At 39.9% G+C, this 61155-nt stretch overlaps 1 protein-coding gene and 1 long non-coding RNA gene across 5 annotated transcripts; one reads left to right on the top strand and one right to left on the bottom strand.

Annotated features, from left to right (window-relative positions):
- Positions 1-2905: 2905 nt before the first annotated feature.
- Positions 2906-8271, bottom strand: CUNH18orf21 (chromosome unknown C18orf21 homolog). 4 transcript variants are annotated; one of them, XM_050307480.1, is made up of 5 exons: positions 8183-8271; positions 7962-7984; positions 7018-7217; positions 3532-3740; positions 2906-3099 (listed from the first exon to the last, which is right to left on the bottom strand). In XM_050307480.1, the coding sequence occupies exons 1-5, from the start codon at positions 8257-8259 to the stop codon at positions 2946-2948; spliced, it is 663 nt and encodes a 220-aa protein (XP_050163437.1). In that variant the 5' UTR covers positions 8260-8271; the 3' UTR covers positions 2906-2945. The 4 variants fall into 4 exon arrangements, with proteins under 4 accessions (XP_050163437.1, XP_050163448.1, XP_050163470.1 ...); XM_050307491.1 differs by having other exon boundaries at positions 7150-7217; XM_050307513.1 differs by having other exon boundaries at positions 8148-8239.
- A 2618-nt stretch (positions 8272-10889) lies between these two features.
- LOC126635866 (uncharacterized) lies at positions 10890-37576 on the top strand. Its single transcript, XR_007627816.1, has 3 exons — positions 10890-11215; positions 28330-28456; positions 36510-37576. It is a non-coding gene; the product is annotated as an uncharacterized LOC126635866 (long non-coding RNA).
- Positions 37577-61155: the final 23579 nt, after the last annotated feature.

The following is a 61155-nucleotide window of genomic DNA, read 5'->3' as shown; positions in this document are numbered from 1 at the left end:
TGGGTATGAGGGAACCAGTTGGAATATGTCAGTTTGAGGCTCCCAATACTCAAAAAATGGGAAAGTGTTTCAAAATAAAACATGCTTTAGTTGAGCTGGTTACATTAAGACCCAGTAATATTTTTGATATGGTGTGATGCTATTACTGCCAATGATACACACACCATTGCCTAGATAGAATTTGTATGAGCTGGGAAATAACTCTCACTCTGTAATTAAATGTCTGTACGCAGGGCTGTATGTTTAACAGAGACCTTCGTGGTCTTGCTTTACAAAGTCTGGGTGAAGTTCTGCCCTCACTGAAAGCAGGGAGGGTGTTTCCTTTCTAGAGTTGTTCTTCCAGCTTGCTCTTCAAACACAAACCAGTAACATGGCCTGGCAGTGGTTTGGTGGGGAGGCTCAGCAATAGTCTCTTGCAGCCAGGAGTTAACCTTCAGTATTTCATTGAGTACAGGAATGTAATGTATTCTGAAGGGAAGAGTGCATGAGATGCATACATGTGTGTAATTTGTGCATATATGTATGCAGCTGATGTGTGTATATGTTTGTATATACCCATATACATTATGTATAGAGAGATGTGTGTCTGTGTTTTTGTGTTTATCAATATACCGGTTCTGTGAAAGTCCAGTAACATGAAAAGACTGTATTAAAGGCTTAGGAAGAACATAAAAGCACTGGAGGTCATTTTTACCCAGCATTTTGAAGCACACTTGTAAAACAAAGAAAGGCACATACTGAATGACCTTTTTCTCTTTTTTTCCCCGAATAAATCTTATAGCTCACAATAATGATCCCTTTTAACAACACAGCTGGACATACCTGACAACTCTGGTAATTCCAAAGAAAAAACATGTTGTTTGGAACAAGACAAGACTGTACTAATAAATAGCTTGATGCAGTAGTGATACATTTGGAGTGCAAAATAACTAGCTTCATGCCTGCCACTCACAATACACTTTTTAGAGACATCTAGTTTAGGCACCTATCCCGTGATCCTGTGGATAAATTGCCCAGTAGCTTTCTCAGCATGTCCATTGTGGCCCCCCTCATGTCTTTTATCCCTTATCTGTAGTTTTATCCAAAAGGAATGCACTCTTGAGACCACAAGGTGTTACATAAGAAGCACAGTAAAGAGGGACAATTGGGAGATGTGCTTTGATCTAACGTTAATGTTGGGGCACCTTAAAACACAGCAGATGCCCACTCTGGTTTCACATAAGCCTCATAGGAAGCACAGCAGTAGTGTAACTAATGTGTGTACTTTTAATAGGAAATTTTATTGCAAAACTTGTTTTTCCAAACACTTTTGTATAATGCACATTTTCCATCAACAAGATTGAAGTATTTTTCCAGAGGACTGGACCATAAATACAGCAACAGGTGAAGTAATGCCAAGTTCTACACTGGAAAAGGCATCACTCCAAGGTTTGTATTTTGATCAAAGAACGACAGTTAATTTGATCCTACGTGTACATAAGAGACAAACGGCAGTGAACCTTTTAGTTATTGTGCAAGTGTACAGGAGATACAAAAAGGTTACATGCCAATCTTCCAGACGGTAAGTACAGTTTACAACAAAGTATTCTCCCCTGCCCTGGATTGTTTTCCAGTCAGCCCACTTATTTGCTGGTCCAATTTTCTTAAGCACTGTTCATTGAGTCTGAAAACACTTAAAAGGGAACTAAGCATTATACTACAAATCCAAGAATGGAAATGTTTTTAACTGATTCATTCTCTTTTTCAGAGGAGAAATATGAAGAATTTACCACTGCAGACTGTAAGCAGGACAGGCTATAACCTCAGTCCTAAACAGTGACTTTCTATATACTGTCCTCTCTCATCTCTGTACCAAAGTTAAATTGAAAATCTGACACTGGAGACTGCTTTAATCTTGACAATCACCTTTTCCCATCAGAACAGCTTCTCTACTGTCCAGGGCAATGCTAGTTTTCCAGACTGAAGTCCAGAAAGGAAGCAACTCTGAAGCCTGACAAAACTGAAAGATATTTAAGAAAAAGGTTCTCAGAACTCAGTCATTTTCACGAGACAAAAGTGACCCATTTTGCTAGCACCAGAGCAACTGGAAGAGAAGTGTCCGCTGTTCTTTATGACTGTGCCACTCTTCTATCAGTAACTAATCAGGGTGCTGGTACCAGTCTAGTGTGGAGTTGTCAGTCAGTACTGGGAGCATTCCACATCCGAGTGCAGTTAGTGCACCCAAGGCTCTGTGTTATCATGGGACCCATATCAACTGCAGTCCAGATCATGGAGAAGCATCTTATGAAAATGAAGAAATTTCAATCTGTTGATAGTTTTCTCTCTCTGTATACGAGTGCTGTCTTAAAAAGCAAGTTATTTTTACCTTTGTAAAGGCTGTGCTTAAATTGCCACAGCTATCAAAATACAGCAACACTACAGAACACTACATTAGACCCTTGAAAATACTATACCTGAAGAAGGTCCCAGTGAGTGTGTGTCTTTGTTTTACTCAAACATTGCAAAGCAGGGTTAAGATTTTTTACATTCTGTTGGGATGAATTATCTTAAAAATAGTGGGACAGTGAAGGGGAGCAAACTGTGACCTCCCCATTCCCAAGTGGCTTTCTGGTCAGCCAACCTATGTCTTGGTCCTGGTGGATCCGCTGATCAATCTGATATCATCAGCTTCTTCAAAGGATAAATCCTGGCTTTTAATTCTTGGGTTATCAGAAACTGCAAAACACGTTCAAGGTCCCCAGGCATAATAGAGTGGCTGTGTTCTCATCTCCCTCTGGCAGACAATCACTCCCCTTTGAAACTGAGCTTGCCTCTAAAAAATATGATCTGTGCTTTTGCAGGGTGCAGGCTGTCAGCTTGAGTTTTAGACACACCACTTTGTTGATTTACTAAAACCGGAACAATATTTATTGCTATAATCTTTATTACTTTGAAATAATACAGAACTAAAGTAAAGTCAAGAAGGCCTTGAAATCTGCCTTCTGGCTTCTCTCTTTTTCTTCTAGATCGAGCATCTGTTTTAGCTTAGAAAAGTGAAATCTGGAGTTTCGGGGAGTTCTGGAAGCAGAGTTGCTTGTTGCCTGTCCAGATTCACGTGTTCTGAAAAACAAAAGACTCAAATGTCTTAAAGGTGAGAAATCAGAATTAACATAAAGTAACCGTGAAAGTTTACTTTCACATATATGTGAAAGTGTACTTTACTTTCATATATAATTTGGGTGAAAAAAATTCAAGGTAAGTAGTGTATTTTCATGTGAAAGCAGTCAGAAGTATAACTTTGTTATGCAAAATTTAAGACAGACATTTCACATTAATGACACCAACATAACTGAGCATTCTTTTGCACACAGTGGGTTTTCATGAGAATCTTTGATTTTAAAGGTTGGAAAGTTAACATTGATCTCAACCACACTTCTGAGAAAAACACTTAGTTATCAATTTAAAGTTTACTAAATGACTGATCTAAAATTATCAAGACATAATACACTCTACTTGGCAAAGTGCTTCTTTCAATAGGGGAGAAATAGGTACCTGGGAAGCGTTGAGGGACTGTTGCCTTTAGATCCCAACCTACTGGAGCTTACAGGTGTCATTTTCTTCGAAGATGGAATTTTTACATCTGGTGTCTTGAGGCTAGATTTCATACTTGGAGTGCCAGAATTTTGTGTCTTGGTTGACAGAAAATCCCTGCTTTCACCATAATGTCTTGTTGTTTTGTTGCATGATTTGCAAGTAACTAACTATGGAGAGAAGAAAAGAAATATCAAGCCTTCTTGATGCTATAAAGCCATTTTAAGAATTATTCAAAGTGTTCTCCAAATACCATGACACAAATTAAATATTTGCTTAAGTAAAACATGAGATATTGAAAAGTAACATATACTTTACAGCTAGTATTTTAATTCAGATTTCTTAAGCCAAACACTTCCTATGAGTTTATCTGGAAATTACTCCAATTCCCTGGCAACTAATTTCAGAAGACCTGTCACTCTGAACTTAAAATTGTACAGTGAAATACAGAGAACAACCCTGTCAAGACAGAAAGATGAAAGAGTAACTGAACTGGATATATGGTATCTTGGGCATGCAAGATACACTGAGTATAAAAGAGCACCCCTGTACATTAGAGGTACTTGTACTTAGCTAAAAAGCACGACACACCATATGATCTAAATTCATTAGCATATTGTACCCCTGATAAAGTCATATTGGACACTTTCCAGGGAGTCTTGAGATCCAAACTCCCAAAAACTGTCATCTGTTTAACCAGTAACATCAAGTCTCAGTGAACAAAGATGAGGGTTTCTATTAGGGCAAAAATACTACAATAAGGAGGATGTTCTGAACAAAGGGCACTTTCTCTTTTCTGCTCTCTGTTTACTTCTAGGCTGCAGGGAACTTCCAGCAGTGCAGTAAGTTGAGAGGTGCATCAGAACAGATAATGTCAGACAGTCACAGAGACTGTCAGATATTCCTGATATTCCTTACTGCCATGGTAACTACCCATATTAAGAGACATGAGAGTAATACAGCCAGACAACTTTCTGAGGCACACAATTACACTGACAGAGAAACAGTTACGTGATGTTTCTGGTTAAAAAACCATACTCAACAGACTGTCACAAAAATGTCTAAGCAGTTTTGAAAACATTTATACCAAATCATTCTTCATTTCAAAGTGTGTAAATTTAACTAAATTCAGATTGTTTAGGAAAAAAATGCATTTAGAGATGCCGAAATGAAATTTTTCAGTTACTTAGGTATTTTGACTGTCTCTAGATATTATTTTGTCAGTCTAATGAACTAAAAAAAAAAAAAAAGAAATAACATTAACTTCTGATGCTCAGATATTGATGTATTTTTAGTTCCTCTAAATGTAATTCAGGTAGGAAAAAACCCAGCATCACATGGTGACTTAGCACACTGTGGAATATAACTGGAGGTGACCACCTTACAATGCAGGAATTACTGGATTAATAATAGCACTTCAGAGCAAGTTTCTGTTCCGTGAACTGGATCCACAATTAAGTCCAAAAATTTTAAAGCCCCCAAACAGTCCCTATGTTATATGCCTTTTCATAGCAAAAATAGACTAAAATCAAGCTCAACTTGCTAAGAAAGGTATCAGAGGTACAACCTGTCACATTGTTGCTCACTTTAATTTTCAACCACACTTGACTTTTCATTTTCACAAGTCTCAGGTATTAGATTACAGGGATCTACATTGCTAATTTTGAAAGCTGCCAGTTGCTGACAGCATTTTAAAGACTAAGACGAGAAACATTTAAACCATAATCCGTAGGACAAATGCAAACTGAACAGAACAAAAGTGCAGCAAACTGTAATTACATACCAAGATTAAAATATTACCCAGAGTTTACACTGGACCTCTTTGAAACTGAATTTTAAACTACTTATATGAATGCAAGGTGCGTCCTTACAAACCCTCTCCAGCTACAGAATAAGTCTAAGAACCCATCATAATTTCATGTTCATCAGTTGCTTAAAGAGACGGTTCTTAAGATACCCTTAAATGTTTGTGATCCCAGAAAAATAAAGCCAAGATTTCAGCTCACAGAATCTCAGAATACCCTGAATTGGAAGGCACCCACAAGCATCATCAAAGTCCGACCCCTGGCCCTGAACAGGACAGCCCCAAGAATCACACCATGTGCCTGAGAGCATTGTCCAAATGCTTTTTGAACTCTGTTAGCCTTGGTGCTGTGACCACTTCCCTGGGGAGCCTGTTCCAGTGCTTTACCCCCTGGGTGAAGAACCTTTTCAGATATCCTTTCTGAAACTCAACTATGATTTACAATTTGGGGAAAGTGATTTATGGAACATCTTATTTTGCTCTCACAGTCGAGAACCTCGGAGATATTTCCTCAGTTTAGTTTTGTTTTATTAACTCTTTAATAATTTTTGGTTTCACAAATTTTACTCCCCAAACCAGTAGACTCTAATCCAAGAAAATACCAAGTGTGCCAGCAACTGCTGTGCACAGTAGGGTGCTGCTTCATTTATTACAACAGCCATTCACATAACACGTTCTAAAACTAGTACATACCTTGGCAACACTAGATTAAATGTATACTATTATTCTTCAAATAGTAGTTATTATAAAAAATAGTAATTTAAGCTCACATTCCTGAGTACTTCTAGGAAAAATAACTGAAGCCCCAAGAGCAACATCAGCTTGTTGAAATTACCTCCGTAGTTCTGAAATATTTCACATAAACAGTAATATTCAGACAAATGTAAAAAAATCAATTAATACAGAAGGTAACAATAATCTGATGTAGCCATGAGTCTAGTGAAATAAATGAAATACAGCCTGTGTAAAAATATATTTCCTCAATTTAACAACTAATAAAATTGAAACAAAGGCAGTAAATGTCAAGTTATCACAACAAGCCTGACTTCAGTCAATGACATGTTTTGCTTCTTAGGTATGGGAGTATTCTTAGCAATGGATTTAGGATCTACAACACGGCTGTATTAAAGCTCTGCATCTGGTCCTAGTTCTGCCACATTTGTAGGAAAAAAAAGAACAGGCAGAAATCTGCTATTCCTGCCATTTTTTGCAAAGCTATGCTAATGATACAGTAGCTGACAGTGGAAATACCAGACCTGCTGGAAGGAAAAGATTACTTAATTTTCAGCAAGAGCTTAGACATCTGCAGAGCCTACCCAGACTGCTGCTAAAGATATCATAGGGAAGGCAGAGCTGTTTGTGTAGCTTCTGACAATGTGGGGTTGTGGGGTTTTTTTGGAGGGGAATCTAACTGTTCTTGTCATTGTTCGTGATTTATCTATTGGGGAGGGTAGCTTTTAAAAATTTTGATTATGAAATTATTCCAAAAGAAAGAGTCATATGCTCATGAAAAAGAAATGTGTAGGTGCGGGCTCCTCTTCTGAGAGAAAGGTTTCTGTATCTTCTTTTTTATGCCACTGAAATAGGGACATGAAATGTAGAGAAATGTAATGTACCTGTCAGTCCCAAATAAATGTCCTTACCAGAACACTTCTTGACTCCCTGTACTTTTTCAAAAGCTTTGTCTGTTTCATGTTAAGTTTATGGTTCTTCGCTTCTCGCTTAAGAATTTTTTCTATCTGTGGAGACACTTTCATCTTTGGTTTGAGACGCACCCGGTAGCCGTCAGGAACCAGGAACTGGAAGCAGTAAGGACATATCCTTTCTAATCCACGATCATTAGCTACAGATAAATAAAGGTAAAAGGATGAAATAATTATTTTTATAAGCAAAGATTCATACAGTACGTTCCAGTTGCAACAATACCTAGGTACCTGTTTTTATGTTTAAGATACAACTAGGATGCCGCAGGAAGCTGGGCACCAATATGTGCTCAGCCAAGCACAATTCAGGGTAAGGTTATGGTTATGGTGTAAGTTTACACAATATGTAACTGCAATTTTACTGAAAAATGGAATTCCTGTCTAAAAATCTTTTAGCAAAGGAGGCTCACAATTCTGCAAGGAGCTCCCTACAGGCACGCTCTTGCCAGATCAGGGACACCAAAATGTTGTAAAGCTCTTTGCCCATCTTAACTGCGAGAAAACGACCGCACCTCAGCCTGGGATAAAGGAACGCTTTGAAATAATTTTCGGATCCATTAAGAGGCTCCCGCATCTGCTTTGTCAGCTCCTGCTGCCGGAGCCGGACCCGAGCCCCTCTCTCTCTACATGGCCGAGGAACACCTGGCCCCTGCTCTCCGGCAGCCCGGAGCACAGCGCGGCACAGCCCTCCGGGGGCAGTGCAAAGGGAAGGGGGATAATGGTGGAAAAGGGAAAGCCGGCATTCCCACGCTCCTGCCCCTCGGCAACCTCTGCGCTGCCCTCCCACCGCAGGAGCCTCCGATGGAGATCCCGGAGCGCCCTGCTCCGAAGCCCCTCTCCTCCGGCCCCGGTACCACCGTGTGTGCCCGGGGACCCTCACTCGCCTCGGGAGCTGCGGAGAGTCCACCTGCGGGAATGAGAGAGAGAGAGGGAAAGCGTCACGGCACCGCCACCGGGCGGGGACACCCCGCGCGTCACCACCGCGCTCTCCCTGCCGCCTGCCCGCCCGCCCCTACCCCCGGCGCGGCTCCTTACAGCAGGAACCGCGCCTGTCCCGGCAGGCTCCTTACAGCAGGAACCGCGCCTGTCCCGGCAGGCTCCTTACAGCAGGAACCGCGCCTGTCCCGGGCACGCTCCCGCCAGCCGCGCCGCCGCCGCCGCCAGCAGCCGCCGCCGCCCCATGGCGCCGAGCGCCCGCCCCGCCGGAAGGGAAGCACGGCCGATGTGCAGCGCTCGGCCGGGCCCCGGCGGCTGCCCGCGGCCGCAGCTCCATGGTACCGGGCTCGGGCGGGCCCGCGGCACCGCGGGTCGCTGGGCCGGGAGCGGGGGAAGGGCCGGGGCCGGCGCTGAGGGCGGCGGCGGGGCCCCGCGGGCCGCCCCGGGGGATCGGCGGGCGGAGGAGCCGGGCGGGAGCCGAGCCCGGCCCTCACCGCGCGGAACGGGGAGTGCGTGCTCGGGAACCGCCTGTGTCTCCAGCGGCGGGAAAAGTTTTTCCTGTAGGGAAGGAAACTTTCATCCTAGGGGAAAAAAAAACATGAGGGAGAACTTATTTGCGTTGAGGGTGGCAGAGCTCTGGAACGGGCTACGTCACGCAGTCTCCCTCTCTCTGGAGACATTCCAAACGCACCTGGACGCGTTCCTGTGTGTCACCTGCTCCGGGTGACCCTGCCTTGGGGTCCCTTCCAACCCTAACGATTCTGTGATTCTATGAAAAAAAAAAAAAACAAACCAAACCAAAACACAACAAAAAAAAACCCACCAAAACCCAAACCCCACGGATGTCTCTGTCAGGAATTGTCACGTGAAGGATTTGCAGCAGCAGCAGCTCCAGAGTGACGCCTGATGCTCGGGAGTGCTGAACTTAACCCGCCGACCGCTCTATCTGAGGTGCCCTTCTATGAATTTCGGCAACTGCACACTTTGCTTTGTCGCTCTGCAAATGTGCTACCATTAGAAAAAAGAAAAAAACAAAAAAACAAACAAAAAACCAAACAAAAATCTAAAAAACAAAACACTCAGCTTTTCAGCGTTTGATGTGTGTCCTCGGCCCCATTCATTTGCTAGATGTTTTTCTCCTTTGATCTGTTGGTAATGGTGTTCATTTAGGAGAGGTATTCAGCTGAGCAGGCTTCGATATTCTATCAAGGAATTTGAATAAATACAATTATTTCTTATTTTCTAGTATGGAATAGCTGAAGGCTTTAGACATAGAAAAAGCATGGGGAAAAAGGAATTTCAGGGCTTCCTTTAATAGAGCTTTACAATGCAGTCAGTAAATCTGGGCTTGTTAATGACATGTTCCTAATAGCTACAATTAGGGCCTCTGCTGATTTTACCTTTGAATTGAAAATAATTTTTTTAAATGAACCTTTCAATATTAAATTTTTGTTGCCGTGTTGCTGGCTTTGTTGATCCTAGTTTTTATGTGAACTCTATCTTTCCTAAGTGGAAGGGCAGAGATGTCGTATAATATCTATTTAAAGCACAACCAGTGTTCATCAGTCAACAGATTTTTTTTTGCAAAATAAATATTCCTGGTTATTAATAGTGGTGGGGGAAAAATGAATGTATTTTTTGAACACACTTAAGGAAAAATACTTCCAACACTTTTTTGAAGGGTGGGTCTGTTTTTATAATTTTTGAACCATGCTTGCTCCCTAGGAGAGTTGGTTGCAGAGAAAGAATGGTACAGCAAGATAATGCCATGTTCTCTCCCAGCCTCTGCCTAGCAAAAGGGAAGTGTGCTGGAGATTTATTCTGTTGCCTGGAGGTGACAGACTGACTTCTCCTTGCCCCTGGAGTGGTGCAGGTGGGCCAGAATACTTGCACCAGCACCCTGGGTTAACTTTTTTTTTGTGAGAACAAGTGCCTGAGTGGCCTGGTTAGCAAGCACTGTGCTTTACTTATTAAGCGGTGACTAATACAATGCAAAGGATTAATTTTGATTTCTCCACCACCCGCTTCCCCGTCCCCCACCCCCCTACTCGTACACTCATCACTGCTTTTTTCTTCTCGGTCTCTTACAGTCTGGCTGAAATGCTTATATTTTTTTTTTTCTCTGCTCCCGAAACAGCTCTGGACCATTCCCTTTTTTATCGTAGTTCGCTGGGTTCTCTTTGCATTATAGATCATCTTTGTCCGAAAAGCAGTGCCAACAGCCACTCCCCGTGCCATTCATACACAGTATGTGTCTTGTCCCGGGTCCGGTCACATGATGTTTCCCATGTTAGGTGTGGTGCTGAATGTGCTAAACAGAACTCTAGAGACAAAGGAGAAATGACCAAAACCCATGGCCTTAAATTCATGGCTCTCTACCAGCCCCTTCATGCAGAACTCCCATGCTAAGTCAGTATTTCTATGCATCCAGTTCTGCCAGGACCGAACTCTCAAAATCAGATAACATTCAGATCCCCGCTACAGTATTTATGGCATCAATGGGGTGAATTCGTCTGCATTTCAAGGCAGAATGCATTCATCTGTACTTTCTCCTGGCTTTTGTTCACCAAAAAAAAAAAAAAAAAGAAAAACCAAACACTTTAGCAGAGCCATATTACTGCTTCCTGCTTCTGTTGTTTAGTGTTTTGTAGCTACCACGGCTGGCCAAGAAGCTGGAAATCTTGCCTGGTGTTCTGTAACAAAGAGAAAAATAGAATGATTTGTGTTGACTTTTGGTCATCGTGCATCATTATCGATCCGAGGGAGGGCGGAGGGGGAACGCGTTACCGTGTTATCTGTTGCTCGCCAGTTCTCCGGCAAGGCGGCGTTACCCAGCAGTCAGTAGAGGGCAATAGAGAAATACAGTTTTGTGATGCCTAAAGGATTTGAAGCCCTGATTATGTGTTTACAGAAAAGAAAAAGAAGAAAAGAAGAGCCAGGAGGATAGGTTGTTCAGTTTACTACCGGAGACCTGAATGTGACAGACCACCAAGGAAACTAAATTTTCTAAGAGAGTAAAGAAGACCTTCTGCGGCGTCTGCAAGGGTCTCCTTTTTTCTTCGGAGTTACGTGGGATAACTTAGCCAGAACTTATTGATGTCTGCATGTTCAGTGGACTCGGGAATGGACTGGGAAATGCGGAAAGGCACTCTTTAGAAGGAACAGAAGAGGAGGCATTTCTAAAATCCTGCAGGTGACCGAGGTGAGCAAACTCGCAGCTCCTCTTTCGGGTGAGATAATAGATGTTCAGTCAGCTGTATAAAAGTCATGAGCAAACTGAGTGATTGAAATTATACAAGAATTTTGCTTTTTTGGGCATGCCGGGGCAAGATTAATTTTCTCTTGGGAAAAACAGAAAGGATGATGATGCTACAAGGATAAGCATTTCTAAGCATATGTTATTTTGGAGACATGCTAAAACTGGTGACCTGTTTTATGTGTGATATTTAATATTAAAACTATTTGAAACATGCTTATCATTTTACAAGGTTTGTGTGCTATAGTTCCTAGACTCTAGTTTACAGATAAATATATAAATAAGATGTAACTATTGTTGTTCCTTTTAGCAGAAATTTTTGCTCATCTCTTTACTAAGAGATTTTTGGATGAATGTTGGGAATGCCCTCGGGTTCTTCAAAGGCTTTATAACCAGAAAGAAACTGAGAAATGATAACAAAGAATATAGCAATAACAAAAGGAGCTGAGCCATAGAAATCAAGGGAGTGACAGAGGGTTGGGAAAGCAGAAAAAAACCCCAAAAGACTAACTTAGGAAATAAACATATGAAACACTTTTCTGTTGCCAAGATCTCAGCTGGTGTCACCATAACACTTGGAAAATATCCTCAGGATGGTGGGAACCATTAAAGCAGTACAGATTATCAGAGGATAAACTTCCACTTCAGCTGCCACTAGTAGCAGAAGTGACCAATAAGAAACGTTTAGGAAATGAGAGATGAAGAATCAAAGCATTGACATTCTGGGGATATCACAGACAAAGTGCAAGGGTATCTAGAGGTCAGTAAAACAGTACCCATATGAAACAAGGCAGGGTGATAAATAAAATAAATAAATCATATTCTAAAAACTATCATCAGCTTTGAAAAGCTAATCAAAGGAAAAGTTATCTGGTGTTCCTCTTGAGCATAGATTTATTTTGTAAGTGGTATGATAGGTAAGGCTGTGACACAATGATTTATCTGTGCCTTGAGTGCCAAAACACATAAAATATTAATATGATTATTGTTAGTTTATACATTGTTTATTATTGTTTATACATACTTCCTTACAGTATGTACCCGAGGGAGGTGAAAGATAACATATACAAACCATATCGCTATTTTTCATGGGTTGGCAACATCCATCTGATAGGAATGGACCCCATGAATATCAGAATCCACCTGGTCTTGAAAGCTACAAGTTCCAGTTGCCAATTTTTAATTCCCTTCATTCCATTTCCAGTATTCTGTGTCTTCTTTTATACTTGAAAATCCATTCTCTCAAAAGAAAATAGAAATTAAAGACGGTATTGAACAAAAACCTCAGAGAGAAAGATACACGCAGTTTAAGGATATCTGTACATATACCAACTCTTCTTTAAAGTGGTCCCTTGCAGAAGTTACTAGCTCTGTATCTAAAATGTGAAGCTCTTGGGCAATAAACATTCTCTTATAGCTGTTACCTATTTTCAGTGAAATTAGCAGTGTTGCTTTTTGGTGTTTGCTGGAGAGTTTTCCCACAGGTCACATCTCTACAGGTACAGTCGAAAGGATTGTTGTAGTGGGGAGCCACACAGGTCAGCCGCTGGGGCTGAGGAATGGGAGCTACTGCTTGTTGAAATCCAGGCTTTGCTTTGCCCCTGTGTGACTTTGGGCTTGTCTATGGTCAGCTTATGAAGTGTCCAGCCTGGCACCTTGCTGAGGCCGAGGGCCAGGCTTTGAATGGCAGGGTGGAGATTGTACAGGGAGGCCCTCCTTGCATAGAAGTTATGGGAAAGGCCGTGGACTGGTTGCAGTGTCCTTCAGTACACAAATATACTTCTATGCCAGTTCTGCATAGGAGTCCTTGTCACCTTAAGTGTCACCTTTTTATGACCTTGAGTCGTAAAAAACCTATTCATTTTCACTTACAAAACAGTTGTCTAAAAATGTTGAAATTTCAAGCCGAAATTCCAACTGTGAAAAAGATGGTGCTAATTAATGTGTTAATTGTCATGTAAACCTCTTTGTTTAATGAGATGTGAAATAGCCCCTACTGTTAGGAATATCAGTGTGCACAGGAGTTTGTCCCAAGCGCTCAGGGTCATTTATTGCTGTGTTGCAGCACAACCCAGGGCTGCTATTTCAGCCTCTTGCCAAAATAGAAACGTTTTACTTTCTGATGAGTCATCTGGGTTTCACTGAGATCTTGCAAGGTTTCCCCACCCTATTCTTCTTTGCTGTAGAGTCCAGGCCCTGCCTTAGAGGCCTTGCTTTCCCAGGGAAAGACGGGGTGGAACCCTCCTCAGCAGCTGTTGGCTCCATTCCTTAATTATCTTGGAGGGGACTGCTAATGAATGTTATGGAGCATTTTCTCTGTCACTGGAGCTGAACTTGCAGCATTCCTAGCCTTTTCTGGCCAGCAGTGTGGCAGAGTAGCACTGGCAACTGAGTTGGAGTTTGCCACACATTGTGCTTAAATGTTACCTGCATCAAGACAGAAAGGGAAGTAGGTCAACCAAAGGAGGCAGCTTGAATCTATTTTCCAAGTTGGTCATATTTACTAACAAACAGCCCAAAAGAGCTATATGTTTCAAGAAAATATTACCTTGCTTTTTTTATTTTTTTTTTCCTCTTTTGGTGTAAAAGACTTCACTTTTAAAATAATATTTCTTTAATTTTTTTCTTTAAATGATTTTCTTTCCTTTTTAATTCTGAGTGACCTGTTCTAAGGTGGCACTGGTTTGAGCATGAGGTTGGACTAGATGACCTCTAGACATTTCCAACCTTACCCTGTAATTTTCAACAATCATGCTGTTATTTTGGATTCTTCCTGACTCCCAATTACCTGAGAGAGGAAAAAAACCCATGGCTATTTTAAGATAATTTTCTTTCCCCTTAAGTTATTATTTTAATTCATTGAAAATGTACCAGGGAGAATAAAAAACCAGGTACTTCCAATAAATAACTGTGTTATGGAATAGTCTTTTGCAGTTGTTGCTTTCTGAATTTTCTTATAAAACACTTTGATTACCATGTTCAGGCTGCTTTACAGAATTGCTATTATGCAGAAATTTAGTCTGCTGAGGGGTAAATTGTTTGAGGGCTGTACTCCCTGCTGCAGTCAAAAGTGGCTTCTTACACCTGTTTATAATCACCAAAGTTAGTCTCATATTTGAGAAGCTGAATATCATTGCCGATTCTTTCAGTTTATGCTTGGTGAGTCAGATGGCAAGAAGGGGTAAAATATTTACTGGTAAAGTATGTTAAATAATATGAATTTGAAAAATCCATATTGTTTTTTCAGTAATCCATTTTAGCTAAACTCATTCAAAATTAAACTGTTTGCCCAGCTGACATCCTCAATTCATCACCCTTGCTGAAACCCAAGATCTTCAAAGCCATTTACAACAGCTAAACAAACATATCTTTCATTAGCTTCGATTATAATGCCTGATGAAGTGCACAGAAGATCTGAGTCTTTAGAGATGACAGTGATGGATATAATTTAGACACAGGAGAGGTAACAGAATCAGACTGATGCTTAGAGTGAACTTTAATACAGAGTTTCACAGTCAAATAGAGGTGGGCGGTAAAGTGCTCCATATGGGCTTCAAAACTGCTGCTGAGGCACAGTGGCAGCACAGCACATTGTACCTGCCCTGGGAAGTGAGCACTTCAGTCTTCATTGCTAACAATGTGGCATTGTCCCCAAAACTTACTCCTCTTTAAAGGATAAACTGGAATGAAGAGGATGTATCTACCTGCTAAGTCTGAAGCAGTGAAGAGGAAAAACTCCATGTGACACCAATTTAATTAGAATGCAGTGTCATTGCCTTGATTAGTGATGGAAAACAGGAAACTTCTTCAGTGAGTGTTGTATTATAACTGCACAATTCTCCAGTACTGAAAGGATCTAGCCTTTGTAAAGTTGGCCTGCATGCAGGGCCCTCTGCTTTCCTGTGCCCCTCAGAGATTTTGTACAAAACAAAACAACAAGGGGTAGATGATCCAACAGAAGATTTTAATTTTTTTTTCTAAAACCCCAGAGGTCTCTGCTTAAGCATCCCAAGCCAGAAACAGTAGTTATGTACACATATGTTAAACAAACATCAGTGGAGTTGTCATTAACTTACTGCTTATTTGAAGTGTGGGAGGGCCTGATGCAATCTCTGGACTTTTTGAAGAAGGCACATAGCCATATGTTTTTTATGTGTTCTTTTCACTATTATTAGATAATGCCAACAATATTGTTCAAGTATGGTCTGCATCAGGCTCCTGAAAGATCATATTGGCCCTCAGTGAAGAAAGACTTGTTTTCCTTCTTCGGAGAAGTAATTTAAGGGTTAAGCTGATGGCAGGGCAGACATAACAAAGTTTGTTGATTCATAATTGGTTTGTGCAAATGAAAATTATTTTTTTCCTTACTGTGTCTTAAGCAATGTTTTCCTGATGAAAATGTGTACTGTTTTTTTTTGTTGTTTTTTCTTCTTCTTTCTCCAAAACCAGTCTGAGATCTCTGCATCCCTTACCACTGCTTGAAAAAAAAAGACCTGTTTATCATAAGAACAGGAAAGAGAGGATAGTGGAAAGCCTGAAGGAGTAAAAGTCCAGACAGAGACGTACTGGCATACATAAGGTCTATGAAGAGTTTGTCACAGTGCCTGATGGCTCTTAGCTTCTGTTTCATTTGCTCTGATGGTTAATCATTTGCTTGAGTGCTCAGGTGCCATGGTGATGGACACACTACCAGTGCCACAAACACAGCGTGCTGCATATTTATTGGAACATTATTTTTGAAAGAAACTCAAAAATAAATACAACTTTTGAAAATCCTCAGCGTAGCTAACATTGCCATTTACTTTCCACTCTAACAATATAAATTAGCATGGTAGGATATAGGCATCTTCCTCCCATTTTAGATTTTTTCCTTCTGCTGTTCATATCCATGGCTTTCTCATTAAGTGGTTTGAAAGGCTTTAGACTTCCTCCATATGTTGAGTATTGCACATTTGTGCATTGGCCTTTCTGTGCAGCTATTGAGATATTAGTTCCTCTGTCATCAATATTAACATCAAGGAAAGGGCCTTGGAATAGGAGCCAAATGCATCCTTGCTCTGTTAAGCCCCAACAGTTTGCTAAGTGTGACCTTTGTGAAGCTACGGGTGTAAAGTTCAACCTTGAAAATCTTGGCCGGCAACTAACTGCTGGAATGCCAACTGGCAAGCTGTTCCTCCTTCTTCTCCAAATGCGAGGCCTTGTGCCTGAATAGCTCCAATGCAGCATCTCTTCTGCAGTGTCACGTTTTTAAGTCTGATCCTCACACAGACCTCTGTTGCTGTTGTTACTTTTTATAGCGCTGTGCTATTTATATCTCTATTTGAATATGAATGGTGGCCACCACGGGGAAGTTAGCACTGAGCAGTAGTTTCCCACTGAGGGCATTGCCATGCTAGCATCCCTCCAACATGACTGCATGGAATATAGAAACAGATATTATCTCTTTACCACAAGCACCTTATGAGTTTGCTCCTGGTTTTAGTATCTTGAATTGCTTCACAATGCTGCTCTCTGACCACTGGTGCCTGGAGCAGATTGGAGTAGCATGCTGGCAGTATATGAACCCCCAGCACATGGCGTGCCCACAAGGCAAACTAAACCACAGAGGAGGGTATCAGATGGAGCTGGATGCAAGGTATGAATCCGCTGGATCTGGATAATTGTTTCTCAAACTCCACTGATCGTAAAAGCTTGCTTTAACTTTTGTTTCAGCCCACAGGAAATGGAAAAGACATCCTTTCTCCCTTACATTTCCCTCACATGATATGAAAGGACCAAATTTTTTTTCAGACCTATCTTACCATCTGCTCCAACAGCAATTTGCTCACTAATTGGTATTGGACAAGTTCAATTAATACATGGAAAAGCACGCAAGAAACCTCAAAACTCAAACAGTGATCAGGGATGGTGCTTATGTCTCCCTGGCATGAGGTAGGAAGGGCCGGCTTGGCAGGAGTTGCAGGCAGAAGTAGTGTGAAGACAAAGCAACACCATTTGAACCTCCCATATTGCTGATTTTTTTTTTTTTGTAATTATAGTAAAGATGCTGAATATGGCAATCCTATAAACATTTCTGAGCCAAAGACTGAGTGAAAGTTATAGGACTTGTGGTTCAGGATAGCAGTCATCTCCCTAGTGTTCTTCCTGTGAGATCTGAACTGATGTTGTTGCAGGGGTGATGGAAGAGAAGCCAGGACTTACCCTCTAGGGATTTAATTTGGAAGGCATTGGAATTGGGATCCTCTCCTCTCTATCAATCCTTCTGCAGTATGGGATTTTCCACCTTGGCACCATCCAGTGCTTGGACTGTCTAGGATACACAAATCCTGGTAAAACATACAGGTAACAGCTGCTGTGCTCTGGTGTTTTACTGGAGTGAAAGAACAAACCTTGAGGAAAGTGGGAAATGAGTGGTGCTTGCCTCTCCTGACTCCAGGGCCAGTGCAGGTAGAGTCATACCCCTCTCCCAGGTGGAAGATGGGCCAGACTGCAGAGGAAGGCACCAAATGGCATGTGGTGTAGTATTGTAGGGTGTGGAAGTAATACCTTAACAATCCTGGTCCCTGTAGTACCATTGCAAAACTGGCATCAGAATACAAGTTTTCCTGTAATTTTGTTACCGTGATATTGCCAATCATACAGGCAACCCTTCCTGCCAACCATTTCCTTCTTTTCAGTGCTGTACATTAATTTTTTGATTACTTTGTTTACTTTGAATACTTTTGGTTACTTTACTTTGAATGATTTTTTTGGTATTCCTTAGCAGTAAAGCTGAGGGGTATTGCCATTCACAGGTAGGGTGCAATTAAATCCATCATCCTTCTTTTCCTAAGGTTGTTCAATTTTTGAGAACCACCCTAGAACACGTGCAAATTGAGCGTGGATAGAGGCATCTCTTGCCAGCAAATCTGTGCACTTGGATTTTTCCATGGACTGTTGTCTGGAACTTGGCAAGTCTTTTGAATCTTTCCTGGATGAGCAGTTCTGGATTATTCACCAATTTTTTGGGGAGTTGGAGTGAAAATAAACATGTGCTTGGGATGCTGAGTGCAAACTCAAACCCAGACTTTCCCACTGTGAGCCCAGAACAGAGAGATTTAATTTTGCCCTTTATGGATTATGATCCAGTGTCAGAATTAGATTCTGAGTCTGAATGGTGTGCAGCGTCTGTGATACTCATGTAAATATACTGGTTTAGTGCTTGCAATATGTTTACAGCCTCCTATTCATTGCTGACTGGTGGTGTTTTCCTTTTTGGCTACAGTGGGAGAAGCCGTGGGCCTTACTGTTGATACTGGATTTGATGCTTTTGATAATAACGAAATCTGCAGATGTAGAAGCACAATAAATGCTCAGACGTGAGGGTCAGAAAAGAGTCCATTACTGAACAATCTTAATGTCTGTTGGAATGAAGAGAGACAGAGTTTATGTAGGTTTTATCACTGCAGCCATTGCCTGTTCACTTTCATAAAAGAAGATCTGGGATATTTCTGTCCTCAAACACTTGGTAATTTTGGTTTAAAGTGGCTGAGTTCAGATGTTCAAAGTGTCTAGTTAACAACAGATATTAATATGCCTGGAATCAAAAGTACTGTAAGGAAAGGAAAGCAATCACCTGGTCTGGTGCTGAAAAGGTTAACGAGGAATTAAGGAAAGGAAAAAAATAAAGGCTTCTAGAGTTATGTTTAATTTTTCAGTCTCTTTGCTGTCTGTCAGTCCTTTACACGAGTGCTAAAAATTTCATAAAAAAATTAAAAATGTATTTTAAAAACCAATTTAAGAAACTGAACATGCAATGCTAACTTTGGAAAATTGCAGCTCTATTTTCTGACAGAATCTTACATTTGTGACTAAGGGAAAACTTGATTATTTCAGTGGATTGCTGGAGAAGTAGATGTTAATTTCACTTTATCCATTCTCACCTTAAAGGATTTACGTGGAGACCTTCAGTTTCAAAGAAGGTAAAGGTGTCAGATCAGTTCATATGCAACAGACAGGTTTGCTGGAAAAAGCCCCAGATTTGATAAACTTTCAGAAAAATTTCACATGGCTTGCTGGAGACAAAGTACTTTTATTGTGAATGTTTGCTGGTCCCACCAAAGTTGATGTTCCTTTGGTAAGTCACTTCAGCTGGGACTAGGACTTTGGTTATAGACTGTTGTGAGCACTGAAGATGAAGACACTGGTCATTAAAGCTCTGTCAGCATCTCAGCAACGAATTGATGTTCTTTTTGGCTAAAGTTCAGTGTTCTTTGAATGAGAACCCTTGATTTACATTAACTGTTGCTCGACTATTAAGCTGATGTCTTGCTACTCTTTGTGGAGCCACCAAAGAAACAAGCAAAAAGAAAAAAAAACAAAACACAAAAGAACCTCAACCAAGCAAAACTCCACAGAAAATATTAAGTTTGGTGACTGCTGTTGAATTTGTTTGTCCTTCCGTCATGCAGCTGCAGAACGTACTGGCATTGCAGGTAGGTTATTTGACTGTTTCCTTTTGAAGCTTTGCCAATTCTGCTTTGTGGATCAGCCAACAACTGCCTCCTGAATTGTGCTTGCACCTGTTTCCTCTTCTTCTGGAATAAACAGGTTTTTTCTGAAAAGAGCATTGACAAAGGCCAAAGTTGCTCACCTAGCCTGGTCCACTGATATAAAGGAAATCACATTTTCTTGGTGTTTGTAGGATGAAAGTGGCAGCTGTTACTATGGGAATAGGCAATTTATGAAAGAAGTCTTGAGAAGGCTGAACATTACCACTAATCGAAGAGATTGCAGTCAAGACAAAAGGTTAATGTTCAAGATCTGCTAATTAGGAGAGAGCTGCTTTTCTGATAACGTGAGGATGGATACAAATGAATTCTGTTTGATAAAAATGCTGTTGTTCTGGCTAATCCCTGAACCTATTATTTTAGATACAAGGGTTAGATTCATCCCTAGTATAGTATCCACTTCTTTGTTTTCAAATAGGTTGAAACTTAATGGGTATAAATAGTCACTATTTCCTGGAAAGGTTCTTTCAGATACTTTCTACTTCACGTTCCCTTTTTGGAGACATTTTTTCTGCATTTTGTTTTGTATTTTGCAATTACTAATATCCTCTCTGTCCCTATCTCTCTGCTCAACACATTTTCAGGGGTGTAGAAATTACTGTGGTTCTTCAAATGTCTCCTTAAATGTGCTGAAAATGTTATCAGCAAATAGAGAAAAGGCTTTGTTATTTCTGCCGCACTTCCTCTGTTGATTGACTGTGCCAAGACAAAGTGCATAATATAAGAAAGTCATCATCTGCAAACAAGAATGTTTGGGCCAGATCGTCTCTGCTCATATGAAGTGCCAAATCTTCACTCTCTTCAGGAGAATTGCATCTTTCCACAAGTTCTGAAAATACAGTTTCTGTTAAATTTCTCAGCTTTAGAGCACCCATCTGACAAACTCATTCCAAGCAGCTAATAACAATTTTTAAACAATTCCACAGTTTACCCTGGATTATTTCACAAAATATTCATTATTCTTAATTAAAACTCCTGTTGATTGTATTTGTGTGAGCCCTAGCTGTTCAAATAATCTTGGGCTCTACATTCTTCTCTTTATTTATTTTCACTTGCAAGTAGCCTGCATTATTGCAAAAGCCTTTATCTGTGTAATTAGTTTTACATGGATTTTGTAATGAAAACTGTATGTGAAAAGTGGAATGGTAAATGTTCTTGGTGATGTTCCCCAAAATGACACCAGTAACATCGAAGCAGTAAAAATATCACCACACCACACCACACCACACCACACCACACCACACCACACCACACTATTAATGGGACTTAAGGACTCTGTGTGACCAGTGGATGCAAGCAATGGGTCCAGGAAATTGTAAAGGGCATTGCAGCACGTGATACTTCCAGCTGTATCTCAGCCTCTATCTCGAAGGTTGTAATTTTGCCCTTACTCTTTTATTTGGGAGACTATTTGAGAAACTGATAGGCTTATTGGAACTTCCCTTCTTTACAGCCTTGATGAATGTGTGGTATACATACTGCCTTCCCACCTGCCCATGCTATTGTTGCTCTTTAAATTAAGTTACACTTCTCCCACCTGGAGGCATCTTCCTCAGGACATTTCTAGGCAGCAGCTACATGCTTTCATAGCTCTTCTATTGCTGGGCTAAACCACTTAGCTCTGTTAGTATCTTTGGATGGAGAATCTCCATGTCTCCTGACTGAAAATCTCCGTCCTCATTGTCCTACACCCTCACTTGCCTTTTTCATCATGTTATTTGTGTATTCTCTCATTGAGAACTTCAATCTTCATTTGTCACTACTCATTTGTCATATCTAACACAGGTTACGTTTGAATTTTCTGCCCAGGACCTTGCTGCTTACCCCATTTCTTTGGCTCCCATCTTCAGGCTGCTCTCCTTGTATAGTTTCACTGCTCGTCTTTACTGACAGTGTAAGAACGTGCAGGTAGTCTTCTGCCTGGATCACAATGGTCAAGAGCTATGAAAGGACAACAGAAGCCCCAGGGTGGATCCTGAAGGCTCTCACTGCCAACCTCAACTAATTTGATGCATCCCTTCTTAATGGCACTTGCCTGTTATTAGTCCTCCTTTAGCTGTTTTTTTAACCACCAAAAAAGTCTTAGTCCTCAAATTCCTTAATAACATATAACACAGGGTCAAATGCAGTCTTACAGTACTGAAAGATGAGATCTATTACACTGCATCTGTTCACAAAATCACTTACCTCATCTAAGAAAACTATATGGATGATTTGTGTGGTGTCCTTTTGGGAAATTGCTGTTGCATTTTATCCCATTTTTCATTTACCTCTGTGTCTTTATATATTGTCTCTCTCAAAATGTATTTTAAGGCCTTTCATACTAATGAGATCCAACGAAATAGCTTGTAATTTCCCAACTACCATCTCCTCTTATTTTTATTCACAGATTTTTTGTAAGTAAAGAAACCATATCTACTGTTTTTCAGTTTCACTCCCAGCTGGATGGTGCTATTAAAGATATTTGCCACTGGACTAGCATTACATGTGAACAACATTTTAAAAAGGGTGAGATAGTGATTAATCAGACTTCAGGCTTGATGCATTTAACTTTTTGAATCAAGTTTTTTCTTAGCTGTGGGAGTTTCTATTTGCATACCCACATTCTTATTCACCCTAATTTTGTCTCTCAATTTAACTTAAACATTTCTGATTGTAAACTGTAGAAAAATATTTATTGAAGGCCTTCCCTGTGCTGTCCTTAATATTTTCTCCATCCTTCTTCTGCAGTGGCACATCATTTTTCCTTGTGTGTTTTTGTAGGTTTTGTTTGTTTGTTTTCTGGGTGTTTTGTTTGTTTATGTGTTTGTTTATACTACCAAAGAGCTTTTTACTATGTGTTGTAATATTCTTTGCAGGACAGAACTCAGTGAAGTTCTTGGGAGTTCAAACTATCTTAGTACTTTCTGACTTCTCAGACGTTTCTAGTTCGCTGATAGTTCCTTTGGCATTCTGTGTGGACTCTACTTATTCCCAGTACCTTCTTTTTACAAAGCCCCACTAGTTTCTGGCTATAACATTGTAAAAGCTTGTTCAATTTACTGTTCTTTTTCTGTATTACAGAATAGACATATCTTAAAAGAACTTAAATGCAAATTTTAGTATTTTATTTCATTTTACAGTGCTTTACTATGTTAGTGCAATTCTTAAGTTCCTATGCCTACCTTTCTTCTCTGTTGTAGAAATAATCCTACTCATGTCCTAATCAAAGCTACGAAGATTATACATGTGAGAAAAGGGTTGCAGATCAGGGTCTGCATTCCTTGAAGTACTTTCACTAGCTGCAACATTTTTTCACAGTGGTAGATTTTTTAACTGTTTAAGAGATACGCATGCAGTATCAAAAGAAATGCAAAATATTTTGGAAGATGAAACTGCTTGGAAACCGAAGGATGCACGAATTCGTTCAGGTGCCCAGTATTTCTCTAATAACCTTTTTGCCACTTGACTCATGTTTTATTTGTGTCTTTTAGGTATTATTAGATTTTCTTTTGGCACCCTGGCAATTTGCAAATATACAAGTACTGAAGTGAGTGCTCAGGAAAGTGGTCTTTCAGAGAACTAAGTTGTTGCATGGAAAAACTTCCTTGGTAACTACTTATTACTGAGATTTTTGTCAGGTATCAAGATATGTCATGGCGGTGTTGCAATGACACTAGAAAAGCATGTTCAACTGCAGACTGTGCCCCAAAGAGCTTGCAACTAAAATGCATTTAAGGCCAAAGGAAGCAAATATTCTTTTCGTGGTTACTGTGAATGTGGGAAGTAAGCCAGTGTCACTTATTTGGGACATGTCCAGTAGCTGCATTCAGTCCCCTTGACTTCTCAGTCTTTCTCTCAGTTGCAGGAAGGTTTGTCCCTTTTTCATCTAACAGAGTCATTAGCAGGAGTAGGAAATTACAGTAAGATACTGGGAATGAAAGGAGACAAAATTTCATTTATTTTACTGCTGTTACACTTACTTTAATAATCTGTCACTATATACAAAGCAGTTGGTAAAAGGAGGAGGCATGGTATGTTCTCTACTGGTGCCATTGCATTTTTTAGCCAATCCAGTAGGATTATTCTTCAGCCATTAATCTCTTACAGGAAGGAGGCAGTGGATGGGTCAAAACCCGATTTGTCTGTTAATTTACAAATTTTGAGCAAAAGGCATAAGCTGACTGAACAAAGAAGTAGATGACAAAGCAGAAAATATTTTTTGGTATTTAGAAAGCTTCTTCCGGAATTGAATCTATTCATAAGTAATATGACACACAATTCTGAGAAGATATCAGAAAGTCTCAATAGATTTAGATTTTCAGATTAGCTGGTGAGCCGCTCAAATGTGACCTGAATTATGACTCTCCTGTGGTTTCTACTTATAAATATTTCTTCCAATAGAAATAAATGATGAAACAAATTTAAAGTAATAGTTAATTAAAAAAGAATTCTTTTTAATCTGATGGACACAAGTACTTTGAAGAGTGTAATTTTTTGCTGTGAGAATGAAAAAAAAACCCTCTTCAAATCTCTTTTGTGTATAAATACATCCATTTACTTCAGTAGCATCTGTTGTGAATCTGAGTTTAACCAGTAAAGCTCTGCTGGAATGTCACTTCCCTATGTGTCAGAAAGATTCAGGAGAGGTTAGTAAGGAATCTGTGTGTCTCAGTACTCACCTACTGTGTCATCTTCACATGAAGACAGGATCCTGGGTTACAGAAAAGAAAAGTAAGCAGACTTTTGTTTTACAGAGTGTCATCTCATATATGTACAGAGCTATTACTTCCCTCTCTGGCAGTGAAACCATGTACTATATTTAGGAAGAAAGAAATAGTACTTAGTGCTAACTGTACTTAGAAAGAAATTCTTTACTGTCAGACTGGTGAGATAGTGGAACAGGTTTTCCAGGGAGGTTATGGATGCCCCAGCCCTGGCGGTGCTCAAGGTCAGGTTGGATAAGGCCTTGGTCTATAGACCTGGTCTATTACTGGGAGGTGTCCCTGACCATGGAAAGGGGGATTAGGACTAGATGGTCTTTAAGGTCCTTTCCACTCCTTAAAATTTTATGATTCTATGAATCATTCTATGACTTTATGACTTGCAAAACAAAGAGCAACAAATCTTATCAAAATACTTGCATAGTGTTAAGGAATTTCAAGGAAAATCTGATCAAGTGGTACTCAGACTATGAATAGAATTTCGGGTTCCAGCACGATGTTGCAAATAGCACTACAAGAAGGCTCACCCAACTTTACTTTTACTCACCCAACAAATCTTCTGCTCAGTAATTCATTTCAACAGCAACAATAAAAAATACTAATAATTTTATCACTGATAGTGGTTTTTTCCCCCAGTCTCTGTTCTAAAACAGTCAACACAAATCTCTGTTCCCTTTTCCTGATTGTTTGGGGGTTTTTTTCAGGGAAGAAGGAGGTATTCAAACAATTAGAAATTTTTCCATCAAGAATGTAGAGATAATAGGTTAAACGGGGATATTAAATCACGGTGAAAGAAATCTACCCTTTCCAGTATATGTGCTGGTTTTCTGAGCAAAGTTTTCAGAAAACAGTATCTTAGCCCTAGGATTTGTACTCTTCCATGAACTTTTCAGTGAAAGCAGTTCTGCTACATAAAGGACAGTCCCTTTGTTAACAGCCTTTTAGAGTGATGTGTGTTGATTTAAAATTCAGAGAGACAAAAATAACTGGTTTAATTTTCGGATGTATAACATGTTCAGATCACTAGTTGAATAAACATACCATTTCTTGTAATGCTTATTTGTTAAAAATAAAGCATATTTTTTACTTGGCTTATATGTCTGTGTTGATTTTTCATAGCTCTGGAGCAAGAGCTGCAATACAGATAGCATGGCATAGCTATTTACTCAGCAGTCATCCAAACAAACTGACCTGATTAAGGTGAAAATTTCTCATTGCACAGTGTGCTAAAATTGGTGTGTTGAAATATTTGTAGTGAAAGGCATGTTCCTTTTGCAGGTTTATTTTAATAAGAAAACCCAAAATGCTCAACCACAAAATCATACATTTTTTAATTTTAAAAAGGCTTCATAATGCCTTCTGAGTATTACAATTTAGATGATTCTTGCTCCTGTTCTGCTTAGGGGCTTGTTTTTCTGTTTGGACTTAGTCTTCCATGACATGCCACTATCTCTGCTTTATGGTTATGGACATAGTGTATTCTCTGATGAATTGAGGGAAATACAGTCTAATAATGTAGCTACACAAGGGAATGAGAATATGAATCACTCAAACTTTAACATCTGTGAGGGCCAAAAACTTGTATTTAAAGCTCCCCTGGAAAATTTAATTCTTTTCTGCAAGGGGAAAAATCCCACAAATATTTTTAATTCCCTCTAGACACCTAGTTCTTATTAACTGTTGAATATGTAGGGTAACTTCCATAAAATTCTGTGCAGAAACATAGTGTTGTGAGTGAAAGGCTCAGTCTGAATTTTTGTACAAATTATTTCCTCTGACAGGTGGAAGAGAAGGGTGATGGTGATTCAAGAACGTGTTGGGCTATTGGTATTTTTCAGTCATACTCTATTTGTACAGAGAACTTTTTTGTTGATGTCTCTATTAATCTTTTCTCTTAGTTCATAGCATTTGAGACAGAAAGCATTTTTTTACACAAGTGTTGTGGAAGTGGCATGGCCCACACTGCTGAAATTCATCTGTGTCACCTTGGCATCAATCACTGTCTGTGGCTCCAGGATAGGTATCTTTGAGCATCGAGCAACAAGCAGAAGTTGTATTTCAAAGCCTTGAAACCAGCAGCTGGTTTGAAAGCTCTCCAATTTGGATAGAATATTCTCAGCTTGGATTGCTTAATCAATGCTCTGTTTTCACTTCATCGGCAAAAAATAATACAGAAAGAAAGCTTCTCTATTAACAAATCATTTGTCATTTCCAAGCTGGCTGCAGAGGTCTGTGCAGTCATGTCTACTGAGTTGCTAAATCTTTATGCCTCCTCCTCTTTGGAGAGTCATTAAGCTTAGAAGCATTACCCTCTACAGGGCTGATCAGGATGGCTTGTTTTAAAACATGTCAAAAATGTTGGACAGCAGCTTGTTAAAAACTTCCACATTATGGATCTTTCTGATTGACTGACCATAAATGAATGCCAGTTCTTTTATTATTTTTAACACAACTTACAAAGATGCTTACACATCATAATTGAGACTTTGGGCTGGGGTTGGCACAGGGATGTAGTGCATATAAGCCCTTCCAATTTTTCTTCATATTAATCCAAAATATTATATACTGTCTGTCTATTAATTAAGAATCTCGGTAACTGTTACTCAGTGCAACTAGAAGACTTTGCCCAGAGAAACTGTGAATGCCCCATCCCTGGAAGTGTTCAAGGCCAGACTGGATGGAGCTCTGAGCAACCTGGTCTAATGGAAGGTGTCCCTGGCCATGTCAGGGGGCTTGGAACTAAGTGATATTTAATGTCCCTCCCAATCCAAACCATTCTATGGCTCTATGATTATTACTGTTGAGAAACTGATTTTCAGAAAGGCCGATTTTCGTTGTCTTCAGCTCAAGTGAAGTGTCAGTGCTTCTAAAAGCTCTGCAAGAGACTATTGACTGCAACCCATCCCTGCAGACCAACACCTCAGACCAAACCCGTTTGCCTGGGGTTTGTGTCCAAACACAGAGCAAGTGATGAGTGTGTGCATATGCCTATGTCCACCCTGATTTCCATCAGGTGACCTTCAGTACATTCTATTTGTACCCTGGTGTCTCATCTGCTTTGAGACAGTGAGCAACCTGAGGCTTGGAGCAGGTACGGAGCAGGTACACGTTTCAGCTGACAAGGCCTCTGGCAAAGGGGCAAGTGGGGGCAGCCTGTGGAAAATCTCTGTCCCAGAATTCACTTGAGCTTGGCCCTTTGGTACCTACAAGGTGAACAGGAGATGGAGGAGAGGAGAGCAACCCTCCTCCTTTACTCCCTTTCAGGGGGGTTAGTCCCTATCAGGGAAACAGAAAGGCCATCTCTGCCCACAGGAAGAGCTTTTTGGCTCTCTGCCTTTTATGCATCATGTGAGGGTGTGAGCTATGTCTTTCCTCTCATCCTCTCCATTAGACCACAAAAACAGGCTCTCCTCTCCTCATATAACTAGATTTTCAGAGCTTAGCAAAGGTGCAGATCCATGTTCTGCCAGAAAATGACATTTTGTTAGTGCCAGAGAGAACTGGACTCTAGTATCCAAAAGCTGATTTCAGGTCTTTTTTTGAAGACTGCACTCCAAGCTGAATAATTTTGTTGTCTGACCAATTCACAGTGAAGAAATACATCTCTGTTTCCTGTCTTGTATGCTGTAAGTGCAATTTGATTATATTATATTTATTGTACTTTGAACTTTAAGTATTTTCTGCAGTTTCCAGGAAAAGAAAGGAAGAAAAAATAGGAGGAAGATTGTGAGATAAATGATATAGTACAATTCACTCTGCTCTAATTTGTGACTTTCGGATTTTGAGCATGTCTTAATTTGATTTGCAGGTGATGATCTGCTGACAGAATAAATAAATCATAGATAGTACTGAGACTACTCAGCCATTTGCTGTGGTATCACTCCTACATAAGGAACCTGCATCACTCTCTTTCTTCAAGTATGTTCTCTCCTGTGGTAAGTTTTTCAGACATATAATCTTCTGTGTTAGGAGTTTTATTTGCAGTGAGTGCGATGAGTTCTGAAAAGTCCAGCCCTGGACAACTTCCTAGATTTTGTTGTCAGAAGTGGAAGCTATAGTCAGTAAACTTAGTTGTGTTCTTGTAGAACACATGAAAGGTTTGGTAAGGCTGTGGAGTGTAGCAAACATCACGGAACTCAATTACAGGTGTTACTAACTGTAGTTTATATTTCCTTTGTCCCCAGGAAGTGGATTGCATTTGCACAGTGTGTAACATTTTTCTGCTTGTCTGATTACCTGGAATTAAATTTTTTATTACTGGCACCTGTATTTGCAACTTACGACTTTCAAAGTGATGTCAGTTCCTCTAAATAATTAAAAAGACCCTCTTGTCCAATATTAAAAACAAACAAACAAAAAGCCATAAATAATTCTGACAACTAACCTTTGGAATGGAGACCTAATTAGTTCTTATTGAGCTTGGTCCAAAGATCACTGAAGTAATTTGGAGTCTTTCCATTAAAGTTAATTGACTTTAGAGCAAAACTCTTTCTCGGACACACTGGTTTAGCAATATAGCAAATAGTCTCCCTGTCACTTATCAGCAACATCTCCTACAGACAGGGTATGTTAGCTGTTCTATTTGGTGTTGTTTCTGGTAAAGTTGTTGCCTAAATTAATGATGCCCCTGTAGGCACATAGAGGACATAGAAAAAACTTTGTGCCCTGGGTACCCATTTATTTGGCAGTCACCAAAGCCTGCAGGTTACACTCATTCCAGTGTCACTGTCAGGCTTTCATCAGAAGTGTCAACATTAACAAGATTTTAAAGTGCGGGCGAATATAGAACATCATTTGATCCTGGCGAAGAACTGTTTGCCTCAGCACTTGTGGGATAATGTAGAGTAAGCAGCAAATCATTGATGAATCTGTAATGCAACACCACTCCCAGGAGTGCTCAGGCGAAATTGCTGCAAAGAAGAAGGAAAGACACCAAAAGTGATTAAATGCAGCAAAAGATTTTAAACATAAAGGAAAAAAGAAAAAAGAGTACAGAATTATGAGCAAAACTCTTTCATTCTGGCTTAATAAAAAACATAAGGAACCCACAGATGCTGAATGTTTGCTGAACCTTAATTGGTCTGGAATCATCCTTTTATGGATGTTTCTCTAGTTTTATGCCTGTGGTAATGTTGACCTCTGACTTTTAACTTAAAATTTCTAGTGAAACTTTTGCACATTCTACCAGACCGTTAATTCTCATCACTGTTAAACACCTTATTTGCTTTTGTTGTCCATAGAGATAATTAATAAAAATAGGTAAAAATGTGCATTGATAGACAAGGTATTTAATATTTCTTTGTACATTTAAAACGTGTGCAAAATTCGCTGACAATGCTCTGCAATACTTAATGGAGATGAGAGAACCTCAGTGGACTTGCATTGTCAAAATGGCACATCACATCTGCCAACACAGAAAGCTGGCCCTTAGCCTAACATTTCAGTGGATGCCTACTTGTTCCCTGTCTCTGTTTTATCTTGTATCTGGCTGCCATAGTTCTAATATGGATCCAGTGGGGTCAGTGCAGGTTCTTCCACTGTAATAACTGGGCCTTGCACTGAAAGCCTCAGTACTTGGGAGATCCCCGCCCAGTTTCCATCTCTGTGGTGTATTTCCACTGGGAATATAAGTAAGTCACTCTTTGCCCAGGGTTGACAGAGCTACTTTCTTATGCTTGAATAGTCTGCTTTGTGATATAACTTTGTTTGCTACTAAATGGCTGTACCTAGGAAGTAGGATTCAAATTCCATTTAGTGCCCTAGGTTACTTAATGCTGCAATTTAATTTAGTCAGTTTCAAATAATGACATCAAGATAAAAAAAACCCACCTCCCTATCACATAAATTATCCTCAGAGTAATCCACTCCCTTTGCAAATTTATTTCAGAAACTAGGCAAGGTTATACTGCAGTATTAAATACAGTCATCTGTTTGGATGAAAGTATTTGCAAAGCTCCAGCTAATACTCTTATGAAGTTTAGATTAGAGTATACATTCCACCTACTGATACAAAAATGCTGAGTTAATGTACCAAAAATAAATATTTATTTAAAGAAAACAAGGAGCCTTTTAAGTGAGTATTCTGAAAATTTCAGTGCAATTTTGCAGTCTATTATGTTGCATGATTCACGCTTGAAGTAGTTTTCTACTTTATTTTAAATATGCTTCTCTATTATTGGAAATTAAGACACCTTTTACTTTGCACTGGCTGATTGTTTTGGAGGTAAATGGAGATGGTTGTTAGTCTTTTATGATTTGCAGCAGTGGGGATGTCTCTTCAGACTGTAGTGGCCTAAAATGATGTAAGAATCTTTAGCTTCATATTTGTATTAAGACCAGTGGACATCCAAAAGAATTTGTCTCCCAGGTACCATCAGAAAAGCGGCGGGCAGTGTGGATGGGCTTGGCAATGAAACCCTGCCTGTTCCATGACAAAAGGGCCCCACGGGGCTTTTCAAGTCTGCAATAAAGCACATGCTCAAGGGATTAGGCAGGAGGGAAGAGGAGAATCTACTCTTTTTTTTGTAATCTGACCTCACAAAAAAAAGAAGCATTCTCTCTCAGGCATAACCAAAATGGAAGGCAATGTCTTACTGACAGAGGAACATATATTTAGCACCATGATTTATTGAAACTGTGTGTGCTTGTTTTCTGAGAAATACATAGAGCCTTTTGATAACACTAGATGATAGCAATCTGCTCTGTAGGCAGATGTGGATATAATAGATGTGCCTGAGGCGTATTTGCCCACATTGGGTGAATTCTTTTTTGTTTATCTTACTGCATGGTTTAATTTTATTATATTGACTGTTGAGAACAGTGTCTGATTAATGTTGGAAATCACTACCTTATTTATAGGTATGCAGATTTTAATAATGCAGTAACAGTAATGATTTCTTTCTAAGTGTATGATAAAAATAGTGTTGCTGTTTTCTTGTGGTTGAAAATGCTTTAAAATTGGTGAACTGGTCAAACTTTTTTGAAATAATCTATTTTTGCTGTTGTTCCAGATTATGTAAATTAACAGAAAATGGACTCAGAATCTGGCTAGACAATGCTTTTGCTTTTTTGAGAGTCTATGCACTATATTTAGGAGTCTTGCTCTATCCTCTCAGCTGAGATTTAGATGGGATCATTTTCTTTGAAGTTTTGTTGTCAAGGTTCCAGATCAATACAGGACTTATGTTTGCATGTTTTAGAGTGCACAGGTAGTCCATCTGAAATCAGTGAATAACGTTCTGACTTAACTGATGTCAATGCCAGAACTCCCAGCGACTTCGGAGAGGCCAGGCCTAATCACGTTTTTCAATTGAGTAATTTTGGGGCAGGGAGAGGGAGGGTTGTTCTAGTTTTTTACCAGTGAATGAAGGATAACCTTATTTTAAGATTTTATAACAGATACAGTGCAGATATCCACAGAGAACTGTCCAAGATAATTATTTCAGTTTTGTAAAAATCCTCTGGTTTAGTAATTCCCATTCTTTATTTTGCCCTGCCTTTTACATTATGTATCAATGTTAACCATATTACTATCATGACTAAAAATGTAATCTAAAATGGTTCAGACTGTATTTAGATACAATTCATTCAAAGATTCTTACTATATCAAACTAAAACCATTCAATTATATAAAAATAGTTTTGTCATTACCAAAATGCTTTTGGTTTAGATTCCTGAATATCTTTCTTCAAGACATTTGTTTAATGGGAAGTTGTGAAGTAATGACATCCTTTCTAATTTAAAGCATAATCAAATTTTGAAGGGTCAGGGTTTCCTGCAGAACAGAAATTTCAATTTTGACCACCTTTCAGTGCAGTGAATACTTAGTTCACTGCAACTGTTTGCCAACTCAGTGAAAAACTGGATACTAAAGTGCTGTTCAAATGTGGAGCTTAGATGGCTAATGTTATTCCTGATCAAAATAATGTGAACATATGATCATACTGCTGGACAAGTACATTGTCTGTGGTGCCTTGATTTTTCAGAAGATAATGAGTCATTTTATGGTTGCTCTTACTCAGACACTCCTCCCCATTTCTGGTTGACAAGATTTTAAAATAGAACCCAAGCTTTTGTAGAAAATAGAATGTTTATTTTACCTTCCTTCTGCACTCAGAAAACAGCTTCATGACATACAGTCAGAAATAAGCCATAGCCACAAGTAAGTCCCATAGCCACGAATAAGTCATAGTTTTACTGTTAAAAGGTTTTGCAATAGATTGATGTGCATTATATCTCTTTTATTGAACCTTTTATTAATTTCTACTTACTTCCTAATTTCTTGGTAGAGCACAATATAGTAACAACAGTTCTTTATCCACTTACCTGGTAAATTTGTCTCCAGAGCCATGGTGTTGTTTATCTTCTACTGTAATGGTGATGGTCTGAGATTGACACCATCTTTGCACTATTTTTTACAAATATAGTGTCCTCTGTTTAAGTGGAATGCATCCCAATTTATATATGTGGCTGCAAAGCAGGGGTTTTTGACATTTTATCACATATGGAAAGTGCTGAACTCTTGGGTAATACAAATGCCTGTCTCGTGGTAATATCCTCGAAATGTTTCTGCTTGTTTCCTAAAATATCTACCTTATCAGAAGTGTTGTTCACACAGTCATGGAGTCCTTTGTTCAAACAGGGCTGACTGTGGTGTAATAACTGTCGCCAGCTGTTTGATGGGAACCTTTCACATACAGGCTGAGTGACAACTAGTCACATAAACCTTCTCCCACTGTTGTAATGGACCTGGAAAATCTGCTAAGCCCTGGAGGACAAGTGAGGTCAAGGAGAGGCAGGATATAAAAAATAATATCAACACATTGTAAATGTAAGCAAATATAATGAGATTTTGCATTCAAATGAAATTTTATATACTCACAGGAGGCATCATTTAGTGCTTAAAGTATAAAACTGGGAGCTGAATGATGCTGCTTCTATTCTTGGCCATACTGCTGCAGGTTTTGTTCCAAATAGAGAAGAGCAGAGGTCAAAAATATACCTGTATAAAAGAGCTTTCCGTTTTTAATAATAGCATGAGATAAGACCATATCCCAAAGCATTACAGAGAAACAGAGCTTTGATTGTAGATAAGATTTTTATGAAAACCAGTTCAGAATTTCAAAAAAGGGGCAGATCAGAGTTAAATGAAAATGGATATGGGAGGAAAGTCATACTCAGTCTGAAATCATGTGAAGAGAGGTATGTAAGTGTAGTCTGAGGTCAGCAAATGTAGAAAGCACCAAGGGTAGTAAAAACACAATAATTAATTAAAGGGTCATAAAACGTGTCCATCTAATACACCCATGAAATTTCGGAGCTGTCTGGCAAAGGATATTAAAAGCCTCCATGGTCTGAATGTAAAATTACTTAGAGATTCGTGCAAAGTTCAGGGTAAAATTCGTGGTGTTCACAGGGTTTGTGTCTTCAGTTTGAAAGGGAATGGATTCAGACAAGTTCATGCCCAGCTGTGCTTAGCTGCACTGGTAAGGTACACATGTAAAACTGCCATATAAAAACCCCAGAGCTTAACTGAGACAGCTTGGAAAGTATGCAGAGCTTTGTCTGCATATTCGTTCTCCTAGCACACCTTCATGCCGTCACCAGGTTTCTTTGCCTTTCCAGGATCCAGGATCTTATTGAGCAGTTTAGCTATTAATTTACAAAGCTTGAATTAATGTGCCTCAGATTTCTCTTCTGTTCATATTGTGCTGCTCTATGCTCTAGATTTGGCAGCTGGTGGTGCTTGGACATTCTGAAAATGTGAAGGTATTTATTTCCAAGATAAGAAAATATATAGGTCTTTGCAATCACATACAGGCAGAACCACTTGTCTCTAAATATCAAGTGTAGTCTAAGCATCTAATGTTAAGATGTTCCTGATGTAGCTTTTATCTTGCTCCTCTACATGCCCAGTATGTCTCCAGCCTTGAGACTCTGAGCATTTCATCGTGTCTTGCACCTCAGACCTGTCAGGATTTCAAACTCAGAAATGGATGGCTCGCTTGCAAGACTCAATGTTACAGATACTCTTTGAGCATGACATTGACACCCTCAGTCTGCTCTAGTGGCATTCATCCAGTAGTTGGGAGATCCCACTTCAAATTCCACCTCTACCTAGGTAGATATGAGTTTGCATTTTCTGCCTCTTCTCACAGGAGAAGCACCTTAAACAGAAGGCTATAAGAGTAAGCTTTGAGAAAGAGTGATGAGACATGGAGTCAAAATTATCCTGCCCTTGTGTCAAGCAGTTCCAATTTCTATGAAGTGATTAAATGTTCATTGGACTGGCGGTGGTGGAGTCGAGGGAGGAGGCAGGAGGAGAATGAATGAATTGTACCAAGGGATAGAGAAGAAGAGCCAAACGTTTTCAGATATTTGAAGGATTTGAAGCTGGAATTTGAGATCCCAAGTGAGAGCTCCAAGAACGTTGTAGAGGATCTTGTCTGTATTTTGTGAGTAAGGGATGGCTTAAGTATCCATCTTCAGGAGATGGTTCATAACTGTGAATTACAGAAGTGCCAGCTGCAGCTCAGGATAGCACCTACATTGGGGAGGAGGGGCAAAAGAGAAGGGCATCTCCATCTCCAGCAGCATCACTCTTCCAGCTTCATCAGATTCACCTTCCATATGTCCTGTGCTGAGGGACCTGACTGTCCCCATGCATTACCTGGTAGCTTATCAGTATCCAAGTCAGGATATGGATTTTAAAGTGTCAAAACGTCAAGGTAGTCCATTATACTTTATACATCAAGAATCTCAGTGGTATCTGTAAACCTCTTTGTAAAGCTCTTTAAAAATCTCCAAATGAAAAATGAAATAGCAATAGTTTTTCTATTCAGAATGGATTAAAAATCTAACAGAGGCAAGGTTTTAGAGGAGATATTATCTTTCATTAGATCAACTGCTATACTTGAAAGAAGCAGGCCAGCTTTCAGGCATGAACCTCTTCTTTATTATCTTGATCACCGCTCATTACCACAAGGGGTTGCAAAGTCAACCTCCCAGTTTGACTTTATCTTTGCATGTCTTTCTCATTTTATTGCAGGAAGTTATATTTTCCTTTATGTTGCTGATTTTGTGATTATTCTAGTTAGTCATCTTGCGTGAAGTATAGTTTTCAGAAGTTGGACAGCATTACCTTTTACAGCTACAGAGAATTTTTTTTGCAGCAGAATTCCCATCTGCCATGTTCCATCTGGTTTCCACTTCTGCCTCTGCCACCTGAATGTAGAAAGCCAAAAAAAAAAAAAAAGATGGGTCCAGCATTTTTCATTTTAGCAGGCACACATGCAGGAAGTGTATTTAGTGATTAGATGTTTAATAGGTAATTAATAAATTTTTACAACTGGAGCTCTAAAAAGAACAGCTGTCGCTTAATTTTTTGAAATTGAGTTACGCCAGTGCACTTGAGTGCATGCTTAAAAAAAAGTTAGATCCTTGAGGGTTAAAAAGAAGAAAGATGCTGGGGACAGAGGGGAAAAATAATTACATCATTTTTTTCTGTATTTCCAAAATAACAGTTAGCTTTCTGTGGAAAGTCAGTCTTTGTGTTCATCCACCTGCCCTTCTTTGGCTTAAAAGATTCTAGTCTCATATCCAGGAGTTTCTGCAAATGCTCTACAGAGGTTATTGAACCCATTTGTTTTGTTTTCCTTTAAAATCTTTGCTAGGCTTTCAGAATTTGTAGGTGGATATGCATTAATGAGAAAGCAGAAGCTGGGTGTAAAAATGAAGTAGGTTTTCAATGAAGTTTGTCTGTAGCGTTTGCTCCCAGTAAACTGAACACTCTGTTATGCTCTATTTAAAGATGTCTCAAGAACCTGTTCAGTTTTACGTCTGTCCAAATTCAAGGCATTCTGAGAGGAGGTTTTTACCTCAAACTGCGTCCTAAGGCTGGAATTCAGCTACTGAAGCATTAATGTAACTGTGTATTTTTTTATTGTAAACAGTTTTCCTAAATTTTTGGTCAATTTTTATTATTTTCAGCTTCAAATGACAAGCAAGTCTTCTCCCAGTCCCCAAATATTCAAGAAGATATCGGCTATATCCATGAGACTAAACTGTGACAAGCTAACACCTGGACCATACACTGTGAGTTCAGTGGATTATTTATGAAGCCAAACGTCATTCATAGATATGAACAAGAGAAATGACACCCTGGCCTATTGTTGCCCTCCGCCCTCCCTTCTAATATACAAAATATAAGAAGGACTTCAGGAAATTTTACTTTATGGGAGGAGTCAAAATTAAGAATTGTGATGATGAAAATTGTCAGTTAGAGTAACCCACAAAAAGTCAATTGTTTGCAAGGCGTTGGGAGCTTGGCAAGAAAGTGTCAAAACAATAGCACACGATGGCTCTGTTTTAAGACTATAGGTGCTTTGCAGAGTAACATTAATGAGCTCTAAAACTTTGGGGAAGGTTAAACCAATCTAAACTCACTGGGTGCTTTGGTTTAATTTAGACATACATTAATGTTGCTTGATGCTGAGGAGTAGAAAGAAACTTTATGTAATCCACTAAATATGCTGTCGTGTTGTGTTAGCAAAACTATCAGAATTAATAAAACAAAGTATATATAACAAAATTATTTACAATTGCAAAATAAATTATAATGCAGCAAATCAAAATAATAGCAAATGCAAATGAAGAAATAGTAAAGTGAAATATTGCATTTAAAGGTAAAAGTTAACATTGGTTTCCATTTAAGAAATTACTAAAATGATGATTTAGGATTTGATGCAAAATGTATTGGCAAAGGATTGTTTCTGGAGCAAGGCACCACTGTTTGTTCTAACATCAGTAAATTCATTGTGAAGAAGCATGAGTGTAGAAAATTTCTCCACCCATTCTTCCATCCCTACTCCTTTCAGAATTGTAGATATGCTTCTGTGTGTCACCAGGACATAATAAAATGTAGCACATTTCTTAAAAGCTATTCAGTTCCCTCTCTTTTATGCAGGTGCATAAAAAATGCTTTTGTTGGCTCAGGCATTGATAAAGTAATAGCAATTTCTGCAAGCTTAACTATTCAATTTCATTATTTATTTGGAGAAATTCTATGTAATGGAGCAGGGGGAGTGAAATTGAGGGAATTTATTGCAATTTAGAGTTGAAAAAAATGGTAATTAGTATGAAATGAGAAAGAGAAAACAAAACTTTCCTGTAGTTAGTTACTGGTAAGGTTTTGGGGTTTTTTTTATATGGATGTCCTTTCCTTCCCCTTAGTAGATGTTTTCAGTGCATGACCCATACCTATCTGACAGTGTGAGAACCACTCTTAGGGTGTCTGTAGAACTTTGTTAAGAAAATCGAGTCTCTTGAGTAAATTTTAAGGAGCTGCAAGCAAAAAAAAGGCTTGAAAACCAATGCTATATGATAATACCAGTACAGAGTTAGGTAATTTTTTTCCAGTATCTTTATTAAGCTCTTAAAATCCTATCCTAAAAACTTTGAAGTCAACAGGAGACCTGTTACTGACTTTCATGAAGTTAGAATCAGCATCTCAGTTTATTGGAGTTTTGTTTGTCTTAAGTGTCTCTAATGTACGTAGGAAGATGCTTGAATAGCAGTGGTTGGAATTTCCTAGCTTAGTCATTTGGCAGACGAGGGTAGGGTGCTAGAGACTGGCCCTATTGAGTGTTGTATTGATGCTTTACCAATGACTGGCTGTATGACCTTTGCACACTGACTCACCCAATACAGTTAATTTATTATGAGGAGTCAGAAAATATGAAGAACCCATTTTCTCTCCTTTCAGAAGCCAGCAGCTGTGAAATTTAAATTAAAGCATCTTCAGCGATTCTTGGTCAGGGAAAGAGGCAGAATGCTTGGAGGCAGCAAAGCAGAGGTTTCTATGCCTGCAAACAGATCCAGATGGCTGGTAGCCAAACAGAGGAAGAAGTTGCTTTTGAAGATACCCACACAAAAAGATTTTTCCTCTTAATAATAGTATATTCCTTCAGGTGCTTCATGGAATATAGAATAATTCCACAGAAGATGATGCTTTTACTGCAAGAACAGAGCTGAGTTTGGCCCGTGAAGTGCAGAAATGTTTTGCCTTTTCCCTTGTGGAAACTGCCATTCACAGGAAGACTCAGGGAGGAAGGAAATAAAATGTTAAGGAAAATGATTATAAGAGTGGGAGGCTACCGTGTTAGTGACCAACCTTCCACTCCTTTAAGTTCTGATGTTTATTATGTTGTGTATTCTGGGTTTAATTATGGATCTGGAGTGTCGTGCTAATAAGGCTGCACAGTTTTGTCTTCTTCCTCTCTCTGAGGCAGAGCTAATTAAAATAAGCATTAATTAATATGTGCTTTGAGGTCCCTGAACTTTAGGTGATTAAAATATTCTAAATAATATATTATAAGTTATAGCACATGGATCACTATGAAATAGTTTAATGTCACTGACTGTAAAATGTGACCTATCTTGAATGCCGTACGTAATAGGCAACAGAGCAGTTTGAATTGACCACCTTCATGTCCCTGGAAGAGATCTGTTTAGCTGTCAGTCCCTGGACTCCGTTCTCAAGCCAGCCATGGAGACATTAATGGCAGAAACTTTCCATCTTTGATCTTAGTAACTTTTTCTGATGCAAAGACTTTACCTTACAATCAGATGCTTAACAACATGTTGCTGGTTTTATATTTGCTCTAGAAAAGTTGCAGGTTTGAGTAAGGCATTTTTTTATGGCTTTGTGCTTTTAGGTCTCTATTTAACCCACAACATCTTTGCCCTCTTGTTGTGGGTGATACGTAAGAGATAATTAATTAAATATTGAAAACATTTTTACCAGCTTCACAATTTCTCTTTGCTTCCTTTACTAACTTTTTATGATGTTTGTGATCAAGCATATGCAATGTCAGCAAAGTAGACAAGTAGAACTTTTGCTTAGAATACTTATCTAGAATATGAATTCAGCAAGCAGTAAATGTAGCAGTGAATATTAATAAATGCAAGAGCCGAGACTACCTTAGTGCCAAATGGCGAGGTCCCTGGTCAAACAGGACAGCTTTTAAGTGATTGGCACAGTGGTGCCACCTTTACAGCCACCTCAGGGATGATGATGCCTTCTGCTTCACACCCCTACTGAGAGGAGGAGGCTCACCTCCCTGATGGGAGTGATATCCTTCAGATCTCCTTCAGACATGTTAGTAAGTTAGACAGCCCTCTCCTCTCAGGAAAAGGGTTAAAGATATGCTTTTCAGAACGACCTCTCTTCTCCAGTCTTCCACCCCCATGCCCTTTGTGTACACAGTAAAAGCCTCCAGTTAGAAAGGACTCAAACCAAATACCTTGGCAACTGAGAATTTTGAGTTTGTATCTAGATTTCTAGGGTACTGTTTGGTGCTGATTTGTTCTTATAATCACCATGGCAGCAATACTTAACTCATTTCATTAAAAAAAGAAGCTTTTTAGACACTTTGTCTATGAAGCACTGTGCCAAAAAAAAAAAAAGATAATTTTTGTAATTTATTACATGACAACACAAAATTGGAAGCCTGCAATCAGTGGGAAGTAAAAGCTTTCAAAAATAAAGCTCCAAGGTGATAAGTTAAAATTGCTGGTTGTCACATCCATCCTACTGCTTTTATCCATAACTACTCTGTTCCTTGTATAAAAGCCTGGATTTATTAGCAACCACTGGAGGCCTTCAGACACCATAAGCCCTTGTAGCTCCCAGGTTAATGACTAGTATTAATTGCTGCCAATGTACAAATTTCTAAGGCCCGATGCCAGTTGCTATGTTTTTGTCTCAGATGCATCTCAAAATCCAGTCTCTAGCTTGATTTAATATCACTGTCTTCAGCACTGAGGATTGTGTTAAGACAAAACCATCCACAGGTGTCATGAATAGCCATATTTGTATTTGACTGTAAAAAGCGTCATTTTATTGCAGCAAAATGGGCCTTCACTCAGGTTTCAAGAGGAAAAAGGGAGCTGATGCTTTGGTCTAGCCTCCTCTCTGAATCATTCCACATCTTGCAGAAATGAAAGAACTGTATGATTGATCACCTATAGAAAGGTTAAAGAACAAAGATACAACTTTCCAGATTTCTTCCTGGCATAGTGTTATCTGTCTTGTCCTGTATTTGAAGTAGAGCCTGACTCTATATTGCTCCTCCTGAGATCCTCTTCAGTGCTGTATTCACAGAACCCTTCTGGGAAATGCTGAGACTGCCATGGATACCATTCCCCTGCAGGTAATCCAATAGGCTGGTCCTGCCTACAGGCCCCCTAAGGTTTGCAAACAGCCGTTTTCATGCATTCTCCTCTGACGTCTCTCATGCTGAGGGACTACCCTCTGCAAATATCCATCAACATCTACTCCATCATCACACTTCAAAACTATTTTCCTCTGTAGCTCCATTTATGAGTTACCAGTGGAGTACATGACAACATTGACAGCCAGTGGGCTGGCACCATAACTTCCCACCGGCTAGGGCTGTCTCATACTGTTCTTCCCACGACAGGTAGATCACTTGTGAAAGTCCTTGCTGAAGGATGTGGTAGATTCTAAAAATTTATAAGGGATGACTGAAGCTCATGAAAATAAATCCACTGAGCATCGCAAAATTCTTGAAGCCTGCATTCAGAGAAATAAGGTCCTGAGCTAAAATAATTAAAGGCAGAGAGATTATTAGCAAGTTTCACATATGGTTGTGATGTTCTTAAGATTCAATAACCATCCACTTATGGCCATACTTGGTGGAGTTTTTTTAGTCAAGTCACCGGAATAACAGATTGTCAATAGTCCTGGGAGCAAAAACTGTGTTCAGAGATCTCTTAATGTCAATTCTGTAAAAACAGGGTGCTCTGCTGGAGTGGACAGACCTTTGATCTAATGCACTGTATGCAGTCATTCTTAGGTTTCCCTTTTAAGTATCTAAAATGAGAATCAAAATCAGAGCATTTGTCTCTTTTATTGTTTTTCCTGTAGAACAGATAAATTAGTTACACACAGAGACAATATTGGAACAGTGGCACCCAGGGCAAAAAACCCCAAACCTTAAGGTTTACCTTTACCCCCACATCCCGATGACAACAGAGAGGCTCTGATAAGATGTGAGTTGGAGGATGTCAGTAATGTCTTGAGCCACAACCTTCTCTTGGAGAGCTGTTGTTTCAATCAGAAGAGGGTGAAGCAGGTCCTAATGCCTCTTTTACAGAGAATTTTGTGATGGTTTCCTTGTGATTTATACAGTGGTACAGTGCGAGAGACGAAAGCCCACCATGAGTTTTAGATATTTTGTTCAGTGCATTTTCTAGCAGTAGAAATTTAATGGAATAATTTTCTGCCTTTGAAATACCAGGTGCTATATTGATCTTTCTCTTATAAATGCAGTTATTATGGATTTTGATGCCTCCTTACTTATAACAAGACACGGAGATTTGTTGTAGAGCATGTTTCTGTATATGTTTTGTAAATGAACATATTTTTGAGTGATGAAGATTGCTTTTCTCTTCTGCATAGGTTTGAGCTACAAAAACAGTATTTACAGGGGGAAAAATTTTTGAACATTTGAACCTCAGAAGGTACAGAGGAGGTTTTTATTCAATAGTTAATTTCTCCTTTACCTGCATTCTTTTATGTGGAACTGTAAAGGTAATCTGTCTGTCTGAATACTCAAACAGCTACAGGGGCTAATTTTACCTGTCTGTGGCCTCTTAAGGAGAGATACAAGTTCTCATTTACTGAATGCTAGTATTCCCTTTATTGCAATTTTTTTTTGTTGTGTATACAAATATATTCTTTTACAAATTTCCCAGACTGCCATGTTCTCCCACCTCTGTTAAGCAGTATTTCCCAAGCTGGAGATGAAGAACTCCCTGTGTGGATTCACAGATGATGGCAGTATTACCATTTGATAAGCAAATCCTCAAAGATAATTTAAGCACATATTCTTCCATTGAAGCTCACAGAAGGTTGGTGCCTGGTAGACTTTAGCCCCATTGCACTGGAGTGCTGGAAAAAACTGAACCAATATATTTCACCACCAGCTCCATCACAAGGATCAGCTCTCAGCACCGCGTTCTCCTCCAGTATCATATGTACCCACAACCTGCGCTGGTCGCCTTGTGCAACTTCTCACACATGGATGGTCCAGACTGCTGCAAACATCTCACTGAAAACTACCAGTGACTCTCACTGTCTTTAATATATGCATAGTTGTAAAACTCCTCCAGCTCTGGCCTCTGGTCTGACTGACTGTAGAAACTCAGATCTCCAAGTTTATGTCATGTCCCACCAAAAACCTCCTCTGCTGTCCCTTGGCATCCAACTCAACTGTATTGGCTATCACTGGACAGCCTCTCCTCTGGAGCTCAGCCCACAATGAACCAGGCATCCTTAGCATGCTCTGGTCACCATTTACTGTATTTAAATTAATTTATAGACAATTAAATTAAAATTGAACCACAAGCTCTAATCTAGATTTGCTTAGAGATATGTTACCCAGATGGCACATGCATTCTGTGTAAATGCATGTTGCTGATCAGTCCAAATAATTTTAATTAAATACAAACTCCGGCCAAAGTACTTTTAATGTGCTGTTTTGTATGAATGACATTGCAGAAGAGCTAGTGAACTTCTAGCAACTGAAGACTATACTACTGAATGATTCCTGTAAGGAATGTATGGATGCTTGATTCCTTTGTTTTCTGTTTCTCATTTTCACTCCCGCAGCTATCTTTGGGAACCTTCTGTTCTGTTATCTGTTCATTTCGTTCCCAGTGTTGAACATGATGCTCCTGAAGTTGCCCAAAATTTGCAGTTTTCTTAAGTCACCTTTGACCCCAGGGAAGTGGGGAAAGCATTAACTCATATTCAAGTTCAGTGTCTTAGAGCTGTCTACAACCCTTTGAAAGGGTTGTCTCCAGAGTAGGTGCAAGGATGACATCCTTTGCCTCCTCTTCACCTCCTTGATGCGGCTGCCTTGGAGGCAGACAGTGGACTGGGTGTGTGAGCAGGCTGTGAAAGCCGGGCACTAATGTGCTGGTCTTGCTAGGGCACCGTGCCCTGGAGGGCATTTCTCAGCTGTACAAGCTAACGTGCTTTCAGGCTCACCCCTGAACAGAGGACATGTTTAGTTTTGAGAATATTTAAGCTTTAATCCTGTCCCTGCCAGACACTGTAACCACGGTCTGTGTGACCTCAGACTAGTTACTTACTATTTTTGTGCGTCTGTTCTTCTTCTTTTGCAGTTAGCTGCAAGAATAGTCATTGAAGTATATGAAGTGCTCAAAAACTGTACTTCAATAGTCTGAACTTCAAAAAATGCCTTGCATGTTGTTCCTTCCTAAGTGAAAGCATTTATTCTCCTTGGGGGCTGGGTAACAGAAGGGCATCTATGGACAGAGTGGTAGCATAGTCTTTTATGTTCTTTTATGTTCTTTTGAACTGGAATGGACATACATATGCTTTTTCAGAGTCAGAAGGACTTTGCACAAAATTTTCCCTGAATGAAAGAGTAATCAAAGGCACAGAGAATACAGCAGGATGATTCTCTGGTAGCTGGTTTCATCAGGCTGGTTTCATCTATCTACATCCCTCACAAGCAAATGCAATAAAGCAGGAGGTCTGTGCAAAGCAGACAGGTACCAGACGTGGTGTCTGCAGTTTCTTACTGATTTTTCTCCTTCACCAATGTGGTACAGTGGGACCCATTTGATAGCAAATACTGTAGTCAGTTGTAGTGTAGAGGCTTTAGTAAATGGCTGTGCCTGAGTGCCTGGCTCAGTACAGCCAGAGCTACAGCCTAACTTGCCTAAGCAGCAACTAAGCTAGAGCTAACATGTGCCCTGGGGTGGGATTCTAGGTGTAATATTTGTATAGTGTAATAATTTAGTATAATTTTGCATGCTTCACAATTTGGTGTGTTCCCACACAATTCAGCCTTATCTGGCACTAATGGAAGATAGGAGGACATAAGCTAATGGTGTTAGAAGCTGTTGCACTGAATTTGGTAGAAGGTATCCACATGGTTTCGCAAAAATTACCAGCAGGGGTGTTGTTCTTGAGTGTATTGATTGGTGCCTGGCTAAACATACAACTTCAGTCAGAGTTGTAGCTGTACTACTGCAGGGGAAGAAGAGATTGGGAATGCACACGCTGCCAACCCCTGCCTGGGTGGGATGTTTTCACCTGATACGTGTTTCACATCCTAATCACCCTTGCCAGATTGGTGAAGCAAGCAGAATTTAAGAGAATGGAATGAGCTGCCTTTTTTTTTCCTAATAAATTCTGTGGTTTTCCCTCATTTGTGAATTTCCACAAAAAAAATCAACTGCGGTCCCAGCTTTTGGAATCGATCCAGCTATCAAAGTTCAGTGGTGTAGCGGCAACTAAGTACTTTAATTCAGTTTGAAGTTAGAGTAATTTAACAAGAAGGGAACGTATTGCGAAGTGCTATTCAATCCCACACATACATTAGACAGCAAATGGACTGTACATTATTATTATTATTATTTCATTTCAAATTTCTGTCAGTTGTGCTGTGGGAAAATTTTTTTCATATAGAGTGCTTAATTCTGTAAGCAATAGTCAGTTCTTAGCACTAGAAGGAAGTAGCAGTGGACAAAACCTCCAGCACACTGGCAAATTTAGAGCATCTCTAAATCTATCATCAGTTCCATTCTTCATGAAACCGTGTTTCAGTTACATACCACAGACAACACTGACAGGGCCTTAACAGTGAATATGGAAAATCAGTTTCTGCAAAATTGAAATTTACAGGCTTTATTTGCATTTTGGATCCATAGGCTGGCTGGGAGGAACCACATGGCAAGTCTTGCATGTGTCTGATGGCACCTGGGAGGCTTGTTTCTGTACGCCAGCGTGGCACACCAGTCAGGCTGTGTCCAGCCCTATTTTCTGGCACCCTCTGGGCACCAGCTCTAAGCCTACCAAGTATTTTTGCTTACATTATCAGATGCCTGTTCAGTCCTACCTTTAAAATTTTATTTACACTGTTGATTCTGCCCCACGGTTTCCATGTAACTGTAGATAAGCTGCTGTACGGCAGGGCTCCCAGACATAAAATACGTGCAATAACTGCTCAGTTCTCCAGGAAACAATATTCAATGTAATTTCTCCACCCCACAGAGACATTGGTCTGAGGGTCACTGTATCTGTTAAGGGTACCACTAGATGAAACTTTTGTATCAGGCCATGTGTATAGCCACATGCCTTCCCTTGCTGCTATTTCATTTAATAAATTAGGGCAGTTTTAATAACTGACTGCCTAGCTCTGCTTTGCAAATTGGTACCCAGAAAGCGGTGAAAAGACGATGTTAGGTGCACAGGAGCAGGACGTGGGTGCTGTTACACAAGTATTGTGTGCTGTTACACAAGCACATTTCTATGGGAGAAGGACAGCTTGAATCACAGCTGAATGAGAAGTAGAAAAAAAAAATTAAGGCCTATTGTAATGACAGTGACAGTCTCCTTGTGCATCCTCACCCTGCAGGAACAGGGAGTCAAAGGAGCCTGAACCATGCAAACCGCAGCATCCCCGCTGGAGGATGTGGATGTGCAGCAGCAGGCATGTGCCGGTGGCTGCCCAGAGAGGAGAGATGTCTGTGTAGGGCAAGGCCATGGGAAAACAGCACTGCCTGACAAGACAGAGCTTCTGTCAGTGGCCTTTCTCCCAGACTGATGCCAGTCCTGTGGTGAAAGTTGCAGTTTTGCAGGTTTTCGTCTGCGTTGAGTGGAAGTGCTGGGCCAGCTTCCACTCTCACTAAGGAAAGATGCACTTTTTGTTTAGGAATTAATGCCTGACTCAAGTTTTGGTTTTGTCTGTGGAGATGGATTTTCTCTCTGCTACCCAAGCTAGATAATGAACTCCAGCCCTCTCACAGCATAAAGTAGCTCCACCTAAGGAGGAAACGCTTGCACAGGGGTGGGTTTGCTAAATACTGATGCCAAAGTATCACTAGCACAATCATTTTCACCTTGTCCCAGTGCTCCATCCTTCTGGGCTCCTGAAATAGCTGTGATCTTGATTAATTCATGCACTTTATGCATGTTTGCTGTACAGCTGGAAAACAAGCAACAAGCAAGTATTTAACTTTCAGACTTTCTTTGGAGGTTGATGCAGAATTTGGGGCAGATTCTCCAGAAACACAGTGGACAAAGTGATTGACTCTATCAAGCATAACAGCATTATGAGATATCATGGGGATATGATGCAAACTCTCTCAGTTCAGTGATGAGAACTGTCAGCAGAAGCCTCAAAATAAATGCTCTGTTTGTTGAGATGGTGTGCTTTTTTGGGGCCTCTCTTCAGAACTGAACATATACAGTGGAAAAAGTCAAGCAACCTCCAAAACTTTGCAAAGTCATAACGTCTGAACTGATGGTAAAAGTAAGTGGAGGCTGACTAATAGAAGGCAAATTAAAATGTTTGGAAAATGCATAATGGATATAGAAATAAAAAAACCCAAAACATCTTTCCCAAAAGACAATAAATCTAAATCAGCATAAAGCAAAAAAACCCACTAGCCTTTTATAATTTTGTCTGGTGGTACAACCCCAGCTCAATGCAGTGCGAAGCATGACAACCCATCCATGGCAACTGTAGGCCATTTCCATACCATGATTTGTTCTAGTAGGAACAAAGTTCGGTATCTCTCCAAGTTACACAACTCTGGAATAATCTCAGTGTTCAGCCAGAGACATTGAATATGAAGAATGAAGGGAAGCTCCTTAAAATAAAGGCCAGATGAGACACTTACCCTAAAGCTGCAAGAGCCATCGAAATAATTGCTAGCTCCTTAACCTTTCAAGAAAAAATTATATGAACTGTAAAAAATGAAGGATTAAAAAGTGAGGAGGGGGGATAGAGAGAAAGCTAGTAACAGAAAGACACTTTAATTTGCAACCTGCTCTCTTCATCAGAATTACTTTAAGATAATCAGGCAGATGCGGATGTTTCTTGCAAGGTAATACTTGAGTGGTGAAGGTACAATATGATGGTTGGATAATACATGCTTGCAAATTTGACAGGTTACATTATCTTTTATTGACATCCAAACAGAACTGCCAGACTCTGGAGGCTTTATTTTTGCATCAGCCTCTTTTTTTTTTTTTTTATGACATCTGCCATCCTTAGAAATTAAACAAACTTTTTATTGCTGAGTTTTAGCATATTATTTCAAGCAGTCTTGACTGCCTCTTGGTAAATTGTGTGATATGTGATGTGCTTCTGACTTTAACCTGCATTTTTTTCTCCTTTATTTTTTTTTCCTATAAAATCATTCAAAATAATTTATGATATTCACTCTATGTTATAAGCTAACTTTGATCTGGGGAGACAATACCAAGGCGAAATAGAAAAAGATGGATTATAGTTCCTACATTAATAGACTTGCAGAAAAACACCCTATACACTTTATGAAATGAGAAAGATAAGAACATGAATTAATAATGCTTTAACAGCAATGGCACAAAATCCTTGCACGGTAATGCTCCCAAACTACTCATATTGATTTAAAATCTATATTTAAGACAGTTAGGTTTAGAAGTCCCCCTTCAGCCATATCAGATATAGATTTTCAATTTACAGGATTATTTTAAATCGCAGTCTTTAATTCAGAAAATATCATACAAAGTTTTCCATGTTTGAAAGTAAATTCCTTTCTTTTGCTCCCTCAAATTATGCTAGTTAAAGTTTAACAGTCACCACTGATAAGTGCTTGTGCATGACCATGCCAAAACAGAACCACGACGTCCCACAGAGGCCTTGTCCTAGGTTGCATAGTTATAGGCTTTGGAGTCTAGAATGAGGGAAATACCCCTGTGGATACTGATCAGAAGAAAATGAGGCTTACGGAGAGCTTAAGGTTACTGAGGGCCAAATTCTGGCTGAGGTGATGTGTACTGATTGAGTGTCACAAGGGTTTTTGTTCATGCAAGGGCAGAGTATGTCAAAATTGTTTTACTACTAATAAATAGAGATTGATCTTCTTAAAAAATAAAGTTAGCCAGTTCTTTGCTCTACACTGAAGTAACAGCAACAAGAGAATTGATTATTGTTTTCTTGTATTCCAAAACAGCTCTTGTGGACTTTGCTGGAAGTGTGCAGTGTTCAAAGGGAAATGATTACAGCCTGCAGCTATATTCAAGTACTGATATGTAATTAGTACAGTGTCACCTTAAACAGCAAATTAATTCAAAGTAGTTAGGTAAATTGTAACACATACCCGCATTTATTTTTCTATAAAATGACTGCAACTTTTAGTGTACCGCAGCAAAATTGCCCTCACTAAAGAAAAAGGTAAACTGGTGTGGACTAGATGTGAAACTTAATTAGAAAAACGAAAGGGTATTTGTCACAAACTTAGAAATTGTAACAGAGTGGGGACTGGGAAAGAAAATTTATTCTAACAGTGCAAAAATTTCTCCCTTAGCTAATAATAGTAGTGTGCAGAGAAGGCAGTATCCAGATCCAAAGGAAAGTGCTCGTTTACATTTAATGGCTTGAAGATGAGGACAAATCACTGTCTTAAGTTCAAATTCACATTCTGTGTCATTAGTATTTCTGTGATGTGTTTCTGGAGCTGGAAAATAACCCCCTTCCCATTTTGGGTCTAGCCACACCACCAAATTTTAAGTGTGGGTTTGGTGATGGAAGTTAGAATTCCTCTCAGACCTCCAGTTTATAGGTTTGATTTGATGGCCAGGTCTGGAATGGAATCTCCTTGCCCCAGAGAAGGACCCCTTGAACACCTCTGAGGTCACATGAGCACATTATATCTGTTCTTGCTCATTATGCAAACCACAGAAGTAATGACTGTCTGGCTAATGATATCACCACTGATTGTTCTCAAATGGCTCACTATGAAGATTACGCTGGCCAGTTTAGCTGAGAGGCCAAATTTCAGTGGTAATTCGCTGCAGTTTCCAACGTCCTCTCACATCAGGAGAGAGGGAGTGAAATACCAGGCAAGAGGTGATTTGCAAATCTCTCCCTCCCTTCCATCAGTATTCATCATGACTCAAAGTTTATAGCCACGGAGTGAAAGATGATTGCACTGTCAGACTAGGGAAATGGATCCTGAGGAATGAGCAGGTTTCCCATTTGTCCATAAATCGACTTACCCTTGTTGGTAGCATAAAACAGGTAAAGGGTGCACTGTGTAGAGCAGGTTGCCATGCTAATGCATCCTGCTTATTATTTGAGATGTTGCACAGAGCAGACAATGAAACCTTTCCGCAGAGACTTGTGGACTCAGACCAACATCTCCCAGAAGTGCCTTCAGTGAACAAAAACAAGGAGACACAAGAGAAGGAAACATATAATAATTAAGTGAAATCTTCTCTAACTCAAATGATTTTAATGCTTTTTCCACAGGGCATCAGCAAATTTTTAAGGATGCAATTTCAGCTCTAACCTTGAAATTCCTTGCTGTGGAAATGGGATAGAGTGAATCATTTAGCTTTATCTGAACATAATTTTTCTGTAAAAAGCAGATTAATTCTGGGCCCCAAGATTCTAGTACTCTGTTTTGATTTCCTTTTAGTGCCTATATAGGCACAGTTTAGGGAATTGGTAAGGCAGATGGAGCTTGGCATGATTTTTTTTTCACACTGAATATAAAAATGGTTGGGGTTTTTTTACTATATGGCTGAGATAAGAAAGGCAGGTGGTTGGAAATAACTAATTTCTAGATAAACTATATAATTCCTAGCAAAAATCTCAGAATATATACACAAAAAGATTTGGGGGTTCTTCAAGCTTCAGACTAATGGCTCAAAACTGTTGTTGCATTTGTCATTAGACAACCTTAAGAGCCATGTTACCGTCAAAAATACTGATGGCATTCCTTTTGATACCCTAATAGGGAAAGACCAGACCTTTTAATTCATAGCTTTGTCCTTTGCCTAATCTGAGCTGTGATTAGTTGAACTGTACTTTATTTCATGGAAGATAAATCTGGAAATGAACAAAGCTGATAGCTGTGAGTTTTATTTGAAGTAGATAGGAAAGCTTAAAAAAAAATTAAAATCTTTTGAACAGAAGTTTGACATTTTAGAGCAAACAGCTTATGTAATTTGCTACGTTCTGTTAATGTGAGTACTTATCATCAGAGTGCCTGTACAGGCTTTCAGTCGGTCATCTTCGTAAAAATAGCAGCTAAGTACACTTCATTTCCTCTCCCACTTCTTTGAGTTTGTTTGGAGAAGCAAAAGTACCAAGCGAAGTAGCAACAGCATAAAAGTAATATATGGAGAGTCAGGGACAAAAACTCAATAAATCTGCCAAAGATATTTTGAACAGAGATAGCAATAATCTTGCCTTGTATACCTGACTCCATAGTGCTGATCTTTATTGTAATGCATAGCAATATACTGTACTGGATTGATGTTTTTATATATATATATATGTATATGTACACATATAAGGGGATTTTCAAGCTCTGCTTTTCAAAGTATTTCAGTTGGGAATGAATTCTAAGCCCACAAGGAAAAGAACACATACCAGTAAATACTGTGCTCATAAGAAATTCAACAACAGTCTGATTATTTTTGTTAGCATTAATTTATGACTTGAGTTGAGCAAGCAGTAGAAAAACATGCTGTCCTGTGACTATCTGCTTGGATTCATGAGTGAATTTCAATTTAACTCTGAACCATTTCAAAGGGTTGTTTTCTGTGGGTATTTTGTACCAAGCTTTATTAGCAGAAACTGTTCTCAGCAGTGCCCCTTTTAAATTCATAAGTTTGGATGTTCACCAAAAGTGATTTCTTGAGCTGCGTATCCACAGTGTCAGTTAGTTAATTAGACAACTAACCTCATCAGGAATAAGTTTTACATGGCTTATATAGTTAAGAAATCCAATGTGATTTGCAAATGTTCACAACTCCTTATGAGTGATCTGCAGACCTGGAATTATTAATTACGAAGGCATTCATAAATAATTCTGCATAACAAATTTGAAAATGTTGTGATCCGTGTAAGGGCAATTTGCAAACAAGAAACAAAAGGCAGCATTTGTTTTTACATGATTAGTTGCTAATTATTTGCTTAGCTTTATCTACTACTGAAAGAACAGGTGCTGGCAAAGTTGCCAAAGAAATGCTTTTAGCCTTCAAGGTCTGGAGATCATGCTGCAAAGGCAGTAGGGCTAATTTAAACTACTGTGAGTTGGCATGTCTTTGCTGAGGTCACCTGAACGGCAGCTTCTAATTCCAGGTCAGAATTTGGCCTTTCTGCTCCAAGTTGGCAGCTACTCTGGTCCTTTATCCATTTACTGTGTTGAAGTAGCAATAGCATGCAGTGTTATCTGTGCATGTGATTTCCATTCTTCTCCACTTCTCTTTCACAGATTGACACATAGGTTGAATTCAAAAGTGCAGGAAAAGAGCTTTGCCTACAAAAGGAACCTGCACGCCAGAGGGTTTGCTCTAAACTATTGTGAGACCTCCGGCTACAACACAGGACATGGGAGCTTTTCTGAACCCTCGTGTCTTGTGTTGCAGCCAGAGGGGCGCATCTTTTCAACTGAGTCTGAGACAAGCAGAAGAAACCAACGTGAAAGAGACGTAAAGAAAAAGTGAGAGATGGGTACAGGCGTGGGACTTCACTGAACATCTAAGAGACGCAGACTCACGAATGTGATCCTTGGCGTTAGCCTTTGAAGTTTTCTCCTAGATCCAGAGGAGATTCTGTCAGATTTCTGCCTGTTCTTTAGTGCAGGTTGAAAGATCTGAATCAGGTAGCAAAAGTTACTGTAGTTGCAATGCTGCTGGTATTGATCTTTTTGTTTCTTTCTGCAAATTTGACTAGGATCGCTGAATTAAACACTAAACTGTTTGCAAGTATCTCATGATCTGTGCTTTTGAGACTCAGCGGTTTTGTTTCTGTCCTTCAGCACTTGTAGGTGTGAGTTTTCCATAGAAATAGAAATTGAATTAAGTATCCTCGCAAGTTTTGAGCAGAGAGCATGTCTACGATTAGCACTGAATTCTTTTGTTTCTCACTGGGACAAATTTTTCACTTTTTCAGCAGTTGAGTTCAGGGTGTGCCTGAGCTTGGGTAGGAGCTGCAACACAATTTCTTTGTTTTGACCTAACTTTACCACCTGTTAAAAATATTATAAGCCTTTATGTCCCATCTAATAAAGTGTGCTCAATTGAAATCTTCTTTTTTAATGCTGAATTAGACTGGATATACTGGGATACAATGTTTTAAATATATGCATTAAATATATATTGAAATACTAAAATACTCAGAAGAGGACTCTGGAATTGTATTTTGAGTTGTTAAAATAACAAGGATGACTGAAAATGGCCATGTTCCTGTCCTTCCATTTTGACATCTTTTAGGAAGATACAGAAGACATTTCCTCGTATGGCAATAGACACGTTTAGATTTTGGTATAAAAGCTGAATAATTTAGAGTATGTTTCCAGACTGTCTCTGATCACTCAGACTTTGCCCCATTCTGTATTGATCGATTTCAGTGTCAATACACGCAAAACAGAGCTCTGTTCAAGGGGTTAAGAATAGCAGGAGCAAAACCTTGTATCATCATAAGACAGGTTTTTTTGAAGATTACCTTACCAGATAAATATTTTACTTTTGTAGTTCATTTTAGATTGCTATTTCCTGTGGGAAAAATAAAAAGGTAGTTATAAGAAATGTAAATAAATACTCTTACCTTCACTTCTCTGATCAGGCTCAGTGTTTCCTGCACACTTTGTGGAGTTATCATATAAATGAGAGAGAATGCTTTCATTAAGAAAGCAGCCTTCTGGGTCAGTGCTCCTGGTTTACTTTTCAGTGCCGTTTACATTCTTCTGTTTGTTTTTCTGAGCTTTGGTGCAAGTTCAGCAGAATGAATTAGTAAAATATCCCATTAGATACCGATGGTCCATTGCCATCTATTATCCCTTAATTCCCGCTGGCTTAAAAAGTCCAGTTGTTGCATCCCTGTGTGCATGTGTCTCTGCATTCAGTGCCTCTTTCAATCCTGGGAACATAAAACCTGATAATCTGAAAATTTTTGCTAGAGAAGCTCCATCTCTCAGTATTCTCAAACACAAGTCATGTTCAGACATCTTCTGAGGGAAAAAAGAGTGAGAAAAACTTTCCCTTCCCAGTGGAAGACGTTGGAGGTGTCAGCACTTCAGAAGAAAACAGGAACACATGCACTTGGATAGAAGAGCAGAACTCTGGGTGTAGAACTCTTGCAGTTGCAAAGTTTACTACAGCCTAAGCATATTACCTACTGATTTTTCTGTTTCTAAACTATCCCATATGGGCTAGCAAAAATTCCAAGAGCTTTCTAAAATACTCAGTGTGAAGGACGTACTTTGGGGGTTTTCCAGTGATCTTTATTCAAATATTTTGCTTCCAATTGCATACATTAAGTTTTGCACTTGAATTGGAAAGCAAATGATTTGAAAGAAAAATATGCCTATACTGCAGGAGAGGGGTTTTTTGTTGTTGTTCTGCAATCTACCAGCTAGACTATACCAGTTGAGAAGATTTCTCCAAGTAGCTAGCCATCAAACTGTAGTCAAACCCCTAGTTTAAAGAAAAAAACCCCAGCAGTTAAGTATAGTTTAATTTCCCCCAGGAAGTATTGTTATTATAAACTGTAATTAGTGGTTTTAACTCAGCAGTATTTCATTTCTCTTACAGAAGAAAAAGCTTCCTAGCTGAGCATCTTTGTTAGAGCTGTCAGTGTCTGCTTTCATGAAAGGAAAAGAACTGTGATCGAAAATGGGTAATTTCTTGGCAGTTTAGATGCCCACCCCACCAATAAGGAGAGCCAAGGCCTCCTAATGATATTAAAATAACAGAAAATGAAATTTTGTCAAACATTCTGATGTTTTTCAGAGAACCTATTTGCTCAAGTGAGAAGTTTATTTGTTGGTGATGGCTGAATACTTAATTACAGTAGCTGTACTAAATATCACTGCTGGCACTTGAGATATATTTAGATTCAGTTCCCTCTGTCTCAAAAAACCCAGCAATTAAAATGCAGCACTGTAACATAACTGATAATAGGTATAGGGCTGAGGAAGCTTTGAGATGTTGCCAAATCTGCTATGGAAACCATAGATGAAGAATGAAAATGGTGTGAATTATTTCTTCCTGTACCTAGTCAGAGCCCTTATTCAGTTCCGTCAGTGCAACATGTAGCAGTACAGGGATTTTCCAGGGAATATGAGGGAGTTATGTGCCTTTGACAGTAATAATCACTACAGCATTAGTCTTACTGTCTATAATTTATATGCTTCACAAGATTTGCTTCAAATAATGAACCAAAGCTTAGTCCTGAACAGACCTAAAGTATCCCTTTAAAAGGCTCTTTTCTTTCTCTACTCCTTTCACATGAGGTTTATCCATCCTTTGGGTTCTGAATTGCAGCATGTGATTCCTTCCCATCTTGTCTGACTTCTTGCACAGTTAGCACAAGTCTACATGATCATCCCAGTTTCCCCCATAGGGCCTTTTATTTCGTCTTGTGTTCCCAGGTGGTGATAGAGAAGGAGACTGAGTGTGGGACATAAAACCTCAAGGTTTATCCTAAACATGCCTGAGTATTTTGTGATTTCATCTGTTCTCTGCTTCGCCATTATCCTCCTCCCTGTTCTCTGAGTACCCTAAGCCTCTCTGATTTAATGAGCACTAAAGTTGTTAAACCCTGTTAAGGCTCGGACCCTCAGACAGTCCCAGGACAGAGCACGTAGCAGAATGCAAGCTCTAATACATAGTTCTTAACTGTCATCTATGTGCGGGGAACCCAGCACAGTACATCTTGAAGGGCAAAGTGGGAAGGCATTGTCTCCTGGGCACGTACTGTTTTGACTTTGCTAGGGAAACCTGCTTTGCAGCATGGAAAAAGACTGCACTCTTATGGGCTCTGAATTTTCCAGGAGTTGCATTAGCTGTGAAAAAGAGAGGTAATAAAGAACTATCCTTGTCCTCATTTAAGCTCTACTTAGGCTTTGAAAGTCCCATGTAGTTCATTGAAAGAGTTTCTCCATCCCTCTTCAAAACATGGAACTTATTGATTGTCAGAGCTACATACTGACAGGATAAGGAACTGGCTTAGCCTCTTTATCCATAAAACAGTGGCACTATGTAAGTTACTTTAGCCAGTGAGTTGCTTGGAAAGCAAAGGGGCTGTTTGTATTTGCAGGCTGATTCAGTCTGTGGTCACTATGTAGAACATAAGAACAAAAGTGACAATTTACTCAAATCACAGAAAAAAATATTATCTGTCATTTATAGCACCATTCTTTAAAGCTCCTTTCAGTATGTTTTTTAAATTGAATTATTATATGTATAATGCACATCTTTGTTTCACTGAATATTTAATTGACAAAAACTCATTTTCAACTGAGAAAGACAGCTTTGCTGGAAGCGTAATAATCCATGCACCATTAGCCTTGGTAATAGTCAAAAAGAAACAGTAAAAATGTCACCTTCTAGCTCAGGTCAGCTTCCTGAGTGGATCACAGGTGGTGTTTGTTCACTTTACTGACTAAAATAAATCTTGCTTCTCTTGGCTGCAAGAACAAAGCAGCTAATGGAGGTGGAGGTGGGCTTCAGGCTGTGTCACATGTATTCAGCAGAGATTAATTTAGTACTTTAATGAAGAATGTTTATCAGTAATTATGATGCAGAGGAAACATCCATTAAGAGCCTTGGGTGAGCTTCCAGTAGGCAGGAAAGAGAATGTCCCTGTGGGGCACCAAAGGGGCACGGTGAGCATGTGGGTCCCCCATAGTGTTCCTTGAATGGGGCCAGGCTGGGCAGGGCCAGCCATCTGGGGGGACATGCCTCCTCCCTGCACGTGAGGGAAGGGAGCAAGGCAAGATCTGGCAGAGCAATCCCGTAACTCTGACAGAGGGTCGACACCGAATCCCAGTCAGAGTGATGGGGTAAGTCAGATCAGTACCCATGGCACCAGGAAAGTACAGAGGAGGTTTCTTCCCTCTTCACACTGGCCTGCAAAGCTAGCTTGCTGTGAAAGGAGATTTTTCAAAGTTGTCTGATTTTTTTTAAGGCAGAATGGCTTCTGTGGTTGTACAAATCCTGTTGTGAACCCTCTTGCATCTTGCTGCTGGATGACAGGATGGCAGCATTGTTCGCTGTCATGCACACAATATCAGACTGTTGGCTCTCACCCCAAGTGTAGGTTCCTGTTTGGTCCCACTGTACTTCTGACACTTTTCTCCCTTCTTTGTGCTCTCCAAAGAGGCAGAACCAGCAACAGAAGGGAGATTGGTGGGATTTTCTACACAATGTCATTGGTACATCTTTTCCTCACCATCACTGTGCCAGAGAAGAGCTCTGAGCTATATGAACCCAAAGGGAGGCTGTAGGTCATGTGGTACAGCTGGAGCAGGAGGGAACTCTGCTGGGATTAGGGCATTCCATTAGGGCAGCATGGGAGTGGGCAAGGCCCCCCAGCTTAGATCATTCTGCTCTAAGGGGACTGGGAGGGAGGGAGGGAGGGAGGAAGGGAGAAAGAGTCAGGGCTGAGGGAGAGATAGAGGAAGAGGAGATCCAGACCCACATCCTTCAGGACTGCATTGCCTCCCCCTCCTCCTCCATAAGGTTTTGCAGTGTGTACTTATACCAAGCTACTATTTCAGTGTCAACTTTATGGTTGTTTGTCCAACGGATTGCCATTGGACCTCAACATTTGACGCAGAAATGCAAAACCACGATCTCTGCTTTAATTACAGGAGGAGGCTGGGACTGTTTTGAATTTTGAAGCCATGACAATCAAAAAAGGTTGGAAAGGAGAATGGTACAGAAAAGGAGACAAAAAAAGAGCATGTGTGGGTGTCTGCAGGTGTACTCTCCAGATCATGGACTGAGGAGAGAAGAGGTGCAAACATTTGGGAGCTGATGTTAGAGATGCCTATTTCCCTCGTGTTCATCCAGAGCAATTCCGTCAACTTCTGCTGAGCCACCTGGCTTCCCATTAGAGTAATGGGTCATGAAACTTTGGTCACAGTCTTTGCTGCATGAGCCATTTCAATTATTTGGAAGAGCTGCAAACCTGCAAGCTGAACCTGAATGTCATTCATAAAAGCTGCTCCCTTTACTTTCCCCTCCTGTGTGGGCGCATCACACTGGGTTGCTCAGGCAGTGCTACAGTTCAGCATTCTCTGTTTGAATTTGATCATAAACACTGCAAAAGACAAACACATTTCCTTCCACTCTGCTGGCGGGGGAAAAGCAAGGAGTAAAAAAGGCATTGAGATGAAAGATATAACTACAGATGGAATGTATCCACCAGGTAATGAACAAACAATACCCGGGATAGATGGAAAATCTTTCAACACTGTGACAGGGCAGGGCAGGCTTCTCTGTTCCCACACATGGTGTTCAGTTACAACTGTGGCTGTCATGGGTGTCCTGAAGAAACACCAAGTCCAGCTGGCAGAGGGTTCCAAACTTTCCACAGTGTAGATTTCCCCAGAATGCCTCATTTTTTTGTATGTACTGGGGCAATTCCAGACAGGGAGCCACAGGGCTCCTGTGGCAACCCTCCAGCTGCATGCCGGAATTGAGCTGAGTATCCAGTGGGCACTGGCTCACTGCAGCACACTCACCTGCAAGGTAGTGGGTTTCAAGGCCCAGTTGGGGCTGGAAATGTCCTTCCTTCTCACTCCCTGCCAGCAGAAGCCCCTGTGTGCTGGGGACGGCAGCTCAGTCACTCTGCAATGCGCATCCCTCTCCCTCTGCTGGTGTGGTGTAGGGGAGAGTGGGGAAAGCAGGAGAAATTGGTTATGACCACCAGTAGGCTGTCACCATCTAATGTATTGCTCCCAGAGGGCCACACTTCTGTGTGGGTGCCTCAGCCCTATGTGAGGAGTGGGAATCGCACAGAGGTTGGGAAAGCTGGGTTCAGTCAAAGCACCTACCTTTGAAAGGTTTGTGGGAAGTGCTGGGCTCCTCTAGCAGGCTTCAGAGCCCCTTCTCCAGGTTTTTTTTAATTGTGGCTTACCCCTCCTCCCTCAAAAGTATGTTTGTTCATGCAAGAGAAATCAACAGTAATGCGGTCATTGTTGATCTAATCTATCCCTTTTGTTTAATTTTGTTAACGTCATAAAACGAAAAAACAAAACTCTCTTTTTTACTGGGCCTCCTATGGTCTCTGCTGATAGCAGAGGCCAGTGCTCAGGAAGCACCTGGAGCGTTCCGGGTCTGTTGCTCTTTTTTCAGCAGCGAACTCCAATATAACCAAGTTAATTGGCCAAACCCTTTTATTAGCAATGTACACTGCTGCACAGGCTAGGTGATACAGTAAGGGTTGAATATAATAAGGGCTAAGGAAGGCCTTGCAAACTATTTAAAGGCAGAGTCAATAATTCTTATGTGCTGCCTTCTTCTCTGCAACAGATCCATCCACATGTATTATAAGAAGAGCTGAATCACTGCATTATAAATAGACTCACCACGTATTTTTTCTCCCTGAAAATAATTTCAAACCGAGCATGCCTACTCTATTCGCTTTGAATTACTGCTCCTAAGAAGAGAGAAGATGATGACATTTTCTAACTCTTTCTACTTTCCCCATTAGTAGTCTGACTGTTAAAAGCCTTGACTGTTAGCCTTTGGGATGCAAACCTGCTCCCATTTAAGTCAATATGAGTTTTATCATTGACTTAATTGGAAGTGAGATTGAGCCATTGGGCATGTGAGTGGCTTCGTGTAGAGCTAGAAATAAAAAATAAAGGAGACTTAGGCAAAATGTAGTGCCAGTTTTTTTCATCACAGCGATAACCCAGCTTTGCCCACCCTGCCCATAGTCACGCTAAGAGGAAAGCCTAACCTCAAAGGAAGGACTCATAATATTATAGCTTAATTAGTTTATGGGAGAAAAATGCTGAAGGGGAGAGCTGCTCCCCTTGTTAGATATTTTAGCATTGCAATGCTGACTAAGGTTGTCTTCTCAACACTAAGGTAGCCAGAGTCCTTGCCCTGTTCCACTGCAGCCTGCCCAGGATTCCGTGCTCCCTCCTCAAGCCTTGGTCTTGGTTTAATGACAGTCATGCTGGGTACCTCCGAAAGCACAGAAAACATTGCTTTTCTGTGTGTCTAATTTGCCCATTATTAACATTATCCCCAATCTTTTAAGTAGGTGATTATTAAGCAAAGAAATAGCAATGAAGCAAGGAAAGAATGTGATAGGGAGATTTACTGTGTGGGAGGCAGAGATAAAATTAGATTTCTTTAAGCTATGTAGTACAGTTATTAGGAAGTTAGGCTAATTTTTCAAGGAGCTGTCACTTAAATAACCTCATCTTATTATTCATGCTGAGGTATTTACTACAGAATTTTTTTTCCCCCAGGTCATCATTTTTTCCAGCAGCAGAAGCTGGGAAATCAACAATTGTTTGCACACCCAAATAATGCAATGACATGTTATGGTAATGCAAATGATAGATTATTAAAGGACATGATTTAAAAACACTCTTCTGGTTCCAGTGGAATTTGTTTGTTTGGCCTCTTTTAGTATTTCCACCATCTTTTTCCAAATTTTCCATTCATAGTCTCAGTAGAGACAGCAGTAAATTTTTCCCACCTTGATTTGTTCTTAATGCCGCTTCTTATTAACTTCTGAGTTTTCTAGAGGTGCCCCAGCATCAATCCCAGTGACTGTTAATAGCACCCAGTATCTCCACCAGCACGGAACTCTGAAGTGTATTTTCTTTTCATTACTTCCTTTTTCATCCAGCTCTGTTCTGTTGCTCCCACTACTAGCATGTGTACGAATTAATCAGACTGACTTTTAGGCTAAACTGTAGACTCTTAGGAGCATGTGAGGCTCTTCACACAGAATACATTTTCCAAGACATGAACTGGAAGGTAGTCTCAGATCGTTTGTGGGTTTGGCAGTCCCACACTGCTTGGCAAAAAGTTCCACTTAATGCTTTTTTCAACAAAGTGTCTCCAGCTCTGCTCCTGTTTTGTTTTGTTTTACAGGACTGTTTACAGGACTACCTTAGCATGTACTTCTCATCTCCAGTCTGCTGGCACAGCAGCCTGAGCCCTCTCCTGACCTTCCCCATGAGCCAGGAGAGGTCTGCATAAACCCGTGTGGCTCTTTACTGCAGAGTCAACTCCTTAAAACTCAAGGGGACTCTTAAGTCTTCTATAAATGAGGATACTTCTGGAAGGTGGCAAGTTATTGAGCTTATACCAGAAAATAAAGGGATCAAGGAGAGGAAAAATGGACATGCTTTTGCCATGCTTTCATTATTTGCAGTCTTAGCATAGTCTCTTGCCACTGGTGATTTGCCAATAAAATGGGTCCTTCCTGTTTTAGAGAGGACACTTCCTTGCTGTTGGCTGTGACTTCCTCACATGCCAAAGGCTCCAGGCTTAGAAAAATAGTCAACACACCGTGCAGAGCTGTGCTGGCTGTGTTAGGCTGCTCACAACACATGGGATTTAATTTGAGGACAGAGGTACTGAAATGAAGATCGTCTAAAGTACCTCAAAATGGCTAAGATTTAGGACCTTCCTTAAAGTCGCAAATCCATGTGTGCCCAAGACTTCTCCAGGTTAGGCAGTGAAGATACACTCTTGCTTCCACAGGGTATTGACTACTGATCTCCTGTGTCAGAGTGCATGTAGCTGTTCATC

Source organism: Myiozetetes cayanensis, unplaced genomic scaffold, assembly GCF_022539395.1.
Source record: "Myiozetetes cayanensis isolate MyiCay16 unplaced genomic scaffold, myiCay2020 scf1, whole genome shotgun sequence".
In the NCBI taxonomy this organism is placed as follows: domain Eukaryota; kingdom Metazoa; phylum Chordata; class Aves; order Passeriformes; family Tyrannidae; genus Myiozetetes; species Myiozetetes cayanensis.
Note: the sequence above shows the minus strand (reverse complement) of the source record. Positions and strands in the feature narration are given on the sequence as shown.

What these genes read in the sequence shown, in the direction of transcription:
- CUNH18orf21 (XM_050307480.1), bottom strand. Translation starts at nt 8,259, where the DNA reads ATGGGGCGGCGGCGGCTGCTGGCGGCGGCGGCGGCGCGGCTGGCGGGA. An exon ending in GGACAGGCGCGGTTCCTGCT is followed by an intron (nt 7,985 to 8,182) that starts GTAAGGAGCCTG and finishes TCATTCCCGCAG; the next exon opens with GTGGACTCTCCGCAGCTCCC. An exon ending in GACTCTCCGCAGCTCCCGAG is followed by an intron (nt 7,218 to 7,961) that starts GCGAGTGAGGGT and finishes ATTTATCTGTAG; the next exon opens with CTAATGATCGTGGATTAGAA.